The sequence below is a fragment of the Oryctolagus cuniculus genome, chromosome 16, assembly GCF_964237555.1.
Source record: "Oryctolagus cuniculus chromosome 16, mOryCun1.1, whole genome shotgun sequence".
NCBI classification, from domain to species: domain Eukaryota; kingdom Metazoa; phylum Chordata; class Mammalia; order Lagomorpha; family Leporidae; genus Oryctolagus; species Oryctolagus cuniculus.
This window is the reverse complement of record NC_091447.1, coordinates 70660033-70732121: the sequence shown is the minus strand read 5'-3', so window position 1 is coordinate 70732121 and position 72089 is coordinate 70660033.

Here is a 72089-nt window from a genome sequence, read left to right as displayed (position 1 = left end):
TCAGGATGGCTACAAGCTAATTTCTGCTTTCTGTTAGCATAGAATATCTCTTTTTCCATCATTTCACTTTTAGTTTGCATATATCTTTGTTGGTGAGATGTTTGTTACAGGCAGCAAATAGATGGGTCTTGTTTTTTAGTCCATTCAGCTACCCCGTACCTTTTTATTAAGATTAGTTTATTTGAGAGGCAGAGCTATAGCCAGAGAGAAAGAGAGACAGAGTGAAAGATCTTCCATCTGTTGTTTCACTCCACAAATGTTTGTAATGGCCAGTAGCCATTCTGAAGCCAGGAGCCAGGAGCTTCCTCCAGGTCTCCCATGCAGGTTAATGGGCCCAAGCACTTGGGCCTTCTTTCATTTTCTAGGTCATAGCAAAGAGCTTGATCAGAAGTGAAGAAACTGGGCCTCAAGCTGGTGCCCATATAGGATGCCAGTATGGCAGGTGGCAGCTTTACCCGATGCACCACAGTTCCAGCCCCCAGCCTTTTTTTTTTTTACCAATTAAAGAGTTTGGACCATTTGCATTCAAGGTAACAAATTGGCCCTCCCATTTTAATGTAAATATTTCTATTTTTTGCTTCATATTTCCTTTGTACTTTTCTGGAAGATTTTCTGCCTTCACATTTCTTTCATAATAATGATTGTCTTCTCTGTCAAAAAAAAAAAGCTGACTTAAATGAAAGATCTCTGCGAGTGAGATCCCAGTAGAAAGAACAGGTCATCAAAGAAGGAGGTACCTTTCTCTGAAGGGAGGAGAGAACTTCCCCTTTGACTATGACCTTGTCTAAATATGATAAGAGTCAAGACTTGCTTTATGGCCTGGTATGTGGTCAATCCTAGAGAAGGTTCCATGTACTGCTGAGAAGAATGTAAATGCTTTATATGTAGGATGAAAAGTTCTGTAGATATCTGTTAGATCCATTTGGGCTATAGTGTCATTTAAATCTACTGTCTCCTTGTTGATCTTCTGTCCTGTTGATCTGTCACTTTCTGAGAGTGGAGTATTGAAGTCCCCCAGTACTATTGTATTGGGGTCTAAGTCTCCCTTTAAGTGCCTTAACAAATCTTTTAAATAAACTGGTGCTCTGTAATTAGGTGCATATACATTGATAATTGTTATATCTTCCCATTGAATTGATCCCTTAATCGTTATATAGTCCCCCTCTTTGTCTCTCTTAACAGTTTTTGTGTTAAAGTTTATGTTGTCTGATATTAAGATGGCTACACCTGCTCTTTTTTCATTTCTGTTGGCATGGTATATCTTTTCCCCCCCTTTCACTTTCAGTCTGTATGGATCTTTGTTGGAAAGATGTGTTTCTTGTAAGCAGCAAAGAGATGGGTTTTGTTCCTTAAGCCAATCAGTCAAACAGTGTCTTTTAACTGGACAGTTGAGGCCATTAACGTTCAATGTGACTATTGATAAGTGGTAACTTTGCCCTGCCATTTTCCAAAGATATTTTCTAATAGATACTTTGAATTCCCTGTGATCTTTTGCTGTGAGGTTTCCTTCATTTAACTTCGTTCATATTGATGACTGTGTTTCTGTGCTGCTGTGTGCAACACATCTTTAAGCATCTTTTATAGGGCTGGACGAGTGGCAACAAATTCTTTCAATTTCTGTTTGATATGGGATAGGTCTTTATTTCACCTTCATTCACAAGTGAGAGCTTAGCAGGATATAATATTCTGGGCTGGCAGTTTTTCTCTCTTAGTACCTGGGCTATGTCTCACCATTCCCTTCTAGCTTGTAGGGTTTCTGATGAGAAGTCTGCTGTGAGTCTAATTGGAGATCCTCTGAGAGTAATCTGATGTTTCTCTCTTGCACATTTTAGGATCTTTTCTTTATGTTTCACTGTGGAGAGTTTAATTACAATGTGTTGTGGTGAGGATCTCTTTTGGTCCTTTTTACTAGGGGTTCTAGGAGCTTCCTGTACTAGGATGTCTCTGTCCTTCTCCAAACCTGGGAAATTTTCTGCTAATATCTCACTAAAAAGGCCTTCTAATCCTTTCTCCCTCTCCATGCGAGCAGGAACTCCTAGAACCCAAATGTTGGGTTTTTTAATAGTATCCTGTAGATTCCCCACAATATTTTTTAGATTTCTAATTTCCTCTTTTTTCTTTGGTTTGACTATATCCGTTCCTGTTCTCTGTCTTCTAATTCTGATATTCTCTCTTCTGCTTCATCCATTCTGTTTTTAAGGCTCTCTAATGTGTTTGTCATTTGATCTATTGAATTCTTCATTTCATTATGATTTCTCATCACTATCACAGTTTCATGTTCTACTAGTTTTTCATTTCATTTTGATTCCTCCTTAATATTTCATTTTCATGAGAAAGATTTTCTATCTTGTCCATTAAGGATTTCTGTAGTTCAAGAATTTGTTTTTCAGAACTTCTTAATGTTCTTATCAATTTTTGAGATCCACTTCTTGCATTTCTTCTGTCTCATCATCTTCATAATCTTGAATTGGGGTGTCTTTTTCATCTGGGGGCATCATAGTGTCATCCTTGTTCTTGATACCTTCTGAATTTAACTACAGGTACTCATTGAGAGAAGCTCTTCACAATAACCAGAGCTTCCATTTTTATGGTATCTAAATATCCTACTGTTTATTATAAGCAGAAGATTGAGGAATGCATTCCTTTCCTAATGGGTAACCCCATGCCATTCAGTATATTCCCTTATGTTGGAAATTTTGTGCATTTTTTCCATTCATTTCATTTCATTTTCATTCACTGTAACCCAAATATTTGCTTACTATCATAGACTTCTGTAACAGTTTTCAAAAGCTTACTGTGAATTTTATTTTGAAAACTGGGCTTTCATTAAGAGGACATGGTAAAAATCTAATACAATAGTACTGGGGGACTTAAATACTCCTCTCTCAGAAATGGACAGATCAACCAGACAGAAGATCAACAAGGAAACAGCAGGTTTAATCAACACTATAGCCCAAATGTATCTAATACATATCTACAGAACTTTCAATCCTACATTTAAAGATTTTACATTCTTCTCAGCAGTGCATGGAACCTACTCTAGGATTAACCACATACTAGGCCATAAAGCAAGTCTCAGCAAATTCAAAAGAATTAGAATCATACCAGGCAGCTTCTCAGACCATAGAGGAATGAAGTTGGAAATTAGCAACTCAGGAATCCCTAGAGCATACGCAAACACATGGAGATTGAACAACATGCTCTTGAATGAGTAATGGGTCATAGAAGAAATTAAAAGAGAAATCAAAAATTTTCTGGAAGTAAATGAGGATAACAGCACAACATACCAAAACTTATGGGATGCAGCAAAAGCAGTGTTAAGAGGAAAGCTTACATCAATAGGTGCCTACATCAAGAAATTGGAAAGGCACCAAATAGATGAGCTTTCAATTCATCTCAAGGATCTAGAAAATCTGCAGCAAACCAGACCCAAATCCAGTAGAAGAAAAATAATTAAAATCAGAGAAGAAATCAACAGGATTGAATCCAAAAAAACATTACAAAAAATCAGCCAAAGGAGGAGCTGGTTTTTTGAAAAATAAACAACACTGACACCACATTGGCCCAACTAACCAAAAAAAAAAGAGAAAAGACCCATATCAATGAAATCAGAGATGAAAAAGGAAATGTAACAACAGACACAACCGAAATAAAAAGAATCACCAGAAATTACTACAAGGACTTGTATGCCAGCAAACAGGGAAACCTATCAGAAATGGATAGATTCCTGGACAAATGCAACCTACATAAATTGAACCAGGAAGACATCGAAAACCTAAACAGACCCATAACTGAGATAGAAATTGAAACAGTAATAAAGGCCCTCCCAACAAAGACAAGCCCAGGACCAGATGGATTCACTGCTGAATTCTACCAGATATTTAAAGAAGAACTAACTCCAATTCTTCTCAAATTATTTAGAACAATTGAAAAGGAGAGAATCCTCCCAAATTCTTTCTATGAAGCCAGCATCACCTTAATTCCTAAGCCAGAAAAAGATGCAGCATTGAGAGAATTACAGACCAATATCCCTGATGAACATAGATGCAAAAATCCTGAATAAAATTCTGCCCAATAGAACACAACAATACATCAGAAAGATCATCCACCCAGACCAAGTGGGATTTATCCCTGGTATGCAGGGATGGTTTACTGTGCACAAGACAATCAATGTGATAAACCACATTAACAGACTGCTGAAGAAAAACCATATTATTATCTCAATTGATGAAGAGAAAGCATTTGATAAAATACAACACCCGTTCATGATGAAAACTCTAAGCATACTGGGTATGTAAGGAACATTCCTCAATACAATCAAAGCAATTTATGAAAAACCCACAGCCAACATCCTACTGAATGGGGAAAAGTTGGAAGCATTTCCACTGAGATCTGGTACCAGACAGGGATGCCCACTCTCACCACTTCTATTCAATATAGTTCTGTAAGTTCTAGCCAGAGCTATTAGGCAAGAAAAAGAAATTAAAGGGATATGAATTGGGAAGGAAGAAGTCAAACTATCCCTCTTTGCAGATGATATGGTTCTTTATATAGGGGACACAAATAATTCTACTAAGAGACTATTGGAATTCATAGAAGAGTTCAGCAAAATAGCAGGATATAAAATCAATGCACAAAAATCAACAGCCTTTGTATACACAGACAATGCAATGGCTGAGGAGGAACTTCTAAGATCAATCCCATTCACAATAGCTACAAAAACAATCAAATACCTTAGAATAAACTTAACCAAGGACATTAAAAATCTCTACGATGAGAATTACAAAACCTTAAAGGAACAAATAGAAGAGGATACCAAAAAATGGAAAAATCTTCCATGCTCATGGATTGGAAGAATCGATATCATCAAAATGTCCATTCTCCCAAACGCAATTTACAGATTCAATGCAATACCAATCGAAATACTGAAGGCATTCTTCCCAGATCTGGTCTGGAAAAATGATGCTGAAATTCATATGGTGACACAGGAGACCTCAAATAGCTAAAGCAATCTTGTACAACAAAAACAAAGCCGGAGGCATCACAATACCAGATTTCAGGACATACTACAGGGCAGTTGTCATCAAAACAGCATGGTACTGGTACAGAAACAGATGGATAGACCAATGGAACAGAATAGAAACACCAGAAATCAACCCAAACATCTACAGCCAACTTATATTTGATCAAGGATCCAAAACCAATCTCTGGAGTAAGGACAGTCTATTCAATAAATGGTGCTGGGAAAATTGGATTTCTACATGCAGAAGCATAAAGCAAGACCCCTACCTTTCACCTTACACAAAAACTCACTAAGCATGGATTTTTTATCTTTTATTTAATGAATATAGATTTCCAAAGTACAGCTTATGGACTACATTGGCTTCCCCCACCGCCCCATGACTTCCCTCCCACCCGCAACCCTCCCCTTTCCCTCTCTCTCTCCCCTTCCATTCATATCAAGATTCACTTTCAATTTTCTATATATACAGAAGATCAGATTAGTATACATTAAGTAAAGAATTCAACAGTTTGCACCCACATAGAAACACAAAGTGAAATATACTGTTTGAGTACTCGTTATAGCATCAAATCTCAATACACAGCACATTAAGGACAGAGATCCTACATGAGGAGTAAGTGCACAGTGACTCCTGTTGTGGACTTTACAAATTGACACTCCTATATATGGCATCAGTAATCTCCCTATGCTCTAGTCATGAGTTTACAAGGCTATGGAAGCCTTTGAGTTCTCCAACTCTTATCTTATTTGGACAAGGTCATAGTCAAAATGGAGGTTCTCTCCTCCCTGCAGAGAAAGGTACCTCTTTCTTTGAAGACCTGTTCTTTCCACTGGGATCTCACTCACAGAGATCTTTCATTTAGGTTTTTTTTTTTTCTTTGCCAGAGCGTTTTGGCTTTCCATTCCTGAAATACTCTCATGGGCTTTTCAGCCAGATCCGAATGCCTTTAGGGCTGATTCTGAGGTCACAGTGCTGTTTAGGACATCTGCCATTCTATGAGTCTGCTGTGTATTTCACTTCCCATGTTGGATCGCTCTCCCCTTTATTTATTCTATCGGTTAGTATTAGCAGGTACTAGACTTGTTTATGTGATCCTTTGACTCTTAGTCCTTTCATTATGAACAATTGTGAACTGAAATTGATCCCTTGGACTAGTGAGATGGCATTGGTACATGCCACCTTGATGGGATTGAATTGGAATACCCTGATATGTTTCTGACTCTACCATTTGGGGCAAGTCAGCTTGAGCATGCCCCAAATTGTACATCTCTTCCCTCTCTTATTCCCACTCTTATGCTTAACAGGGATCACATTTCAGTTAATTTTCAACACTTAAGAATAAATGTGTATTAATTTCAGATATAAACCAGTCATATTAAGTAGAACAGACAAAAAACTACTAAGAGGGATAATGTGATAAGTTGTTCATTAAGAGTCAGGGCTATGCTGATCAAGTCACCATTTCTCATAGTGTCCATTTCACTTCAGGAGGTTTCCTTTTTGGTGTTCAGTCAGTTGTCACCGATCAGGGAGAACATATGGTATTTGTCCCTTTGGGACTGGTTTATTTCACTCAGCATGATGTATTCCAGATTCCTCCATTGTGAAGCAAATGACTGGATTTCGTTGTTTCTTACTGTGATATAGTATTCTAAGGAGTACATATCCCATAATTTCTTTATCCAGTCTACCGTTGATGGGCATTTAGGTTGGTTCCAGGTCTTGGCTATTGTGAATTGTGCTGCAATAAACATTAGGGTGAAGACCGATTCTTTGTTTGCCAATTTAAATTCCTTTGGGTAAATTCCAAGGAGTGGGATGGCTGGGTCGAACGGTAGGGTTATCTTCCGGTTTCTGAGGAATCTCCAGACTGACTTCCACAGTGGCTTAACCAGTTTGCATTCCCACCAACAGTGGGTTCGTGTCCCTTTTCCCCACATCCTCGGCAGCATCTGTTGTTGGTAGATTTCTGTATGTGAATCATTCTAACCGGGGTGAGGTGAAACCTCATTGTGGTTTTGATTTGCATTTCCCTGACTGCTAGTGATCTTGAACATTTTTTCATGTGTTTGTTGGCCATTTGGATTTCCTCTTTTGAAAAATATCTATTGAGGTCCTTGGCCCATCTCTTAAGTGGGTCGTTTGTTTTGTTTTTGTGGAGTTTCTTGATCTCTTTGTTGATTCTGGTTATTAACCATTTATCTGTTGCATAGTTTGCAAATATTTTTTCCCATTCTGTCAGTTGTCTCTTCACTCTCCTGACTGTTTCTTTTACAGTACAGAAACTTCTCAATTTGATGCAATCCCAATAGTTGATTTTGGCTTTGACTGCCTGTGCCTCCCAGGTCTTTTCCAGAAACTCTTTGCCTGTGCCAATATCTTGAATGGTTTCTCCAAAGTTCTCTAATAACTTGATGGTGTCAGGTCATAGATTTAGGTCTTTAATCCATGTTGAGTGGATTTTTCTGTAAGGTGTAATGTAGGGGTCTTGCTTCATGATTCTGCACGTGGAAATCCAGTTTTCCCAGCACCATTTATTGAATCGACTGTCCTTGCTCCAGAGATTGGTTTTAGATCCTTGATCAAATATAAGTTGGCTGTAGATGTTTGGGTTGATTTCTGGTGTTTCAATTCTGTTCCATTGGTCTATCCATCTGTTTCTGTACCAGTACCATGCTGTTTTGATGACAACTGCCCTGTAGTATGTCCTGAAATCTGGTATTGTGATGCCTCCGGCTTTGTTTTTGTTGTACAAGATTGCTTTAGCTATTCGAGGTCTCTTGTGCCTCCATATGAATTTCAGCATCATGTTTTGTAAATCTGAGAAGAATGTCTTTGGTATCTTGATTGGGATTGCATTGAATCTATAAATTGCTTTTGGGAGAATGGACATTTTGATGATGTTGATTCTTCCAATCCATGAGCATGGAAGATTTTTCCATTTTCTGGTATCCTCTTCTATTTCTTTCTTTAAGATTCGGTAATTCTCGTTGTAGAGATCTTTAACGTCCTTGGTTAAGTTTATTCCAAGGTATTTGATTGTTTTTGTAGCTATTGTGAATGGGATTGATCTTAGCAGTTCTTTCTCAGCCATGGCATTGCTTGTGTATACAAAGGCTGTTGATTTTTGTGCATTGATTTTATATCCTGCCACTTTGCCAAACTGCTCTATGAGTTCCAATAGTCTCTTAGTAGAGTTCTTTGGATCCTCTAAGTAAAGAATCATATCGTCTGCGAAGAGGGATAGTTTGACTTCTTCCTTCTCAATTTGTATTCCTTTAATTTCTTTTTCTTGCCTGATGGCTCTGGCTAAAACTTCCAGAACTATGTTAAATAGCAGTGGTGCGAGTGGGCATCCTTGTCTGGTACCAGAGCTCAGTGGAAATACTTCCAACTTTTCCCCATTCAATAGGATGCTGGCTGTGGGATTTTTATAAATTGCTTTGATTATAGAGGAATGTTCCTTCCATACCCAGTTTGCTTAGAGTTTTCATCATGAAAGGGTGTTGAATTTTATCGAATGCTTTCTCTGCATCTATTGAGATAATCATACGGTTTTTCTTCAGCAGTCTGTTAATGTGGTGTATCACATTGATTGATTTGTGAATGTTGAACCATCCCTGCATACTCAACATGGATTAAAGGCTTAAATCTACACCCGACAGCATCAAAATATTAGAGAGCATTGCAGAAACTCTGCAAGATATAGGTACTGGCAAAGACTTCTTGGTAAATACCCCAGAAGCACAGGCAGTAAATTGTGGAGTTAGAATCATACCAGGGGATCCCAATACAATCCCATCAAGGTGGCATGTACCAATGCCATCTCACTAGTCCAAGTGATCAATTCCAGTTCATAGTTGATCACACTGATAGGTCTAAGAGTCAAAGGGATCACACAAACAAGACTAGTGTCTTCTAATACTAGCTGATAGAATCAAAAAGGGAGAGAACGATCCATCATGGGAAGCGGATACACAGCAGACTCATAGAATGGCAGATGTCCTAAACAGCACTCTGGCCTCAGAATCAGACCTTAATCCATTCGGATATGGCTGAAGAGCCCATGAAATTATTTTAGGCATGGAAAGCCAAGACACCGCGGGAAAAAAAAAAGAAGACCTAAATAGAAGATCTCTACAAGTGAGATCCCAGTTTAAAGAATGGGGCCATCAAAGAATGAGGTACCTTTCTCTGAAGGGAGGAGAGAACTTCCACTTTGACTATGACACTGTTGGAATAAGATCGAAGTCAGCAAACTCAAAAGGCTTCCATAGACTTGGCAACTCATCACTAGAGCCTAGGGAGATTACTGATCCCATAAACAAGAGTGTCAAATTGTTAAGTCAAAAATAGGAGTCACTGTGTACTTACTTCTCATGTGGGATCTGTCCTTAGTGTGTTGTCCAATGTGAAGTAATGCTATAACTAGTACTGAAACAGTATTTTACACTTTGTGTTTCTGTGTGGGTGCAAACTGATGAAATCTTTCTTTGGCCATTGGTTCACCCTCCAATGGCTGCCATGGTTGGCACACTGCAGCCGGTGCACTGCGCTGATCCGAAACCAGGAGCTAGGTACTTATCCTGGTCTCCCATGGGGTGCAGGGTCCATGGACTTGGGCCATCCTCCACTGCACTCCCTGGCCATGGCAGAGAGCTGGCCTGGAAGAGGGGCAACCGGAACAGAATCCGGTGCCACGACTGGGACTAGAACCCAGTGTGCTGGCACCACAAGGTGGAGGATTAGCCTAGTGAGCCGTGGCGCCAGCTAGGATCTCTGTCCTTAATGTGCTGTACATTGTGATTTAATGCTATAACTAGTACTCAAACAGTATTTTTCACTTTGTGTTTATGTGGGTGAAAACTGTTGAAATCTTTACTTAATATATACTAAACTGATCTTCTGTATATAAGAGAAATGAAAATGAATCTTGATATGAATGGAAGGGGAGAGGGAGCGGGAAAGGGGAAGGTTGTCGCGTCCCTAAACCAGCAAGGAAGACACGACCCGAACTCTTCTTCAAGCAGTTTATTCAGGAACCTTGAACAAGCTTCTTCTGCCTCCTTTCCTCTCCCCTCCCTCTTATAGCCATCAGCACACCAATCAAAAGCAGCCAAGTGGCAAGGATTGATTGGTACAGCAATGTGGAAGCCAGAAGGGAGCTCAGCCATCTCCTTATTAGGAGTTGTTTGTTTCTTGCCTGTCCTGGGAGAAAGGAGCCAGGGCCATCTTTAGGGCATGGTGCAATGGCTCCCCACAGTTCCCCCTTTTTGTTTTAGAAGCAGGCATCTAAGGATTACAGGAGAAGGTAGGGGTCTGTCCCCCACTGCCAGGCATCCACCTGGAACAGCATCCTTTTCGTGGGGGTGGGATCTGGGATGCCAACCCACATGCAGACAGACTTGCCTTCCAGAGAACGTAATGGCTCATTCTCTCTGCAGTGCTTTGCCTCGCACCCTGCACCCATGCCTAGCATTCAAGGAAGGCCAGCCATGCTTGCGGCAATTGTCCAGCCTCAAGGGCATAAAAGGCTTGAGCTATCATGGCCAATTCCGGCCGATGAGCTGTCCTCATCCTGCACAAACACCACAGGCAAAATAACACAACAAGTAACAGCAACCCCTTCAAACCTCCAAGTCCCGCCCACTCCTTCAGGCTGGAGACGGCTGTGCGGATCCAGGATGACAATCCAGATGCGAAGGAGACATCCACATGCATGGAGTTGATGGTGACCACGGCAAGGCGCAGTTGCTTCAAGGTGTAATCAAATTCCGCGGACCAATTCTGCAAGAGCATCTGAGACAACTGTTTAGAGTAGTTTGCTGCCTGAGTCATGTTATCATACTGAACAGAGGTCACACACAACCCTGAAAATTTCCACTCACATTTATCCGGGGAGAAAATGTAAAGTATCCTTTCTTTGCCCAAATGTTATTGTGCCCTTGACATCCCACCCACGGCAAGATACCATCCCCACGATTGGCATAGCAACGAGGGGCCCATCGTGGCTGAGAAGGAATGGTAGACCCCTGGTCCTTCTTCTCCATGGCAGGCCACCATCCTGATATCCAGGAAGCATTGGCCAATCCAGGGGTTGTTGGAAAATCTACCCAGGCTACAGATTGATTATACAACTTTATGCAAGAGCTATTTTCATAAGTAATATTATTACTAATCAAAAAACATAAACTGCCTTCTAAGGTGTAATTTCCTGCAGGTGCATATTGAGAATCTGTATCCATGGGCAAGTAAGGGACTCCCAAGGTAAGATTGGTGGCAAAAAAGCGAGGGAACACTTGAGCGTTATACATCACTGGCATCGGCTTTGGGAATACTGATAGAATTCCCCATTTCTGCTCCGCCAGTGTCCGCTGCATTTGAGGCAGAAGTATCAAAAGCAACGGCAGGATTCTCCTCGTGGCAGACCCGCCTGACCGCTCGCTCCGGAACCCACACTGGGTCATGTTGATCCTGTGGAAAAACACAAACAGCACCTTGTGCCCATGCCAGCACGGGATCAGGGCCATGCCACTGGCCCATCAAGAGATCTTTCCATTTTACCAACCCTCTACTTGGGTTTCCTTGTTGCTAATGCCTGTCCGCGGCTGAGTGCCCATGCACATCCAAATTTAAAAAATTAATTGTAAATAAGACTAAGGCAATTCTCTCTCTCAGGGTGTGGCTATAGCCAACTCCCCCTTTTTGTTTTAAAAGATATTCTTTCAGTGTGCGGTGTGCTCGCTCAATTATGCCCTGGCCCTGAGGATTGTATGGCAATCCATGGACAAGTTGAACCTCCATTTTTTGGCAAAAGGTGGTAAAGGTTTGAGATGTATAGGCCGGGCCATTATCAGTTTTTAGCACCTGGGGTTTCCCCCAGGTGGCCCATGCATCCAGACAATGAGCAATCACCTGACGTGTAGATTCACCACTGAGGGGAGAGGCATACATAATGCCTGAGCACGTGTCCACTGAGACATGAACATATTTCAATTTCCCAAATTCTGATACATGGGTCACATCCATCTGCCATACTCTCCCAGGCAGTAACCCTCTAGGGTTTACGCCAACACTAGGTTGCACACGAGTAACAGCACAGTCAGTGCAATCAAGTACAATCTGTCTGGCATCTGCGCAGGAAAGATGAAATTTCTGCTGCAAAGCGCGTGCGTTGACGTGAAAAGATTGATGGAAAGCTTTAGCAGCCTCTACAGAAGTAGTAAAAAAGATGAATTCCTGTCTAGTACACAGGTCTACTCGCGCATTGCCTTCACATAAGGGACCAGGCATGCCTGTGTGGGCTCTAATATGCTGAGCAAAAAAGGGATTTTTCCATGACCAAAGCAACTGCTGGGCTATATGCAATAGGGATGCAATTGGGCTAGAAGGTTTAATCGGCCCTGCTGTTTCCAATATCTTTAATGCGTTCACCACATATAAGGAATCTGACAACAAATTAAAGGCAAAAGAGCACTGCTTAAGGACCTCAATAACTATTTTTAACTCCACAACTTGAGGTGAGCCTGGCTGAAACTGATGAAATACCGGGTCATTACCCTCTACCATATAAACCCCACAGCCTGTTTTTGACCCATCCGTAAATATATTTGGAGCACCTAGTAATGGCTCAGCGGCTGTAATTTTTGGAAATACTACCGGATGTTCTTTAAAAAATTGTAACAATGGACTTTTTGGTAAATGATTGTCTATAAAGCCTGGGAACCCATAGCGAAACACTGCCCAATCATCTAAAAGAGCACATAGGACGTTGACTTGTTTGGCATCATAAGGAACAATCACTTCACACTACAATTTTCCAAAATATTGTAAACATTGTTGCAAACCTTCCAGTGCTAGCTTTGCCACCGCTGCCGGATAATACTCAATAGACTTGGCTGGAGAGCTCCTTGGATGTATCCACAAAAGCAGACCTTCCTGCCATACTAGGCCTGTAGGTTGGTTAAGCGTTGGGAGAAGGCATAATGACAATGGCAGATTTTCATTCATTCTGCATAAGAATGCCTCCTGTAATTTCTTTTCTACCTTCTCTAGGGCCTCCCTGGCCTCCAGAGTTAAGCACCGTGGTGAGTCCAATGCCGAATCACCGCGCAAAATGGCATAAAGTGGCTTAAGTTCATAATTGGGAAGATTCAAATAACCCCTAACCCAATTTATATCTCCTAATAATCTCTGAAAATCATTTAAAGTCTTTAAACTATCTTTGCGCAATTCCACCTTTTGAGGAACAATTTGAGTACTAGTTATGCGGGATCCCAGATAAGTTGCACTGCTTCCTTTTTGAACCTTTTCAGGGGCAATAAATAACTTCTTACTTTCTAACAACTGAATCAAATATGCAAAGCCATCATCTAATACGAATTCATCTTTTGCTGCTAAGAGGATGTCATCCATGTAATGGATGCATTTTAAGGAAGAAAATATCTTATGTAAAGGCCCAATCGCTTGACCCACGAATAGCTGACACATTGTGGGGCTGTTAGCCATGCCCTGCGGAAGCACAGGCTGCTCATGATTGCACGCTGGCAAGGTAAAGGCAAACCTTTCACAATCCTTTGTATGTAGGGGTATGGAGAAGAAACAGTCTTTAATATCTATTATTATTATGGGCCATCCCTGTGGAAGTGTAGATAGAAGAGGCAGCCCACGTTGCACAGGCCCCATGACCTGCATCTGCATATTAATAGCTCTCAAGTCATGTAGCAACCGCCACTTCCCGGATTTCTTTTTTATTACAAAAAATAGGAGTATTCCAAGGTGATACAGAGGGTCTAATGTGTCCTAAATTCAATTGTTCTTGAACCAATTGCTGCGCTGCGACCAATTTGTCTGAGGACAGAGGCCACTGAGGAACCCACACTGGGTCCTCGTGCCTCCAAGTAATGGAAATACCTTCCTCAGCGGCCCCTATGAAAAACCCAGCCCTTGGCGAGGAGGCCTCTGCACTACTTCAGTGGGCTCATTTCTTCCTTGTAAGAATTTTCCTATTCCATAATTCAGATGGTGTCCCATATCCTTCATCAATTTTTGAGAAACACGGGAATATTCATTACTTAATTTATAGTTCATGTCTTTCAAAAGGTCTCGGCCCCATAAAGAGATAGGTAAATCCAAAACATAAGGTTGCACCATGTCCCTCTGCATCCTCCCAGCGCAGCATTACTGTGCTCATCTCAGGAGTTTCTGAATATCCCAGTCCCAGAAGGGATTGTGAGGATGCCTGCTTAGGCCACTTTGGAGGCCAATCCTTGGAGGCGATGATACTACGGTCTGCACCTGTGTCTAGTAGGCCAAGAATGTCCTTTCCATTTATTTTTATCTTTAAGGTTGGTCTCTGGTCTAGTTCTAAAGACAAGAAGGTACAATCTACGCCTGTGGACCCAAAGCCTTCACTTCCTCATTGTTTCTTTGATGCACTGAACTGCAAATGCTTGCTAGGAAGGATTACAAGTTGTGCAATCCTATTTCCTGGATTAATAGCTGTTATACCTCTAGGGGACTCAACCATGATTTTCACCATGCCAGTATAATCTGAATCTATGACTCCTGGATGAATTATGAGACCTTTCAAGGTAGAGGATGAACATCCCAACAACAATCCCACTGTCCCTTCCTCTAGGGGTCCCTGAAAGTCTGACTCAATGGCTTGCACTCCCATTTTTGGTGTCAGTATGAGTCTGGCGGTGGCACAGAGGTCCAGGCCTGCGGAGCCTGCAGTGGCTCTCCATGGTCTCTGGGATGTCTGAAGCTGGGCCACTGACTTTGCCTCCCCTGCTGCTGGTCCTGATGGGGGCCCTGCTGCTGACTCTCGAATGCCCCATATATTTGCGGGCCCTGGGTACGAGGGCCCCACTGCCCATTTTTTGGACACGCCCCACCATTGCCAGAAGCAAGGACGTTGCCGTCAATGTCCTTTACTGAGCGGCATTCGTTGGCCCAGTGCTTTCCCTTCCTGCATTTTGGACAAATTCCTGGTCCTTCCTGTCTTTGTTCTTTGCCTCTTCCCCTTTGTGGACATTGCCGCTTCATATGTCCCATTTTTCCACAGCTGAAACATGCTCCAGCATTCCCTGATCCCCTATTGCCCTTCGTGATTTGAAGGACTGCTGCAGTGAGGCCAGCGTTGGATAGCGGCCCTCCTATTTCCCTGCATTGTTTTATCCATACCTGAAGCCCTTTGCTCTTCCATGGTGTTATAGTGGCTCTGCATTCCTTAGTGCACTGCTCAAAAACCAACTGTTCTATCAGCGGCATGGGGCAATCTGGATCTCCAAAAATCCTACCCGCAGCTTCCGCCATGCGTGCTACAAAGTCTGAAAATGGCTCGGTGGGTCCCTGTGTAATCTTTGTCAAATTCCGACCTACCTCTCCTCTGTTGGGTATAGACTTCCAAGCCTTGATGGCTATCTTGTTAACTTGTTCATATACTGCATGTGGGTAACCTGTCTGCTGGTTAGCGAATCTCCCTATGCCTAGCAGCATATCTCTGTCCCAATGCGGATTCCCTGCCGCTGCATTTTCTGCCGCTTGTTCATTGGCAAAGTCAATCAGGAAAGCTCTGAAGTCTAAGTATTGTCCTGGTGACAATGCAGCACGAGCCAACCCGCTCCAGTCATTTGGAGTCATGCAGTATCTTTGAAGATTTTCTACTTGAGCCAGCGTGAAAGAGCCGCTGATGCCATAGGCTCTTACTGACTCCGCTACTGATTTGATTATCTTTATGTCGAGGGGTTCCTCGTACCTCTGCCCTTGCGGATCTTGGAAGACAGGATAGGCATTTAACAACTCCGCACCAACCTGTTTCCAGGCTCCCGGACAGAAAGTCCGCCCTCTTCCTTGCGCGGATAGAGGCTCACACTGAGGAGGAGAGGCTTCAGGCTCCTCCCCTAAGTTCCCCTGGAAAGTACCATGCTTAAGTTCCTTTTTTCCTTTTAGTTGCAACTTCCTCATTTGCCGATTTATTTTCTGTACTTGCTTTATATCAGACTCTTTGTTATCGCCACACTCTTCAGACTCACTGCTGCTTTCTGAGCTACTTTCTGCACTAGTACTACTTACTAAGGAGGGGCTGCACAACTCAGAAAGATCGGGGTACAGTTTTTTCCTAGTTCTTTTCTGACTCTCCTTCAAAGTTTTCCCTTTTTCACTGGCAGCTCTCTCGGAGCGCTCTTGCTGAAGCTCCTCCAAGGCAGCTTGACCGCTCAGAATAGCTTCACTACACTGCTCATCCTCGAGGCATGCTCGCACTAACTTCCATATTGGTCTCACTCCCCCTTCAAGATTACCCTGTTCAAATGTAAAATCCAAATCCCTGCCTAGTTTGTCCCATGAAGGGATAGTAAGGCTTCCCGAAACCCCATACCAGGGTGCAATGGTATCGCAGTTACGTAAAAACCTATGCAACGTACTAGGCTTAAGTTTTAAACCATTTTCTCGAAGCAGCGCATTCAGCGCCAGAAAAATTTGATGGGACTGTGAATTACCCATCGTCAAAAATTGCGCTCTTTCCCTGGACATGGGTCAGAGCTCCTTCTGCTTTTGTCGCAGAACTTCCTCTGCTTTAATCGCAGAACTACCCTCCCGCTATTATTGCAGGACTGCCCGCTCTTATCGCGGATCCCCACCTTATTTTCCTGGGGGAATTACCAGCGCTGCCCTGACTGCAGGAAGTTCTGAGTTTGCATTTGAGATGGTTCCCCGTACGGGCCACCAGTTGTCGCGTCCCTCGACCAGCAAGGAAGACACGAACCGAACTCTTCTTCAAGCAGTTTATTCAGGAACCTTGAACAAGCTTCTTCTTCCGCCTCCTTTCCTCTCCCCTCCCTCTTATAGCCATCAGCACACCAATCAAAAGCAGCCAAGTGGCAAGGATTGATTGGTACAGCAATGTGGAAGCCAGAAGGGAGCTCAGCCATCTCCTTATTAGGAGTTGTTTGTTTCTTGCCAGTCCTTCCGGGAGAAAGGAGCCGGCACCATCTTTAGGTTCCGGCTGGGAGGGAAGTTATGGGGGGGCAAGCCATTGTAATCCATAAGCTATACTTCGGAAATTTATATTCATTAAAAAAAGTTTAAAAAAAGTCACATCACAAAGTGCAGGCCACCAATGTGACTCTATTTGGAGCTAGGACCTTCAAACAAGGAATTAACATCAAGTGACATAGTAAGTGTTAAGTCCTGATTCAGACTGATGCTCCTATAAGAAGGGATGCACTAGGACAGAAGAAATACCATGTGAGGATCTAGTGAGACGGCGGCTATGTATAGTCAGGGAGAGAGACCTCAGAAGAACCCAAGTCTCCTATCACCTTGCTCTTCACTGTTCAATCTCTAGCCTATGAGAAATAAATTGCTGTGATTCAAGACACATATCCTGTTATTTTGTTATGGCAACCCTAGCAAAGTAATACATTCATGTCTGCCTACAATTCCTGCAGCCACCTAGAAGGTCCTCACCATTATCAGAGAAATATAGAAATGAATAGCTAATGCTTGAGGTGGACAGACATCTAAAAAAAGTATCAAATAAACAAGCTAAGTACCCTTCTCAGAAATAAAAATAATATTAAATAAATAAAATAATGAAACAAATAAAAATAATAAAAATAAAATAATATTAAAATATTAAAGATAAATGAAATGAAGAGTTGGATTTATTTTTTTAAGATTTATTTATTTATGTGAAAGGCAGAGCAACAGAGAGGCAGAGGCAGAGGCAGAGGGAGAGCTTCTTGGAGCTTCTTCCAAGTCTCCCATGCAGGTAAGGGGGCACTTGGGTCATTTTTTACTGCTTTCCCAGGCTATAGCAGAGTGCTGCATTGGGAGAGGAGCAACTGGGAATCAAACTTGCACTCATATGGGATGCTGGCACTGCAGGTGGCAGCTTTACCCACTATGGCACAGCGCTGACCTCAAGAGTTGGTTTTTTAAAAGGCAGACAAGGGGTTGGCATTGTGGCATAATGGGTAAAGCTATCACCTATGATGCTGGCAGTCCCAGATGCTCCACTTCCAGCTCCCTGCTAATGTACCTAGGAAAGCAATGGAGGAGGGGCTCAAATACTTGGGCCCTTGCACCCATATGGGAGAACAAGAAGAAGCTCCTGGTTCCTGGCTACAGTCCAGTCCAGCCTTGGCTGTTGCGGCCATTTGAAGAGTGAACCAGTGGATGGAAGGTATCTTTCTCTCTCTCTCTCTCACTCCATCTTTCCCTCCCTCCCTCTCTCTATATATATAATCGCCTTTCAAATAAATTTAAAAAAAAACTTAAAAAAATTAATAATCTTTGAGCTAGATTTAGATTAAGAAAAAAGTAGGATCAAGCAAATAACACCAAAGAGAACAAAGGAGATATTACAACTGACATCACTGAATACAATGGATGACTAGGAACTATTAACAGCAACAAAAACCAACAAATTGGAAGACAAGGTTAATTTCTGGATACATACAATCTACCAAAACTAAACCAGGAAGATGTAGAAAACCTGAATACACCAATAAGGAGTAACAACATTGAATCAGGAATAAAGAGTCTCCAAATCAAAACAGCACCAGACAGCTTCACTGCTAAATTCTATTTAATTATAAAAAAAAAAACTAAAACCAATCTGTGAGAGTCTCCTAAAAATTTGAAAGTGAGGGAAACCTTCCAAATTCATCCTATGAGGCTAACATTGCCTAGATTCCAAAATCAGAGTGAAGCAGAAGATGGAAGCTCTCAATCTCATTCTCTGCCTTACAAATAAAAAAGATTATGACCAGTATATATGATGAATATAGGAAAAAAATTCTTAACATAATACAAGCAAATTGAACCCAGAAAAAACATCAAAAACCTCAGATATCATAATTGAATCAGAAGCAACCCGGGTATGTAGGGAAATGAATATAATATGCAAATTGATAAGCCAAATAATTCATTCCAATAGAATGAGAGATAAACATCATTATAACAATCTCAACAGATGTAGGAAAAGCATTCAATAAAACCCCACATTCATTTATGAGCAAAACTTTCAACCGCATACTTAGAGAAGGAACAAACACCAATAAAATAAAGCCTCTTTAGGACAAACATGTTGCCAACACCCTACCGAACGGTAAAAAGTTGAAAGCATTTCCAAAAAGATCTAGAACCACACAAGGATGCTTACTCTCTCCCATGTTATTCAAAATTACATTGTAATGTTTTGGTCAAAACCAACCAAAGAAAAGAAGGAAAGAAAAGGTGCGAAAATAGGAAAGAAGAAATTCAATTATTTTCATTTCCAGATGAGTGGTTATATTTAGAGAGTAACCACCTACCCACTCCACCAAGAGACTGCTAGAGCTGATGAAGGAACTTAGTAAAGTTGCAGGATACCAACTGAACACAAACAAATCAGAAGTACTTTCATACACCAATAGTGAACTCACTGAGAAAGAAATGATAAGCCTATAAGATTCACAATAGCTACAAAAAATCAAAATACCCTGGAACAAATTTATCCCAGGATGTGCAGGACCTCTGTAATAAAAATTTTTTTTTAAATCATGATGAGGGTCTGGTGCTGTGGTGTAGTGGATAAAGCTGCTGTCTGCAGTGCCAGCACTGCACTTATGATCCAGCTCTCTGCTATGGCCTCATAAAGCAGTGGAGATGGCCACATCCTTGGGCCTCTGTACCCACGTGGGAGACCTAGAAGAAGCTCCTGGACCCTGGCTTCAGATCCCAACTCCAGCCATTGCAGCCATCATGGGAGTAAACCAGTGGATGGAAGAGCTCTATCTCTACCTCTGCCACTCTGTATCTCTGCCTTTCAATAAATAAATAAATATTTTTTTAAAAAATCATTAATAAAAAAAACTGAAGGAAAAACAATGGAAAGATCTCTCAAGTTCATGGATTGGAAGAATTCATAACATTTCCATGCTATCCAAAGTAATTTATAGATTCAACACAATTTCCAACAAATGCTAATGAAGTTCCTCACATAACTAGAAAAGAACAAACTTAACATTCACATGAATTAAACAAAAAGAGATCTTGAGATACAGAAGAAGTCTGGAGGTATCAAAATATCTGAATTCAAGACATACTACAGAGGGATGCTAACCACTATCATAAAAACAGATGCACAGACCAGTGACAGAGAATGGAGGTCCCAGAAATTAATCTAATCTCTAAGATCTAAGGGAATGGAACTTTAACAAAGACAACATTAATATGCAAGAGAAGGAATAGTCTCTTTAGTAAATGGTCCAGGGGAAACCGATTATTCATATGGACAGAACAGAACCTAGAATCCCTCCTCTCTTATCCTACATGAAAATCAACTCAAAGTGAGTCAAAGATCTAAATGTAAGAACTGAACCTAACAAAACTTAGAAAAAACTCTATAAGAAATTGGCATAGGCATGGGCTTTTGGAAGATTCCAAAATCACACAAGTAGATGAATTTGAGATCAAAGTAAGATGGTTCTTCTCAACAAAGGAAACAATATCCAGAGTGAAGACAGAACCAATAGAATGGGGTAACAATTTGCAAACTATGCATTCTGGAAATGGCTGATATCCAGAAAATATGCAGAACTGGGAAAATTATAAAACACCAATAAATATAGCTAAGGATTGAGAATGGGCCTGAGTAGACATCACTCATAAGAAGAAATACTAATGGTCAACCAATAGGTGGGAAAATATGAAATATAACTAGTCTTTATGGAAATGCAAATAAATACAAACTGAGGCTATCACCTCACTCCAAAAAACTCAAAAATACCAAATGCTAGTGAGAAAATCAAGAAAACCTTTATACAATGTTGATGAGATGCAAGTTAGTGCAAGCATTATAGAACACAGCATGGTCATTCCTCAAAACAAAACAAAAAACTGAAACATAATACAACTATTTAACTCCTGTGTATATATCAGAAAGAAATAAAATCAGCATATCATAAAGGTATTTGCTTCCCCCTGTTGACTACAACGGTAGTGACTGTGGCCAAGATATGGAACCAATCTAGGTGTCCATCAATGGATGGATGGACAACAGAACAATGAACAGTTAAAAGGAATGAAGTATTATTTGCTACAAAATGAATCAAACAAGGTGATAGTTAATTTAAATGAAAGTAGTCAACAAAAAGAAATAAATCTTGCATATATGGAAGCTTTAAAAAAAACAGTGGATATGAACTTAGAATTGTGACTACTTGAGATTGCAAAGGATGAGGACTGGGGATAGAGGGAGGAAGGATTAGAGAGTGAGACAGAAAAACTAAGTTCCTATGTAGACAACACACTGTGGTAGCTACAGTTTTCAATATGATACACTACATAAAAAACTGGGAATGTAGCTGGCGCTGTGGCTCATTTGGCTAATCCTCTGCCTGTAGAGCAGCATCCTGGATTCCAGCCCTGGTTGGGGCACCGGATCCTGTCCCGGTTGCTCCTCTTCCAGTCCAGTTCTCTGCTGTGGCCTGGGAGGGCAGTGGAGGATGGCCCAAGTGCTTGGGCCCTGCACCTGCATGGGAGACCAGGAGGAAGCACCTGGCTCCTGGCTTTGGATAGGTGCAGCGCACCGGCTGCAGCGCAACAGCCATAGCGGCCATTTGGGAAGAGAAGCAACAGAAGGAAGACCTTTCTCTCTCTCTCTCTCTCTCTCTCTCTCTCTCGTTCTCACTCTTGCTCTCTCTGTCTAACTCGGCCTGTCAAAAAAAAAAAAAAAAGAAACTAGAATGGAGGACCTGGTAGGCTCTAATCACACGCATACATAATGACAACAGAAAGACTAGTTGCCTGGCTCGATCAGCTTATGCTATGTATTTATGTAAATATTGCATGGTACCCTATAATATACACGTAGTATATGTTAATCAAACATTGTTTAAATTCAAAAAATCAGATGCATCTCTGTATACTAACAATAAACTATATGAAAAAAACAAATTAAGAAAACAGTCCCACTTACAATGTATAAAAAAGCAGTTAGCCAATATCTGTTAATGCAGTTAGGTGTTATTTAAGTTAAAAATAACCTTAAAATCATCAACAAATCAAGGTTGCCTTTCCCAGTAAGACATCTGTATGATTTACAACTGGGTTGTCTGGTATTCTACAAAAGCCACTATTGGAAAGCTAGCTTGGAACTTACACAGGATGACTATAACTGTTTTTGTTAACATTTGTTTATTCATTTGAAAGAGTGACAGCAGACACATAGAGGTGATCCACCTACTGGATCATTTCCCAGTGCCTGAAATAGCTGGGGCTGGGCCAGGCTGAATCCAGCCAGGAGCCAGAAATTCCTTTTGCATCCTTGGTTGCAAGCTGTTGCCTCCCAGGTGCATTAGCAGGAAGCTGGATTAAAAGTGTGGAGTGGCCAGGACATGAATTACACATGTCAATATGGGATGCAGGCATCTCAAGTGTTGGCTACCACAGTGTGCCACATCTCCCTGTCATGCTTATACTGCTTTATTCATTACTAATGCTGTGAAATTATAGGCAAGGTGTTCATCCTTGGGCCTAAGTGTCTCAGCTCAAAAAGCAGACTGGGGACGGGTGTTTAACCTAGTAGTTTAAAACTTATGGCCTACAATGGAGTACCTGGGTTCAGTTCCTGGTTCTGATCTCGAGTCCAGATTCCTATTAGCGTTGGTCCTGGAAAGCAGTGGTGATAGCAAAAGTCACTGGGTTCCTACCACCTACATGGAAAACCTGGATTGAGTCCTCAGCTCCCAGCTTTAGCCCTGATCCCTTCCTGGCAGTTGTGGACATTTAGAAAGTGAATCAGTGAAAAGGAACCCTCTGTCTGTCTCTGTCTCTCAAATAAATAAACAACAAGAAATGAATTCATTAGAGAGGTTTTGAATGTCAGAATATGTAAATAAAAGGATGTGCTTGAAAACAAATGAAAGTACAGCAACGTATTTACTTGATTCCCATGATTGAATAGATAAATGTTTATTCAAAAGGATAGTATCAATAAAGATCAGGATTGATCCAACTTCTTTCTAATTGCTAAAAGGAATGAGAGGGCCAGCGCAGCAGCTCATAGGGTAATCCTCCACCTGAGGCGCCAGCACCCAAGGTTCTAGTCCTGGTTGGGACACCAGATTCTGTCCAGGTTGCTCCTCTTACAGTCCAGCTCTCTGATGTGGCCTGGGAAGGAAGTGGAAGATGACCCAGGTCCTTGGGCCCTCCACCTGCATGGGAGACCAGGAGAAGCACCTGGCTCCTGGCTTTGGATTGGCTCAGTGTGCCAGCCGCAAGGCACTGGCTGTGGCAGCCACTTGGGGAGTGAACCAACAGAAAAAGGAAGACCTTTCTTTCTGTATCGCTCTCTCTCACTGTCTAACTCTGCCTGTCAAAAATACTAAAAAAATAAAATTAAATTAAAAAAAGGATGAGAGAAAGCATATATAAGACAGAAGGTAAGGGTTAGCAATATTCTGTTAAAAGATACATGAACTGCCAAAGAAATAGTATAGTGTTATTTGAAAGTAGGTTTACTTTATTTGAAAATGTTTACTTTAGGGAAATTAGAAAAACAAAAATTTAGCCAACATATATCCTTGATATCTTTTTTTAAAAAAAGATTTATTTATTTACTTGAGAGGCATAGTTACAGAGAGAGGGAGAGATGTTAAGAGAGGTCTTCCATCCACTAGTTTGCTCCTAAGATGGCCGCAATGGCCAGAGCTGCACTAATCCGAAGCCAGAAGCCAGAGGCTTCTTCGGGGTCTCCCATGTGGGTGCAGGGACCAAGCACTTGAGCCATATTCTGTTTCTTACCCAGGTGCACCAGGAGGGAGCTGGCTCAAAAGTGGAGCAGCCAGGACCAGAACCAGCACCCATATGGGATGCCAGTACTGGCCCCCCTTGATATCGTAATAGGGAAAAGCAAATGTAACCCTACAGGACATTCAACTAAAATGAGAACAGAGGTGTGTGCATTTGGCACAGTGGTTAAGGGTCTGCCTGTGAGGCCCTCATCCTACACTGGGGTACCTGAGCTTGTGTTCTGGCTCCACTCCCAATTCCGGCTTCCTGCCAACACACAGGGAAGGAAGCAGATTACTCAAGTACATGGGTCCCTGTCAATTCAATCTTGGACACAGATTTACTGTGTTTCTGCCTTTAATAAATAAAATAATAACATTTAAAAAATAATAGGAGAGAAAAAGTTTAAGATGCAAGAACTGGCATGGGTGTTTGGTGTAGCAGCTGCCAATTCAATATTGGACACAGCTTTACTGTGTCTCTGCCTTTAATAAATAAAGTAATGAGTAACATTTTTTTAAAAAATTAATAGGAGAGGAAAAGTTTAAGACACAAGGACTGGCATGGGTGTTTGGTGTAGCAGTTAACACACTAATTGTGATGACCATATCCCATAGAGTGCCAGCTTTGAGCCCAAGAAAGGCACTTTTTATATAACTTCCTGCTAAGGTACACACTGAGAAGCAGCAGGTGAGGGCTCCACTGCTTGCAACCCTGACACACATGGGAGATCTGAAGGGACTTCCTGGATTGTGTATTTAGCCTGGCCTAGCCAGAGCTGTTGTAGACTTTTAGGAAGGAAAGCAGCAGATGGAATGGCTCTCCCCCTCATTCTCTCTGCCTTTCAAATAGACAAAAGTTAATAAAGAAGACATATATAAATAAGAATGATAGCAGTGAAAAAACAATCACAAATATGACACACACTGATCAACTATACCAATAATCAGTTTAAATGGGCATTAGATAAATACACCAATGAAAAGATAGAGACTGACATGGGAAAACTGACACCAAGACCCAAATTTGTGCTATGTACAAGAAAACCATTTAAATAAAGACACAAGGAGATTTGAGGCCATTTTGGTAAAAGAACACATTTCTTTTCTTTTTTTTTTTTTTTGACAGGCAGAGTTAGACAGAGAGAGAGAGACAGAGAGAAAGGTATTCCTTCCGTTGTTTCATCCCCCAAATGGCTGCTACGGCTGGTGTGCTGCACTGATCTGAAGCCAGGAGCCAGGTGCTTCCTCCTGGTCTCCCATGCAGGTGCAGGGCCCAAGCACTTGGGCCATCCTCCACTGCCTTCCCGGGCCACAGCAGAGAGCTGGACTGGAAGAGGAGCAACCGGGACAGAACTGGCACCCTAACAGGGAGTAGAACCCGGAGTACCAGCACCACAGGCAGAGGATTTGCCTAGTGAGCTGCGGTGCCAGCCAAGAACATATTTCATTTACATAGTAGGAATTCAGTTCAAGAGGTGTGTTGGTGACAATAGACAATAACTCTGTGTTCTATGGAAAATAACTAACAGATAAGATTTTAGGCATTCTCATGATGAAAATTAGGTATATGATATAATACACTTGATTTATCCATTAAAATATATAAATTTTCCAAACAACAGTTTTTTCTGCTAAATGCATTCCAATTTTGTCAACTTAAGATACACATATTTTTTTTTAAAAAAGTAAACTAAACATAAGACTAAAACTCGGACTGTTGCCTACAGCTTAAATAACTGACAACTGAAAATCCAGAAATCCCCAAGGTCTATTCCTGCCCTGAACCTAGGGAGACTGTTCCAAATATTTAGGACACAAAACTACCTATTGTGTTCTTAAACACCCCAAATAAACTTGTTTTATTAGATTTTATTGAGTTATTTTATTAATTTGAAAGGCAGAGACAGAGGCAGAAAGAAATCTCGCATCTGCTAATTCACTCCACAAATGCTAACAGCTGGGGCTGGGCCGAGCTGAAGTCAGGAGACCAAAACTCAATCCAGGTCTCCCTCATGGGTAGACTTGAGCCATCACCTGTTTCCTCCCAGGGTGCACTTTAGCAGGAAGCTAGAATTTGGAGTGCAGCTGGGGCTCAACCCCAGGAACTCTAATATGGGTGAGGACATCCACATCATCTTGTAATTCAATATAAACCCTGCAAGTAGAATAAAAGTCGTTCTCCATAAGTCTTTTTTCTCTCCCCACTTGTAAAGCTATCCCTACAAGGTACTTTCTACTGTACTCACAGACTGGCCCCTTCTCCCTCCACTCCCATAGCCAAACCCTAAGATGGATCTGTCCTGAAATCTGTGCCTTCCAATAGACTTATCCTGTTACACCTGCTTTTAAAATACACAGTTAGCCCAGGTCCATGAACTGCTTCTTTCCAAAGCCTTAGGGTCCTCCTCCTGCCTGAAATTTTTCCCCCTACTTCCACCAGGTTTCCTTGCCACACACACACGCAGACTCACACACTTGAGTTTCTTTTTTAAATATTTTGCTTATTGACTTAAACTGTAGAGAGAGAGAGAGAGAGAGAACTAAAGAGTGAGCAAGAGAAAAAAAAGATAGATCCTATCTACTGGTTCACTTACCAACTGCCCACAATAGCCATGGGGAGGCCAGGAGGAAGCCAGGAGCCTGGAACTCCAACTGGGTCTCCCCAGGAGTGCCGAGAGTCCAGGTATTTGGGCCCTCTTCTGTTGCCTTCCCAGGTGCACTTGCAGGGAGCTGGATCAGAAACAGAGCAGCTAGGACTTGTATGAGCATTATGACGTGGAGTGCAGGTACTCAAAGTAGTGGTGGCTTCACTCACTGCACCACAATACCTAGCTCTGCGTCATGGTTTTCTGCCACACCTGCCTGCTAAAACCCACCCTGGGTGAATCTCATCAGTTATTCTGCTCTGCACATGCTGGAGAGCCATGAATTCTGGGGACAATGAACATTCAGGTTTTTTTTTCTTTCTTAAAGTTAGAGGTCAATACTGTGGTACAGGTTAAGCCACTGCCTGCAGTGCCAGCATCTCTTATGGGCACCAGTTTGAATCCTGGCTGCTCCACTTGCAATCCAGCTCCCTGCTAATGTACCTGGGAAAGCAGCAGAGGATGGCCCAAGTGCTTGGGCTCCTTCATCCATGCTGGAGACATGGATGGATGCTCCCAGCTCCTGGCTCCAGTCTGGCCAGCCCTGGTTGTTGCAGCCATTTGAGGAGTGAAACAGCAGTTACTGCCTTTCAAATCTTTTTTAAAGATATATTTATTCACTTGAGAGTCAGAATCACAGAGGAAGAGACAAACCTTCCATCCACTGGATCAATCCCCAGATGGCTGCTATGGCTGTGGGTGGGCCAGTCTGAAGCCAGAAGCCAGGAACTTCATCACGGTCTCTTACATGAGTGGCAGAGGCCCAAGTACTTGGGCCATTGTCTGCTGCTTTACCCAGGCCATTATCAAAGAGCTGGATAAGAAGTGAAACAGCCAGGACTTGAACTGACACCTATATGGCATGCTGGTAACTCAGACAGGCAGTAGCTTTATGCTATGCCACAACACTGGCCCTGCAAAGTCAGTTTGTAATCCCATATTGCTTTTACTCTTTCCCCATCATCTCATCTTTGTTTCCTTCAGGAACTAAGAATCTTCCAAATGATCTCCATTCTTTCCACACACACACTCCATCTGCTGTACTGAACACAGTAGTGATCTGCAGTCAGCTATTTCCAGTACAAACCTCACAAAATCTCCGCTTCCAGCTTCTGACCCAATTTGGATATTTTCCAGACACACCTTCTTTCACAGATCCCTCCTCCTCTGCCTGGTGTGCCCTAGGACTCCACCCTCTGTCCAGTCTCCTTTCTTCCCAGGGGACCTTGAACATTTAATTTCTCCCATGGTTCTAGCCATCACCCTAGGCAGATGACTCTCAGATTCTTATATCCAGACACTCATTCTTCCCGAGGGTCAGACTTGAATTCAGTTGCCCAACAGAGACTTTAATATAAGGATATCCTCTGGGACATGCTGTTCTCTTCCATATTGTTCATATCCTCATAGTCAAAAGACCATATCAACTCCACATCTTGGGAACTTCTCAAACCTATCTTCTCTGCACCATTTTTTGCTGCTTTTGGGCTTGTATGCATCCATTCCCAGATGCCCTGTCACCATAACTCCTGAAAGACCAACCTCAAATTCATGATCCACTGGGCTGTTCTGGCAATCCATCCAAAAGGCAAGTCTGACCATTTACACCCCTGAATAAAATGCTGCAATGTCTACTGAGACAGTGGATTAATGTGTACCCTGTATCCTTACAGAGGGTATCTCAAGAAGACAATTCTCTTTTCCCCCAAAGATCTTCCAAGATAAATTTTGAAAATAGCACTACTGCTGCAGCTAAATCCCTTCATTCTCAGTCTTTAAGCCTAACGGAGCCATAAATCACCCAATACCTGAAAAGTCACCTGACACCTTGCCAGTGGCCAAGACTGAAACAGCCTATAAAAAGCCTGATGTCTGCTGGCTTTCAGATTCCACAGAAACTTGGCATAAAACCCCAGTTCTTAAAATCAATTAGGGTCACAACCAAGAGAACCCATTGCAAAGTGTGAGGGGGATAGATGAGACTACAGTCTGGTTTTGAAGCAACACAAGCATTAAATGGCTCAAGTTCATAAAAGAGCACCAGGAAATCATCTGAACAACCATGATGGATGTACATAATTCCATTTCCTCCCCAGTCTCCAAACAACTGCAGATCAAGTAGCCAGAAATCAATGGAAATGTGAAGTCATCCTCCTATTCCAATACCCCCTCCCCAATTAATTCATCTATCACCCTGGATGACCTTCCCATGGAAGAATGCCAAGTGCTTGTTCTGAAGAGTGGTTTTCCCCCTTAAGATTCCCTGGATGCTTTAAAAGCATGCCAGTGCTGTACCAGAAAGTCTACCTTCCCTGGCAAGCTGTTTTCCAGGCTTCTGCCCTGGTGAGCACTCACCAGTTTCTATCTTGGGTAAAAAGATCTATTATTAAAAGAGACATTATCTGAGTCTCCAGAGCCTGAGTTTGCCTCTCTTGCAAATGACACTTCTAGGTGCCAGTGCTATGGTGTAATGGTTTGAACTACTGCCTGCAATGCTGGCATCCCATAAGGGTGATGGTCCAAGTCCCAGCTGCTCCACTTCTGATCCAGCTCCCTGCTAATGTGCCTGGGAAAGCAGCAGCAGAATGCCCAAGTTCTTGGGCCGCTACACCCATGTTGGACACCTGGATGAAGCTCCTGGCTCCTGGTTTCATTCTGGCTCAGTCCCAAGTGATGTGGCCCTTTGGGGAGTGAACCAGTGGATAGAAGATCTCTGTATTTCCCTCTCTCTCTGTAACTCTGCATTTCAAATATATAAATAAATCTTTAAAACAACAAAAGGAAAACAACTGACATTTCTGAATTCAGACTGCACTAAACATATACTTTGGTGTAGATCATTCAGAACCAGGTTGGCTAGAATGTGGGAGTAACAAAAAACAAAATCATAATGTAGCAATACTAACAACCTTGACCCTGAGTAGTAACATTCCAAGAAATTCCAGGGGCCGGCACTGTGGCACAGTGGGTTAAGCCTCTGCCTGCAGCACCGGCATCCCATATGGGTTCTAGTTCGAGTCCCAGCTGCTCCACTTCTGATCCAACTCCCTGCTAATGGTCTGAGAAAGCAGTAGAAGGTGGCCCAAGTTCTTGGGGCCCTGCACCCATGTAGGAGACATAGAAGAAGCTCCTGGCTCCTGGCTTCAGATCCCAGCTCTGGCCATGGTGGCCATTTGGGGAGTGAACTAGTGGATGGAAGACATCTCTCTTTGTCTTTCCCTCACTCTGTCTATAACTTTGCCTTTCAAGTAATTTTTTTTAACTTTTATTTAATGAATATACGTTTCCAAAGTACGAATAATGGATTACTATGGCTTCCCCCCCATACCGTCCCTCCCACCCACAACCCTCCCCTTTCCCATTCCCTCTCCCCTTCCATTCACATCAAGATTCATTTTCGATTATCTTAATATACAGAAGATCAGCTTAGTATACATTAAGTAAGGATTTCAACAGTTTGCTCCCACACAGAAACATAAAGTGAAAAATAATAGATGATTTTTTTTAATGATGATGAAATCAGATCAGACCTATTGTCATGTTTAATCCCAGTGAGAGTCAAGTTGGGAGTTGATAGTTTCTTTTCTTTTCTTTTTCTTTTTTTTTTTTTTACAGAGGATCAGTTTAGTATGCATTAATTAAAGATTTCAACAGTTTGCACCCCCATAGAAACACAAAGTGAAATATATTATTTGAGTACTCGTTATAGCATTAAATCTCAATGCACAGCACATTAAGGACAGAGATCCTACATGAGGAGTAAGTGCACAGTGACTCCTGTTGTTGACTTTACCAATTGACACTCCTGTCTATGGCATCAGTAATCTCCCTATGCTCCAGTCATGAGTTTCCAAGGCTATGGAAGCCCCTTGAGTTCTCCGACTCTTATCTTGTTTAGACAAGGTCATAGTCAAAGTGGAGGTTCTCTCCTCCCTTCAGAGAAAGGTACCTCCTTCTTTGAAGACCTGTTCTTTCCACTGAGATCTCACTCACAGAGATCTTTTGCCAGAGTGTCTTGGCTTTCCATGCCTGAAATACTCTCATGGGCTTTTCAGCCAGATCTGAATGCCTTTAGGGCTGATTCTGAGGCCAGAGTGCTATTTAGGGCATCTGCCATTCTATGAGTCTGCTGAGTATCTCACTTCCCATGTTGGATCACTCTCCCCTTTATTTATTCTATCGGTTAGTGTTAGCAGGTACTAGACTTGCTTATGTGCTCCCTTTGACTCTTAGTCCTTTCATTATGATCAATTGCGAACTGAAATTGATCACTTGGACTAGTGAGATGGCATTGGTACATGCCACCTTGATGGGATTAAATTGGAGTCCCCTGGTATGTTTCTAACTCTACCATTTGGGGCACGTCAGCTTGAGCATGTCCCAAATTATATATCTCTTCCCTCTCTTATTCCTACTCTTATGTTTAACAGGGATCACATTTCAGTTAAATTTCAACACTTAAGAATAACTGTGTATTAATTACAGAATTAAATCAGTCATATTAAGTAGAACAGACAAAAAAACTACTAAGAGGGATAATGTATTAAGTTGTTCATTAACAGTCAGGGCTATGCTGATCAAGTCACCGTTTCCCATATTGTCCCTTTCACTTCAACAAGTTTCCTTTTTGGTGTTCAGTCAGTTGTCACCGATCAGGGAGAACATATGGTGTTTGTCCCTTTGGGACTGGCTTATTTCACTCAGCATGATGTGTTCCAGATTCCTCCATTTTGTTGCAAATGACTGGATTTCGTTGTTTCTTACTGCAGTATAGTATTCTAAAGAGTACATATCCCATAATTTCTTTATCAAGTCTACCGTTGATGGGCATTTAGGTTGGTTCCAGGTCTTAGCTATTGTGAATTGTGCTGCAATATACATTAGGGTGCAGACCACTTTTTTGTTTGCCAATTTAAATTCCTTTGGGTAAATTCCAAGGAGTGGGATGGCTGGTTCGAACGGTAGGGTTATCTTCAGGTTTCTGAGGAATCTCCAGACTGATTTCCATAGTGGCTTGACCAGTTTGCATTCCCACCAACAGTGGGTTAGTGTCCCTTTTTCCCCACATCCTCGCCAGCATCTGTTGTTGGTAGATTTCTGAATGTGAGCCATTCTAATCGGGGTGAGGTGGAACCTCATTGTGGTTTTGATTTGCATTTCTCTGATTGCTAATGACCTTGAACATTTTTTCATGTGCCTGTTGGCCATTTGGATTTCCTCTTTTGAAAATTGTCTATTGAGGTCCTTGGCCCATCTCTTAATTGGGTTGTTGGTTTTGTTTTTGTGGAGTTTCTTGATCTCTTTGTAGATTCTGGTTATTAACCCTTTATCTGTTGCATAATTTGCAAATATTTTTTCCCATTCTGACGGTTGTCTCTTCACTCTCTGACTGTTTCTTTTGCAGTACAGAAACTTCTCAATTTGATGCAATCCCAATAGTTAATTTTGGCTTTGACTGCCTGTGCCTCCCGGGTCTTTTCCAGAAACTCTTTGCCTGTGCCAATATCTTGAAGGGTTTCTCCAATGTTCTCTAGTAACTTGATGGTGTCAGGTCGTAGATTTAGGTCTTTAATCCATGTTGAGTGGATTTTTGTGTAAGGTGTAAGGTAGGGGTCTTGCTTCATGATTCTGCACGTGGAAATCCAATTTTCCCAGCACCATTTATTGAATAGACTGTCCTTGCTCCAGGAATTGGGTTTAGATCCTTGATCAACTATAAGTTGGCTGTAGATGTTTGGGTTGATTTCTGGTATTTCAATTCTGTTCCATTGGTCTATCCTTCTGTTTCTGTACCAGTACCATGCTGTTTTGATTACAACTGCCCTGTAGTATGTCCTGAAATCTGGTATTGTGATGCCTCCGGCTTTGTTTTTGTTGTACAAGATTGCTTTAGCTATTCGAGGTCTCTTGTGCCTCCATATAAATTTCAGCACCAATTTTTCCAGATCTGAGAAGAAGGTCTTCGGTATCTTGATTGGTATTGCATTGAATCTATAAATTGCTTTTGGGAGAATGGACATTTTGATGATATTGATTCTTCCAATCCATGAGCATGGAAGATTTTTCCATTTCTTGGTATCCTCTTCTATTTCTTTCTTTAAGGTTTTGTAATTTTCATCGTAGAGATCTTTAACGTCCTTGGTTAAGTTTATTCCAAGGTATTTGATTGTTTTTGTAGCTATTGTGAATGGGATTGATCTTAGAATTTCTTCCTCAGCCATGGCATTGTCTGTGTATACAAAGGCTGTTGATTTTTGTGCATTGATTTTATACCCTGCTACTTTGCCAAACTCTTCAATGAGTTCCAATAGTCTCTTGGTAGAGTTCTTTGGGTCCCCTAAATAAAGAATCATGTCATCTGCAAAGAGGGATAGTTTGAGTTCTTCCTTCCCAATTTGTATCCCTTTAATTTCTTTTTCTTGCCTAATAGCTCTGGCTAGAACCTCCAGAACTATATTGAATAGCAGTGGTGAGAGTGGACATCCCTGTCTGGTACCAGATCTCAGTGGAAATGCTTCCAACTTTTCCCCATTCAATAGGATGTTGGCTGTGGGTTTTTCATAGATTGCTTTGATTGTATGGAGGAATGTTCCTTCCAAACCCAGTTTGCTTAGAGTTTTCATCATGAACGGGTGTTGTATTTTATCAAATGCTTTCTCGGCATCTATTGAGATAATCATATGGTTTTTCTTCTGCAGTCTGTTAATGTGGTGTATCACATTGATTGTCTTGCGCACATTAAACCATCCCTGCATACCAGGGATAAATCCCACTTGGTCTGGGTGGATGATCTTTCTGATGTGTTGTTGCATTCTATTGGCGAGAATTTTATTGAGGATTTTTGCATCTATGTTCATCAGGGATATTGGTCTGTAATTCTCTTTCAGTGCTGCATCTTTTCCCGGCTTAGGAATTAAGGTGATGCTGGCTTCATAGAAAGAATTTGGGAGGATTCCCTCTTCTTCAATTGTTCTGAATAGTTTGAGAAGAATTGGAGTTAGTTCTTCTTTAAATGTCTGGTAGAATTCAGCAGTGAATCCATCTGGTCCTGGGCTTTTCTTTGTTGGGAGGGCCTTTATTACTGTTTCAATTTCTGTCTCAGTTATGGGTCTGTTTAGGTTTTCGATGTCTTCCTGGTTCAATTTAGGTAGGTTGCATGTGTCCAGGAATCTATCCATTTCTGATAGGTTTCCCTGTTTGCTGGCATACAAGTCCTTGTAGTAATTTCTGATGATTCTTTTTATTTCTGTGGTGTCTGTTGTTACATTTCCTTTTTCATCTCTGATTTTATTGATTTGGGTCTTTTCTCTTCTTTTTTTAGTTAGTTGGGCCAATGGGGTGTCAATTTTGTTTATTTTTTCAAAAAACCAGCTCCTCGTTTGGCTGATTTTTTGTAATGTTTTTCTTGATTCAATCCTGTTGATTTCTTCTCTGATTTTAATTATTTCTCTTCTCCTACTAGATTTGGGTCTGGTTTGCTGTAGGTTTTCTAGATCCTTGAGGTGAATAGAAAGCTCATCTATTTGATGCCTTTCCAATTTCTTGATGTAGGCACCTATTGATATAAACTTTCCTCTTAACACTGCTTTTGCTGCGTCCCATAAGTTTTGGTATGTTGTGCTGTTATCCTCATTTACTTCCAGAAAGTTTTTGATTTCTCTTTTGATTTCTTCTATGACCCATTGTTCATTCAGGAGCATGTTGTTCAATCTCCATGTGTTTGCGTATGCTCTAGGGATTCCTGAGTTGCTAATTTCCAACTTCATTCCTTTATGGTCTGAGAAGCTGCATGGTATGATTCTAATTCTTTTGAATTTGCTGAGACTTGCTTTATGGCCTAGTATGTGGTCAATCCTAGAGAAGGTTCCATGTACTGCTGAGAAGAATGTATAATCTTTAGCTGTAGGATTGAAAGTTCTGTAGATATCTGTTAGATCCATTTGGGCTATAGTGTCGTTTAAATCTACTGTATCCTTGTTGATCTTCTGTCCTATTGATCTGTCTATTTCTGAGAGTGGAGTATTGAAGTCCCCCAGTATTATTGTATTGGGGTCTAAGTCTCCCTTTAAGTCCGTTAACAAATCTTTTAGATAAACCGGTGCCCTGTAGTTAGGTGCATATACATTGATAATTGTTATATCTTCCTGTTGAATTGATCCCTTAATCATTATGTAGTGTCCCTCTTTGTCTCTCTTAATGGTTTTTGTGGTAAAGTTTATGGTGTCTGATATTAAGATGGCTACGCCTGCTCTTTTTTCATTTCTGTTGGCATGGTATATCTTTTTCCAGCCTTTCACTTTCAGTCTGTATGGATCTTTGTTGGAAAGATGTGTTTCTTGTAAGCAGCAAATAGATGGGTTTTGTTTTTTAACCCAATCAGCCAAACGGTGTCTTTTAACTGGACAGTTCAGGCCATTCACGTTCAATGTGACTAATGATAAGTGGTAACTTTGCCCTGCCATTTGCCAAAGATAAGTTCTAATATATGCTTTGAATTCCCTGTGATCTTTTGCTGTGAGCTTTCCTTCCTTGGTTTCCTTCCTTTACCTTCTTTCATATTGATGACCGTGTTTCTTTGTTTCTGTGTGTAACACATCTTTAAGCATCTTTTGCAGGGCTGGACGAGTGGCAACAAATTCTTTCAATTTCTGTTTGTTATGAAAAGTCTTTATTTCACCTTCATTCACAAATGATAGCTTTGCAGGATATAATATTCTGGGCTGGCAGTTGTTCTCTCTTAGTACCTGGGCTATATCTTGCCATTCCCTCCTAGCTCGTAGAGTTTCTGATGAGAAGTCAGCTGTGAGTCTGATTGGAGATCCTCTGAGAGTAATCTGACGTTTCTCTCTTGCACATTTTAGGATCTTTTCTTTATGTTTCACTGTGGTGAGTTTAATTACAACGTGTCGTGGTGAGGGTCTCTTTTGGTCGTGTTTATTAGGGGTTCTGTGAGCTTCCTGTACTAGGATTTCTCTGTCCTTCTCCAAACCTGGGAAATTTTCTGCTAATATCTCACTAAAAAGGCCTTCTAATCCTTTCTCCCTCTCCATGCCTTCAGGAACTCCTAGAACCCGAATGTTGGGTTTTTTAATAGTATCCTGAAGATTCCCGACAATATGTTTTAGATTCCTAATTTCCTCTTCTTTTCTTTGGTCTGACTGTATCCTTTCCTGTTCTCTGTCTTCTAAGTCCGATATTCTCTCGTCTGCTTCTCCCATTCTGTTTGTAAGGCTCTCTATTGTGTTTTTCATTTGATCTATTGAATTCTTCACTTCAGTCACTATCCCAGTTTCCTGTTGTACTAGTTGTTTTGTTTCATTTTGATTCCTCCTTAATATTTCATTTTCACGAGAGAGATTTTCTATCTTGTCCATTAAGGATTTCTGTAGTTCAAGAATTTGTTTTTGAGAACTTCTTAATGTTCTTATCAATTTTTTGAGATCCGCTTCTTGCATTTCTTCTATGTCATCATCCTCATAATCTTGAATTGGGGTGTCTTTTTCATTTGAGGGCTTCATGGTGACTTCCTTGTTTTTATTACCTTGGTTTTTGTGTTTGTTATTTGTCATATTGGAGATATTTGGTTTCTTCACTGTGGTGCTTTTTCTTGTTATACTATGACTCTAGATTAAGTGGACTATCTGTTTTTGATGGAGCCTTAGGGCTTGAGATGGGTGTGGCCTGAGAGCTCTGTTTGGTGTGCCAAAGGTGACACTCCCAGGTTAGGCGTGGTAAACCTCTCTCTCTCTCTCTCTCTTTTTTTTTTTTGATTCAACAGGGAAGTTATTCTGCACAGCTGAACAAAGTTGGAGGTAGTTAGCAGGCAAATGATATACCCACAGGAGCCAGAGATCAGAAGCTCTTTCCCAAGGACCACACAGGGAATCTGTTCGGCCCTCAGAGTGGGCTCAAATTCTCCTTCAGTCTCCCACTGGGTTGCCAAAGTTACGGAATTGTAGCGTCTCTGGAGAGTGCTCACGTGAATTCCGTGAGTTCTCTCCCCCACCGTCTCTTTTTTCACAGTCTCAGTTCAGTAGCACCATAAATTTACTAAGTCCTAATCTCCTGTTTATTCGCCCCACCCAGAGTCAGGTTTTACTGCTAGGCTCAGGGCCGGTGCAGACCTGAGGTCGCTCTGCTTATGACGTATGTCCAAGATGGCGCCTGCTCTTTGTCTTGCTCGCCCTTGAGAGGTGAGCGGAGAGAGAGAAATCCGTGTCCATACTAGTCACCTTTTTTTTTTCCCTCTCTCTCTCTTCCAGTTAGCTTGGTGAAGTCCCCCCCGCCCCGGGGGTCGTTCCCTCTAGTCTCCTCTCTCCGCTTGCCTGCCGGTGTCTCGGGTTATTGAGGTTCGGCTCACCTCGCGTTCCAGCGCTGGTGTGTTGAGTCTGCCGCTGATGTCCCGAACTGTGGGCTCCCACGCTCTCCACGCAGGTCCGCTCCCCTTCCAGCGCCAATGTGTGGACTCGGAGCCCTGGACTTCCCAAGTCTCCCCGCTGTTGCACTCCCCTTCGAGCACTTGCGCGCAGACCCTGCAGCTTGCGCAGCTCAGTCCCGCGGCTCGGTCCTGCGGTTCGGCTTTCGCGCGCGGTGGGCGACCTTGTTCTCCCAGTAGGTCCTCCGATTCACGCCCACTGGATCCAGAAGAGTTTTGTCTGCAATATTTTCCTGGTTCTTTTTTCTGAGGCTACCGTAACTCCCCTTTTATTAAACTAAATTTTCCCGGACTATCGGTGCGCGCCTCACTATTCCGCCTTCTTGGCTCCGCCGAGCTCAAGTAAATTTTTTTTAAAAAAAGTGAATTCCAAAACTACTCAGAATGCAACTGATAATACATTTGTATTCAAGAGATCTCGATTTTCACCAGGAGACTCCAGTATCTTCCGAAAATTATTTAGTGTATGCTTTTAGTTGAAATATAGGAAGTCAAATTTTGATCAAATCACTTAAATATTTTATCTGATGATCATTCTTCTTTTAAAAAAAATCTTCCATTTGATCCAATGGATATATTAAATTATACACAGGAAAATGGATAAACTTTCCTACAGGGGCCTGTGTTGTGGCAGTGGGTAAGGTTGCTGCCAGCATCCCATGTGGACACTGGTTCAAGTCCCAGCTGCTCCAGTTTAGATCCAGCTCCCTGTTAATGGCCAGGGAAAGGCAGTAGAGAGTGGACCAAGTGTTTGGGCCCCTGCCATCCACCTGGGAGACCTTGAAGAAGCTCCTGGAGTGAACCAGCAGATGGAAGAGCTCTCCCTCTCAGCTCTGACTTTAGTCTCCTACAGAAGCTTCATTACCAAGCCTTTTCTGCATGAACCTATGGTAGACTCTGAGAAAGCAACATCACTTCCCTCAAGGAGCCAACAGTTCAGATCATCATAGAGGTCAGGATAGGAGAGAATATGAAATGAGACCAACAAAAAGATGTGCTGAAGAAGTGGAATTCTTTTAAAATAATGAGACACAAGAAAACCAACATGTCATAATAAGTAAAAATGGTGAATATTAGTCATTCTCAGTGCAACTACAGGTAAAGTATGATTTTCTCAGAAAAAACATACATGTTTACAACTGATTAAATGATAATCAAGAAAAACCTAAAATACTTTGGGAAGCATACAGAGGCCTCATGAGTGAAGTGGAATTTAAGTGGAGAATTACCCTGGAGAAACAGAAGGAGAAAGAGATCTCCAGGAAATGGACAGAGCTTGTGCCAAGGTGTTTCAAAGCTCAGAGCTATGCACATGGTAGGGGCTTAATAATTTTGCATTCACAAAATGTTTCAAAATAAAGTATTAAATATTAAAAACAGAAATGGGGGCGGAGCCAAGATGGCAGAATTGTGAGGGCGCGCACCAATAGTCCGGGAAAATTTAGTTTAATAAAAGGGGAGTTACGGTAGCCTCAGAAAAAAGAACCAGGAAAATATTGCAGAGGAAACTCTTCTGGATCAAGTAGCCGTGAATCGGAGGACCTACTGGGAGAACAAGGTTGCCTACCGCGCAGAAGCCGAGCCGCGGGACCGAGCCGTGGGACTGAGCTGCCCAAGCCGCAGGGTCTGCGCGCCAGTGCTCGAAGGGGAGTGTGTGCCACACAGACAACAGCGGGGAGACTTGGGATGTCCAGGGCTCCGAGTACACACATCGGCGCTGGAAGGGGAGCGGACCTGCGTGGAGAGCGTGGGAGCCCACAGTTCGGGACACCAGCGGCAGACTCAACACACCAGCGCTGGAACATGAGGTGAGCCGAACCTCAATAGCCCGAGACACCAGCAGGCAAGCGGAGAGAGGAGACTAGAGGGAACGACCCCCGGGGGGGGAACTTCACCAGGCTAACTGGAAGAGAGAGAGAGGAAAAAAAAGGTGACTGGTATGGACACGTGTTTCTCTCTCTCCGCTCACCTCTCAAGGGCGAGCAAGACAAAGAGCAGGCGCCATCTTGGACATACGTCATAAGCAGAGCAACCTCAGGTCTGCACCGGCCCTGAGCCTAGCAGAAAAACCTGACTCTGGGAGGGGCGAATTAACAGGAGATTAGGACCTAGTAAATTTGTGGTGCTACTGAACTGAGACTGTGAAAAAAGAGACAGTGGGGGAGAGAACTCACAGAATTCACATGAGCACTCTCCAGAGACGCTACAATTCCGTAACTTTGGCAACCCAGTGGGAGACTGAAGGAGAATTTGAGCCCACTCTGAGGGCCGAACAGATTCCCTGTGTGGTCCTTGGGAAAGAGCTTCTGATCTCTGGCTCCTGTGGGTATATCATTTACCTGCTAACTACCTCCAACTTTGTTCAGCTGTGCAGAATAACTTCCCTTTTGAATCAAAAAAAAAAGAGAGAGAGAGAGGTTTACCACGCCTAACCTGGGAGTGTCACCTTTGGCACACCAAACAGAGCTCTCAGGCCACACCCATCTCAAGCCCTAAGGCTCCATCAAAAACAGATAGTCCACTTAATCTAGAGTCATAGTATAACAAGAAAAAGCACCACAGTGAAGAAACCAAATATCTCCAATATGACAAATAACAAACACAAAAACCAAGGTAATAAAAACAAGGAAGTCACCATGAAGCCCTCAAATGAAAAAGACACCCCAATTCAAGATTATGAGGATGATGACATAGAAGAAATGCAAGAAGCAGATCTCAAAAAATTGATAAGAACATTAAGAAGTTCTCAAAAACAAATTCTTGAACTACAGAAATCCTTAATGGACAAGATAGAAAATCTCTCTCGTGAAAATGAAATATTAAGGAGGAATCAAAATGAAACGAAACAACTAGTACAACAGGAAACTGGGATAGTGACTGAAGTGAAGAATTCAATAGATCAAATGAAAAACACAATAGAGAGCCTTACAAACAGAATGGGTGAAGCAGAAGAGAGAATATCGGACTTAGAAGACAGAGAACAGGAAAGGATACAGTCAGACCAAAGAAAAGAAGAGGAAATTAGGAATCTAAAACATATTGTCGGGAATCTTCAGGATACTATTAAAAAACCCAACATTCGGGTTCTAGGAGTTCCTGAAGGCATGGAGAGGGAGAAAGGATTAGAAGGCCTTTTTAGTGAGATATTAGCAGAAAATTTCCCAGGTTTGGAGAAGGACAGAGAAATCCCAGTACAGGAAGCCCACAGAACCCCTAATAAAAATGACCAAAAGAGATCCTCACCACGACACGTTGTAATTAAACTCACCACAGTGAAACATAAAGAAAAGATCCTAAAATGTGCAAGAGAGAAACGTCAGATTACTCTCAGAGGATCTCCAATCAGACTCACAGCTGACTTCTCATCAGCAACTCTACAAGCTAGGAGGGAATGGCGAGATATAGCCCAGGTACTAAGAGAGAAAAACTGCCAGCCCAGAATATTATATCCTGCAAAGCTATCATTTGTGAATGAAGGTGAAATAAAGACTTTTCATAGCAAACAGAAATTGAAAGACTTTGTTGCCACTCGTCCAGCCCTGCAAAAGATGCTTAAAGATGTGTTACACACAGAAACAAAGAAACACGGTCATCAATATGAAAGAAGGTAAAGGAAGGAAACCAAGGAAGGAAAGCTCACAGCAAAAGATCACAGGAAATTCAAAGCATCTATTAGAACTTATCTTTGGCAAATGGCAGGGCAAAGTTACCACTTATCATTAGTCACATTGAACGTGAATGGCCTGAACTGTCCAGTTAAAAGACACTGATTGGCTGATTGGCTTAAGGAACAAAACCCATCTATTTGCTGCTTACAAGAAACACATCTTTCCAACAAAGATCCATACAGACTGAAAGTGAAAAGCTGGAAAAAGATATACCATGCCAACAGAAATGAAAAAAGAGCAGGCGTAGCCATCTTAATTTCAGACAACATAAACTTTACCACAAAAACCGTTAAGAGAGACAAAGAGGGACACTACATAATGATTAAGGGATCAATTCAACAGGAAGATATAACAATTATCAAAGTATATGCACCTAACTACAGGGCACCGGTTTATCTAAAAGATTTGTTAAGGCACTTAAAGGGAGACTTAGACCCCAATACAATAGTACTGGGGGACTTCAATACTCCACTCTCAGAAATAGACAGATCAACAGGACAGAAGATCAACAAGGATACAGTGGTTTTAAACGACACCATAGTCCAAATGGATCTAACAGATATCTACAGAACTTTCAATCCTACAGCTAAAGATTTTACATTCTTCTCAGCAGTACATGGAACCTTCTCTAGGATTGACCACATACTAGGCCATAAAGCAAGTCTCAGCAAATTCAAAAGAATTAGAATCATACCAGGCAGCTTCTCAGACCATAAAGGAATGAAGTTGGAAATTAGCAACTCAGGAATCGCTAGAGCATACGCAAACACATGGAGATTGAACAACATGCTCCTGAATTAATAATGGGTCATAGAAGAAATTAAAAGAGAAATCAAAAACTTTCTGGAAGTAAATGAGGATAACAGCACAACATACCAAAACTTATGGGACGCAGCAAAAGCAGTGTTAAGAGGAAAGTTTATATCAATAGGTGCCTACATCAAGAAATTGGAAAGGCACCAAATAGATGAGCTTTCAATTCACCTCAAGGATCTAGAAAACCTACAGCAAACCAGACCCAAATCTAGTAGGAGAAGAGAAATCATTAAAAAAAGAGAAGAAATCAACAGGATTGAATCAAGAAAAACATTACAAAAAATCAGCCAAACGAGGAGCTGGTTTTTTGAAAAAATAAACAAAATTGACACCCCATTGGCCCAACTAACTAAAAAAAGAAGAGAAAAGACCCAAATCAATAAAATCAGAGATGAAAAAGGAAACGTAACAACAGACACCACAGAAATAAAAAGAATCATCAGAAATTACTACAAGGACTTGTATGCCAGCAAACAGGGAAACCTATCAGAAATGGATAGATTCCTGGACACATGCAACCTACCTAAATTGAACCAGGAAGACATCGAAAACCTAAACAGACCCATAACTGAGATAGAAATTGAAACAATAATAAAGGCCCTCCCAACAAAGAAAAGCCCAGGACCAGATGGATTCACTGCTGAATTCTACCAGACATTTAAAGAAGAACTAACTCCAATTCTTCTCAAACTATTCAGAACAATCGAAGAAGAGGGAATCCTCCCAAATTCTTTCTATGAAGCCAGCATCACCTTAATTCCTAAGCCGGAAAAAGATGCAGCAGTGAAAGACAATTACAGACCAATATCCCTGATGAACATAGATGCAAAAATCCTCAATAAAATTCTCGCCAATAGAATGCAACAACACATCAGAAAGATCATCCACCCAGACCAAGTGGGATTTATCCCTGGTATGCAGGGATGGTTTAATGTGCGCAAGACAATCAATGTGATACACCACATTAACAGACTGCAGAAGAAAAACCATATGATTATCTCAATAGATGCCGAGAAAGCATTTGATAAAATACAACACCCGTTCATGATGAAAACTCTAAGCAAATTGGGTATAGAAGGAACATTCCTCAATGCAATCAAAGCAATCTATGAAAAACCCACAGCCAACATCCTATTGAATGGGGAAAAGTTGGAAGCATTTCCACTGAGATCTGGTACCAGACAGGGATGTCCACTCTCACCACTGCTATTTAACATAGTTCTGGAGGTTCTAGCCAGAGCTATTAGGCAAGAAAAAGAAATTAAGGGGATACAAATTGGGAAGGAAGAACTCAAACTATCCCTCATTGCAGATGACATGATTCTTTATTTAGGGGACCCAAAGAACTCTACTAAGAGACTATTGGAACTCATAGAAGAGTTTGGCAAAGTAGCAGGGTATAAAATCAATGCACAAAAATCAACAGCCTTTGTATACACAGACAATGCCATGGCTGAGGAAGAACTTCTAAGATCAATGCCAATCACAATAGCTACAAAGCAATCAAATACCTTGGAATAAACTTAACCAAGGACGTTAAAGATCTCTACAATGAGAATTACAAAATCTTAAAGAAAGAAATAGAAGAGGATACCAAGAAATGGAAAAATCTTCCATGCTCATGGATTGGAAGAATCAACATCATCAAAATGTCCATTCTCCCAAAAGCAATTTATAAATTCAATGCAATACCAATCAGGATACCAAAGACCTTCTTCTCAGATCTGGAAAAATTGGTGCTGAAATTTATATGGAGGCACAAGAGACCTCGAATAGCTAAAGCAAGCTTGTAAAACAAAAACAAAGCCAGAGGCATCACAATACCAGATTTCAGGACATACTACAGGGCAGTTGTCATCAAAACAGCATGGTACTGGTACAGAAACAGATGGATAGACCAATGGAACAGAATTGAAACACCAGAAATCAACCCGAACATTTACTGCCAACTTATATTTGATCAAGGATCTAAACCCAATTCCTGGAGCAAGGACAGTCGATTCAATAAATGGTGCTGGGAAAACTGGATTTCCATGTGCAGAAGCATGAAGCAAGACCCCTACATTACACCTTACACAAGAATCCACTCAACATGGATTAAAGACCTAAATCTATGACCTGACACCATCAAGATACTAGAGAACATTGGAGAAACCCTTCAAGATATTGGCACAGGCAAAGAATTTCTGGAAAAGACCCAGGAGGCACAGGCAGTCAAAGACAAAATGAACTATTGGGATTGCATCAAATTGAGAAGTTTCTGTACTGCAAAAGAAACAGTCAGGAGAGTGAAGAGACAACCGACAGAATGGGAAAAAATATTTGCAAACTATGCCTCAGATAAAGGGTTAATAACCAGAATCTACAAAGAGATCAGGAAACTCCACAAAAACAAAACAAACAACCCACTTAAGAGATGGGCCAAGGACCTCAATAGACATTTTTCAAAAGAGGACATCCAAATGGCCAACAGGCACATGAAAAATGTTCAAGGTCATTAGCAATCAGGGAAATGCAAATCAAAACCACAATGAGGTTTCACCTCACCCCGGTTAGAATGGCTCACATGCAGAAATCCACCAACAACAGATGCTGCCGAGGATGTGGGGAAAAAGGGACACTAACCCACTGTTGGTGGGAATGCTAACTGGTCAAGCCACTATGGAAGTCAGTCTGGAGATTCCTCAGAAACCTGAAGATAACCCTACCGTTCGAACCAGCCATCCCACTCCTTGGAATTTACCCAAAGGAATTTAAATTGGCAAACAAAAAAGCGGTCTGCACCCTATTGTTTATTGCAGCACAATTCACAATAGCCAAGACCTGGAACCAACCTAAATGCCCATCAACGGTAGACTGGATAAAGAAATTATGGGATATGTACTCTTTAGAATACTATACCGCAGTAAGAAACAACGAAATCCAGTCATTTGCAACAAAATGGAGGAATCTGGAACACATCATGCTGAGTGAAATAAGCCAGTCCCAAAGGGACAAATACCATATGTTCTCCCTGATCGGTGACAACTGACTGGACACCAAAAAGGAAACCTCCTGAAGTGAAATGGACACTATGGGAAACGGTGACTTGATCAGCATATCCCTGACTGTTAATGAACAACTTAATTCATTATCCCTCTTAGTAGTTTTTTTTTCTGTTCTACTTAATATGACTGGTTTAATTCTGTAATTAATACACAGTTATTCTTAAGTGTTGAAATTTAACTGAAATGTAATCCCTGTTAAACATAAGAGTAGGAATAAGAGAGGGAAGAGATGTACAATTTGGGACATGCTCAAGCTGACTTGCCTCAAATGGTAGAGTTAGAAACATACCAGGGGACTCCAATTTAATCCCATCAAGGTGGCATGTACCAATGCCATCTCACCAGCCCAAGTGATCAATTTCAGTTCACGAGTCACAAATTCTATGCAAAATTCATAATCGAGGACACATGGATGAATATTTTGACTACATGTACCTTCAGTTGATGTTGTGGGTTAAGAAAACATGTGATACATATAATGTTTTGAGGTGGAAACATAAAGTATAAGATAAAATAAAATCTCATGCTGAGAAAGATAAAAAAAATACAAAACAGAAATGAAGAATTACAGATACCATAATAAGAAAAAAAATTATACCAAAAATTAGAAACGTTTAAAAAATTATGTCAACGGCCGGCGCCGCAGCTCACTAGGCTAATCCTCCGCCTAGCGGTGCCGGCACACCGGGTTCTAGTCCCGGTCAGAGTGCCGGTTTCTGTCCCGGTTGCCCCTCTTCCAGGCCAGCTCTCTGCTGTGGCCAGGGAGTGCAGTGGAGGATGGCCCAGGTGTTTGGGCCCTGCACCCCATGGGAGACCAGGAAAAGCACCTGGCTCCTGGCTCCTGCCATCGGATCAGCGCGGTGCGCCGGCCGCAGTGCGCCGGCCGCGGCGGCCATTGGAGGGTGAACCAACGGCAAAGGAAGACCTTTCTCTCTGTCTCTCTCTCTCACTGTCCACTCTGCCTGTCAAAAAAAAAATTATGTCAACAAGTGACTGAAATATTACACAGATATGCAGCAATATACAGAGCTGTAATTATACAATTAAATGGGGAAAGATAAAAATGACTAAAAATATGAAAATGAAAATTAAAAAAAAAATAGATGTCCTATATATGAATCACTAAAATTAACCATCAGCTATTAACCATGAAATTTACACTCCATACACAAGATCTAATGTGCCTTCTGTTATAAAGGAATTATTCCAGCCAATTTTCTTTTTTTTTTTTTTTTTTTTTTTTTGACAGGCAGAGTGGACAGTGAGAGAGAGAGACAGAGAGAAAGGTCTTCCTTTGCCGTTGGTTCACCCTCCAATGGCCGCCGCGGCCGGCGCGCTGCGGCCGGCGCACCGCGCTGATCCGATGGCAGGAGCCAGGAGCCAGGTGCTTTTCCTGGTCTCCCATGGGGTGCAGGGCCCAAGCACCAGGGCCATCCTCCACTGCACTCCCTGGCCACAGCAGAGGGCTGGCCTGGAAGAGGGGCAACCGGGACAGAATCCGGTGCCCCGACCGGGACTAGAACCCGGTGTGCCGGCGCCGCTAGGCGGAGGATTAGCCTAGTGAGCCGCGGCGCCGGCCCCAGCCAATTTTCTTAAAAAGTCTATTCATTCCAACCCCCCTAAGAGTCATCAGGTTACTTTTAAAACTGCTGCATGGAGGAAGGGGAGTGCATGTCACACAGACACCAGCGGGGAGAGTTGGGACACCCAGGGCTCCGAGTCCACACATCAGCACTGGAAGGGGAGGTGACCTCAATAACCCAAGACATTGGCGGGGAAACTGGGGTCAGAATCTAGAGGGGAGCCAGAAAGTGCACCAGACTCACTACCAGAGAGAAGGAAAAAAAAGGTGGGGGGTTTCTCTCTCCGCCAACCTTGCAAATGTTGCAAGGCTGCAAGGCTTGCAAGAGTTTACAAGAGTTTGCAAGAGACAAAGAGCAGGCCCCCTCTCTGGATTTACATAACAACAGGGGAGAGCTAAGGAACTGAGTCACTACAATTCAGTAGCCTAGGCAACCCAGTGGGAGTCCAGAGGAGAAACAGAGCACAGACTCTTTGGGTAGAAGCCAGAGATCGGAAGCTAAATACCATCAATTCTGCACAGCCATGCCGTGTGGTATTACTTACCCCCTGAATAAAATAAATAAATAAATAAACAAACAAATAAATAAAAAGAGATTTACCATGCATAACCTGAGGGTGTCACCTTTGCACTCCCATAACTCGGAAGAACCAAGCAGAGCTCTCAGGCCACACCCATCTCAAGACTCCAAGGCTCCTCCAACAGCAGACAGTCCACTTAACACAGAAATAGTATAAAATAAAAAAAATTGAAAAAAAACACACAGTGATGAAAGAAGAATTAACTATGCCAAGCAACAAACACAGAAATCGAGAGAACAAGATCAACGATGACACTATGATGCCTCCAAATAAACAAAACACCCCAAGCCAAGATTATGAAGATGAGGAGAAAGAAGAAATGCAAGATATGGATGTCAAAAACTTTATGATAAGATCATTTAGAAGTTTTCAAAAGCAAATCCTTGAACTACAGAAATCCTTATTGGACAGGATTGAAAATCTTTCTTGTGAAAATGAAATTTGAAGGAAGAATCAAAATGAAACGCAGAAACTAGTAGAACAGGAAAGTGTGATAGTGAAGAGAAATCAAAATGAAATGAAGAGCTCAATAGATCAAATGACAAACACATTAGAGAACCTTAAAAACAGAATGGGTGAAGCAGAAGAGAGAATATCAGACTTAGAAGATAGAGCACAGGAAAACATACAGTCAAACAAAGAAAAGAAGAGGAAATTAGAAATCTAACAAATATTGTTGGGAATCTACAGGATACTATTTAAAAAACCAACATTCGAGTTCTAGGAGTTCCTGAAGGCATGGAGAGAGAGAAAGGATTAGAAGGCCTTTTTAGTGAGATACTAGCAGAGAACTTTCCAGGTTTGGAGAAGGACAGAGACATCCTAGAACAGGAAGCTCATAGAACCCCAATAAACATGACCAAAAGAGATCCTCACCACGACACGTTGTAATTAAACTCACCACAGTGATACATAAAGAAAAGATCCTAAAATGTGCAAGAGAGAAACGTCAGATTACTCTCAGAGGATCTCCAATCAGACTCACAGCAGACTTCTCATCAGAAACACTACAGGCTAGGAGGGAATGGTGAGACATAGCACAGCTGCTAAGAGAGAAAAATTGCCAGCCCAGAATATTATATCCTGCTAAGCTCTCATTTGTGAATGAAGGTGAAATAAAGACCTTTCATAGCAAACAGAAATTGAAAGACTTTGCCACCGCTCGTCCGGCCCAGCAAAAGATACTTAAAGATGTGCTACACTCAGAAACACAGAAACACGGCCATCAATATGAAAGAAGGGAAAGGAAGAACACCTACCAGTAAAAGAGCATGGGAAGCTCAAAGCATATACTAGAAAATATCTCCGGGAAAATGGCAGGGCAAAGTCACTACGCATCAATAGTCACATTCAACATTAATGGTCTGAATTCTTCAGTTAAAAGACACTGATTGGCTGACTGGCTCAAGGAACACAACCCAACTATTTGCTGCCTACAAGAAACACATCTCTCTAACAAAGATGCATGCAAACTGAAAGTGAAAGGTTGGAAAAAGATATTCCATGCCAACAGAAACCAAAAAAAAGCAGGTGTAGCCATATTAATATCAGACAAAATAAACTTTAATACAAAAACTGTTAAGGGAGACAAAGAGGGGCACTATATAATGATTAAGGGTTCAATTCAACAGGAAGATGTAACTATTATAAATTCATATGCACCTAATTACAGGGCACCGGTCTATTTAAAAGATATGTTAAGGGACTTAAAGGGAGACTTAGATTCCAATGCAATAGTACTGGGGGACTTCAATACTCCACTCTCAGAAATAGATAGATCATCCGGACAGAAGATCAACAAGGAAACATCAGATTTAATCGACACTATTGCCCAAATGGATCTAACAGATATCTACAGAACTTTCAACCCTACATCTACAGACTTCACATTCTTCTCAGCAGCGCATGGAACCTTCTCTAGGACTGACCACATACTAGGCCATAAAGCAAGTCTCAGCAAATTTAAAAAAATTAGAATCATACCATGCAGCTTCTCAGACCATAGCGGAATGAAGCTTGAAATTAGCAAGTCAGGAAACCCCAGAAAGTATGCAAACACATGGAGACTGAACAACATGCTCCTGAATGAACACTGGGTCATTCAAGAAATCAAGAGAGAAATCAGAAACTTTTTGGAAGTAAATGAGGATAACAACACAACATATCAAAACTTATGGGATACAGCAAAAGCAGTGTTGAGAGGCAAGTTTATAGCAATAGGTGCCTATACCAAGAAATTGGGAAGACACCAAATAAATGAGCTTTCAGCGCATATCAAGGACCTAGAAAAACTGCAGCAAACCAGACCCAAATCTAGTAGGAGAAGAGAAATAATTAAAATCAGAGAAGAAATTAACAGGATTGAATCCAAAAAAACATTACAAAAAATCAGCCAAGCGAGAAGCTGGTTTTTTGAAAAAATCAACCAAATTGACACCCCATTGGTCCAACTACCAAAAAAAAAGAAAAGACCGAAATCAATAAAATCAGAGATGAAAAAGGAAACGTAACAACAGACACCACAGAAATAAAAAGAATCATCAGAACTTACTACACGGACATGTATGTCAGCAAACAAGAAAATCTATCAAAAATGGATAGATTCCTGGACACATGCAATCTACCAAAATTGAACCATGAAGACATCGAAAACCTAAATAGGCCCATAACGGAAACAGAAATTGAAACAGTAATAAAGGCCCCCCAACAAAGAAAAGGCCAGGACCAGATGGATTCACTGCTGAATTCTACCAGACATTTAAAGAAGAAATAACGCCATTTCTTCCCAAATTATTCAGACCAATCGAAAAAGATGGAATCCTCCCAAATTCTTTCTATGAAGCCAGCATCACGTTAATCCCTAAGCCAGAGAAAGATGCAGCACTGAAAGAAAATTATAGACCAATATCCCTGATGAACATAGATGCAAAAATCCTCAATAAAATTCTCGCCAATAGAATACAACACATCAGGAAAATCATCCACCCAGACCAAGTGGGATTTATCCCTGGTATGCAGGGATGCTTCAACATCTGCAAATCAATCAATGTGATTCACCACATTAACAGACTGCAGAAGAAAAACCATATGATTATCTCAATAGATGCAGAGAAAGCATTCGATAAAATTCAACACCCTTTCATGATGAAAACTCTAAGCAAACTAGGTATGGAAGGAACATTCCTCAATATAATCAAAGCAATTTATGAAAAACCCACGGCCAGCATCCTATTAATGGGGAAAAGTTGGAAGCATTTCCACTGAGCTCTGGTAACAGACAGGGATGTCCACTCTCACCACTGCTATTTAACATAGTTCTTGAAGTTTTAGCCAGAGCCATCAGGCAAGAAAAAGAAATTAAGGAATACAAATTGAGAAGGAAGAAGTCAAACTATCCCTCTTTGCAGACGATATGATTCTTTACTTAGAGGATCCAAAGAACTCTACTAAGACTATTGGAACTCATAGAGGAGTTTGGCAAAGTGGCAGGATATAAAATCAATGCACAAAAATCAACAGCCTTTGTATACACAGACAATTCCATGGCTGGGAAAGAACTGCTAAGATCAATCCCATTCACAATAGCTACAAAAACAATCAAATACCTTGGAATAAACTTAACCAATGATGTTAAGGATCTCTACGATGAGAATTACAAAATCTTAAAGAAAGAAATAGAAGAGGATACCAAAAAATGGAAAAATCTTCCATGCTCATGGATTGGAAGAATCAACATCATCAAAATGTCCATTCTCCCAAAAGCAATTTATGCATTCAATGCAATTCCAATCAGGATACCTAAGACCTTCTTCTCAGATCTAGAAAAAATGATGCTGAAATTCATATGGAGGCACAAGAGACCTCGAATAGCTAAAGCAAGCTTGTACAACAAAAACAAAGCCAGAGGCATCACAATACCATATTTCAGGACATACTACAGGGCAGTTGTCATCAAAACAGCATGGTACTGGTACAGAAACAGATGGATAGACCAATGGAACAGAATTGAAACACCAGAAATCAACCCAAACATCTACAGCCAACTTATATTTGATCAAGGATCTAAACCCAATTCCTGGAGCAAGGACATTCTATTCAATAAACGGTGCTGGGAAAACTGGATTTCCATGTGCAGAAGCATGAAGCAAGATCCCTACATTACACCTTACAGAAAAATCCACTCAACATGGATTAAAGACCTAAATCTATGACCTGACACCATCAAGTTATTAGAGAACATTGGAGAAACCCTTCAAGATATTGGCACAGGCAAAGAATTTCTGAAAAGATCCGGGAGGCACAGGCAGTCAAAGACAAAATGAACTATTGGGATTGCATCAAATTGAGAAGTTTCTGTACTGCAAAAGAAACAGTCAGGAGAGTGAAGAGACAACCGACAGAATGGGAAAAAATATTTGCAAACTATACAACAGATAAAGGGTTAATAACCAGAATCAACAAAGAGATCAGGAAACTCCACAAAAACAAAACAAACAACCCACTTAAGAGATGGGCCAAGGACCTCAACAGACATTTTTCAAAAGAGGACATCCAAATGGCCAACAGGCACATGAAAAATGTTCAAGGTCACTAGGAATCAGGGAAATGCAAATCAAAACCACAATGAGGTTTCACCTCACCCCGGTTAGAATGATTCACATACAGAAATCTACCAACAACAGATGCTGGCAAGGATGTGGGGAAAAAGGGACACTAACCCACTGTTGGTGGGAATGCTAACTGGTCAAGCCACTGTGGAAGTCAGTCTGGAGATTCCTCAGAAACCTGAAGATAACCCTACCGTTCGAACCAGCCATCCCACTCCTTGGAATTTACCCAAAGGAATTTAAATTGGCAAACAAAAAAGCGGTCTGCACCCTATTGTTTATTGCAGCACAATTCACAATAGCCAAGACCTGGAACCAACCTAAATGCCCATCAACGGTAGACTTGATAAAGAAATTATGGGATATGTACTCCTTAGAATACTATACCACAGTAAGAAACAATGAAATTCCGTCATTTGCAACAAAATGGAGGAATCTGGAACACATCATGCTGAGTGAAATAAGCCAGTCCCAAAGGGACAAATACCATATGTTCTCCCTGATCGGTGACAACTGACTGAACACCAAAAAGGAAACCTACTGAAGTGAAATGGACACTATGGGAAACGGTGACTTGATCAGCATAGCCCTGACTGTTAATGAACAACTTAATTCATTATCCATCTTAGTAGTTTTTTTTTTCTGTTCTACTTAATATGACTGGTTTAATTCTGTAATTATCACACAGTTATTCTTAAGTGTTGAAATTTAACTGAAATGTGATCCCTGTTAAACATAAGAGTGGGAATAAGAGAGAGAAGAGATGTACAATTTGGGACATGCTCAAGCTGACTTGCCCCAAATGGTAGAGTTAGAAACATACCAGGGGACTCCAATTTAATCCCATCAAGGTGGCATGTACCAATGCCATCTCACTATTCCAAGTGATCAATTTCAGTTCACAATTGATCATAATGAAAGGACTAAGCGTCAAAGGATCACATAAACAAGTCTAGTACCTGCTAATACTAACAGATAGAATAAATAATGGGGAGAGTGATCCAACATGGGAAGCGAGATACGCAGCAGACTCATAGAATGGTGGATGTCCTAAATAACACTCTGGCCTCAGAAACAGCCCTACAGGCATTTCAGTCTTGCTGAAAAGCCCATGAGAGTATTTCAGGCATGGAAAGCCAAGACGCTCAGGCAAAAAAAAAAAAAAAAAAAAAAAAAAAAAAAAAAAAAAACAAACCACAAAACCTAAATAAAAGATCTCTGTGAGTGAGATCCCAGTGGAAAGAACAGGTCTTCAAAGAAGGAGGTACCTTTCTCTGAAGGGAGGAGAGAACCTGCACTTTGACTATGACCTTGTCTAAACAAGATAGGAGTCAGAGAACTCAAGGGGCTTCCATAGCCTTGGAAATTCATGACTGGAGCATAGGGAGATTACTGATGCCATAAACAGGAGTGTCAATTTGTAAAGTCAACAACAGGAATCCCTGTGCACTTACTCCTCATGTAGGATCCCTGTCCTTAATGTGCTGTGCATTGAGATTTAATGCTATAACGAGTACTCAAACAGTATATTTCACTTTGTGTTTCTATGGGGGTGCAAACTGTTGAAAGCTTTACTTAATGTATACTAAACTGATCTTCTGTAAAAAAAAAAAAAGAAGAAGAAATTATCAATTCCCAACTTGACTCTCACTGGGATTAAACATGACAATAGGTCTGATCTGATTTCATCATCATTTAAAAAATCATCTATTATTTTTCACTTTATGTTTCTATGTGGTAGCAAACTGTTGAAATCTTTACTTAATGTATGCTAAGCTGATATTCTGTATAGAAAGTGAATCGAAAATGAATCTTGATGTGAATGGAAGGGTAGAGGGAGTGGGAAAGGGGAGGTTACGGGTGGGAGGGACGTTATGGGGGGGAAGCCATTGTAATCCATAAGCCGTACTTTGGAAATTTATATTCATTAAATAAAAGTTAAAAAAAAATACAGCTCCCTGCTAAATGCACCTGGGAAAGCAGTGAATGATGGCTCAAGTACTTGAGCCCCTGCCACTCATGTGGGAAACCCAGATGAAACTCCTGGCTTCAGCCTGGCCCTTTCCTGGCAGAAGTGACCAACTGGGGAGTGAACCAGTAGGTGAAATTTGCACTTGCCACCTGTGGGTGAACCTGTGCCTGGCTGGGAGACAGCCTGCCTAGCCCATGCAAGTGGTTAAGAGAGCATGGCACACCATGCTTCCCAGGAAAAACCCTGGTCAGGGGCTCAGGAACACTGAGAACCACACATGACCTGACTGCTGGCAGGTGGCAGGAGCCCCAGGCATATTTCCTCTGCCCCTACTTCCTGTTAAAGGGCCCTGTAATTGTCAACTCCCAGGTGTGGCCCAGACCCATAAAGACCACCTGGCTCCTGGTTTCGGATCAGCAGGGTGCGCTGGCTGCAGTGGCCATTGGGGGATGAACCAATGGAAAAGGAAGACCTTTCTCTCTGTCTCTCTCTCTCACTATCCACTCTGCTTGTAAAAAAAAAAAAAAAGACCACCTGGGAGGCTACTTAGGCTACGTGACATTCAAGCTAATTGGAGAAGTGTAGAGGAGCCAGTATCGGTTTTATGCTATAGAATTAGTGTTGCTACTCTGAACTAGCTACTTATCTTTGCCTGCCCTTTAAAAGCTTGTGCCTGATTGTTAATAAATGGACATTTTCACCGAAACTTGTCTCTGGCTCTTCTTGTTGAAGAAAGCTGTTGCCCCACCATCCCAACAGTGTGGGCCTTGCAGGATGAGCCTACATGTACCTCTGATTTTCTGACTTTCAAATAAATAAATATATCTTTAAAAAAAAAACTGGGGTCAGTGAGGATCTACACAGCAATTGCTGCCTGGGTGCCTCCCGGGTGCCGAGTGCTGTGCTGGGAGCTGAGGTTCCTGACTTACCATAGCCCTTGCCTCTGGGAAGTGCACAGTCTAGGAGGATTTATAAATTTATAAATACAAGGGCACTTCCAATAGATCATGGAAATGAAATTAAAAGTTCAGTTTATGCTGGTGCAGGCTTTTTTCATAATACACATTTCCAGGAACTTCTCTGAGGCCTGTAATAGCTACATGCATGTGCTATAAGGCAAAAGAGCCAGTTTCTGGGAATGAAAATGGAGGGGGAGTTAAAGACACTCACTTGGCCTGGAGGACTCAGAGAGGTGACACTAAGGGATGACTACCGAAAGTGACTTTAGTAGACTGTGACAAGAGAAAGAACAGGAAAAGCTAGTGCAGTAGTCATATGCCCAGCTCTGCAAGGCTAAATAAAATTAACAACACAGTAAGAGGGAGCAGGTGAAGACACTGGTTCAATCACAGTGACAATTAATTTATTTATGAGTTGTTGGTTGGAACAATTTTTAAAACATTTTAGGGGCCAGTGTAATGGGTAAAGCCGTCATCTGCAGTTCTGGCATCCCATATGGGTATGAGTTTGAATCCTGGTTGCTCTACTTCTGACCCAGCTCCCTGCTATGGCCTGGGAAAGCAGTAGAAGATGGCCCAAGTGTTTGGGCCCCTGAACCTATGTGGGGGACCTGGAAGAAACTCCTGGCTCCTGGCTTCACATCAGCACAGCTCTGGCTGTTGTGGCCATTTGGAGAGTGAACCAGCAGATGGAATACCTTGACCTCTCTCTCTCCCTCCCTCTCTCTGTTTCTCTCTCTGCAACTCTGCCTTTTAAATAAAAAAATATATATCTTTAAAAACATGTTAACTGCTAATGCTAATACTTTATAAAAGTGACCTCCATCAGAGGTGCTTCCCCCTTAAAGTTAATCATTAATATTTTAGCTGCCTGGTTTATGCAGTGGGCCAAGCCATGTTGAGTCTACACAGGCACCATTTGCTCTTACCAGCCGGCTTGGTAACAGAAATTCCACTGCACTGGACAGTTGGCTGGTCCAATCCCACAGTGTACTATGCCATTTTCCAAACAACAGCTGTCACCTGAGTCCTTATTTTTCTAAAGCGTCAGGTCGGTTCAATAAACCAAACTGCTCTAAGCCATTCAAATAATTGATAATTCTCCAAAGGAATGACCTAGCTTTTCTAAGTTAATTTTTATTTTTTAGTCAGGGACATAGGCAGTGCCCTAGACAAGAGGGAGAATATAGGAAGAATTGTTTACAGTTTTTTTAAAGATTTATTTATTTGAAAGAGTTACACATAGAGAGAATGAGAGAGAGAGAGAGAGAGAGAGGTCTTCCATCTGCTGGTTCATTCCCCAATTAGCCACAACAGCCAGAACTGTGCCAATCTGAAGCCAGGAGCAAGGAGTTTCTCCCAGGTCTCCCTCGAGGGTGCAGGGGCCCAAAGACCTGTGCCATGCTCCACTGCTTTCCCAGGCACAGCAGAGTGCTGGATCAGAAGAGGAGCAGCCAGGTGCCCATATGGGATCTGGCACTGCAGGCAGCAGCTTTAACCACTACACCACAGCTCCAACCCCTGGTACTTCTATGTGAATCTGGTAGCATATAAGGTCAGCCCCAGGCCCCAGGAGGCACTGATGATAAACAGGAGGCCGAGGGTGTGTGTGCTGTGGCAGAGTCCAACCCCACATGTCTTTTTTTTTTTTTAAGTTTGTGGAAGAGCTTGCATTGGGCATTGTGGCTTAAATCACTGCCTGTGATGCCATCATCTCATATGGGTTCCAGTTCATGTCTAGCAGCTCTACTTTCTATCCAGCTCCCTGCTAACAGCCTGGAAAAGCAGTGAAAGATACACCAAGTGGTTGTAGACACAGATGAAGCTCCTGGCTTTGACCTGGCCCAGTCCTGGCTGTTGGAACCATTTGGGAAGTGGACCAGCAGATGGAAGGTATTTCTCTCTCTCTCTCTCTCTCTCTCTCTCTCTCTCTCTCTCTCTTTCTCTCTCTGTCATTCTGCCTTTCAAATAAATAATTATTTTTATAAGACTTATGCATTTGAGAGAGAGAGAAAGACAGATAAGTAGATGGATCTTCCATTTGTTGGTTCATTTCCCAGATAGTCATAACAGCCAGGGATGGGCCAAGCCAAAGCCAGGATCCAGGACTTTCTTCCAGATTTCCCACATAATTAAAAACAATAAAATAATGTGTATAAATACTGCATTATTAATTGTGGTACATGTACCATGTTATTATACAATGTAGTACATAGTGAAAACTGGGGGGTAGGTGTGTATGAAGTCTGTTTCATCTGTGGAGTTTTTCCATAAATCTAAAAATGAAATCTACTCTACATGGCCAGTGCCATGGCTCACCAGGCTAATCCTGCGCCTTGCGGCACTGGCACACCAGGTTCTAGTCCCGGTTGGGGCACCAGATTCTGTCCTGGTTGCTCCTCTTCCAGGCCAGCTCTCTGCTGTGGCCAGGGAGTGCAGTGGAGGATGGCCCAAGTGCTTGGGCCCTGCACCCCATGGGAGACCAGGATAAGCACCTGGCTCCTGCCTTTGGATCAGTGTGATGTGCTGGCCGCAGCGTACCAGCCGCGGTGGCCATTGGAGGGTGAACCAATGGCAAAAGGAAGACCTTTCTCTCTGTCTCTCTCTCTCTCTCTGTCCAGTCTGCCTGTCAAAAAAAAATAGAAAAAAAAGAAATCTACTCTACAATGTAAATTTGTTTGAAAAGATGGGAAAGGCCCATAACCTAGAATTTAAACATAGATAATTAGAGATTTGAATTCATAAAGAAAAGGATTCCTTTTGATCTAGAGCCAATTACTCATTGACTGTTTCTTCTGAGTAGTAAAATGGAGGGGAGTATAGTCACAATTGCTGGTAAAGTATCTGATTTTGCTTACAAAATTGATTTGATTCAGATTTTTTAAAGATTTATTTATTTACAGGAATGTCAGAGTTACAGATAGAGAAGAAGAGGCAGAGAGCGAGAGGTCTTCCATTCACTGGTTCACTCCCCAATTGGCCACAATGGCCAGAGCTAAGCCAATCTGAAGCCAGGAGCTCCCTCCAGGTCTCCCATGTGGGTGCAGGGGCCAAGGGCCTGGGCCATCCTCCATTGCTTTTCCAGGCCAGAGCAGAGAGCTGGATCAGTAGTAGAGCAGCTAGGATTTGAACTGGTGCCCATATGGGATGCCAGCACTGCAGGCTGTGGCTTTACCTGCTACACCACAAAGCCAGCCCCTCTGATTCAGTTTGTAAAGAAGGTTTCTATAGTCAAATCCCACCAAAGGAAATTTTCATTTCAAATTTCTTGTGGAGAGATCTGCCAGGTTATCCTCCAGAGAGACTCTACCGTATTATATGCATCCCAGGTGTGAGTGCGAGGCCCTCACTTCTGCCTACCTTCATCAACAAGTGTTATGTTATCACACAGCCTGTTTGCAATTCCTCTATCACACAGACTGTGTGCAATTCCTTGGTGTGCATCAAAGCTGCCATCTTCTTCAAGTTTTCTTTCCTTCTCTCCAGCTCTTTAATCCAACAGAGAATGTTAGTGGGGAAACCTGGAAATATACAATCTGGGTCAAATTATCAGGAGGAATAAATTCCTACTGCTGCAGCTCCAAGGAGAATCATCTACAAGGATTCTGCATCACATCCTTTGTTAAAATGGAATCTCCTTTTTTGCTGCATTCCACACTTGATTGAATTCTTCCTTTTCAAATGGGCAGGAAGAATACAGGTGAGGGGGTAAAGATTAGCTTTGGGGGAAAAAAGCCAACTTAAATCCTCTAAGCAATTTCCTTCCTTCATCCCATCACTACTGCCCTCACTCCAGAGCTCTAAGGACAGAATCCAAGGGCAGGCATGGGTTGCAGGGTGGGGCAGAGTGGAAGGGGCACTGACAGCCCTATTTGCCTAATAGCAACCTCCCCACCCCAACTTCTGATCCCACTGCCAAGAATAGCTTCATAGAAGAAATCACTTAGGGCCAAGGCTTGGAGAAAACCACAGGCCCCATGTCCTCATGCCCTTTAAGCCTCTTTGAAATCAGGATGCTGCTAGAGAAAGTGAGATGATAGCCAAGCTGCTTTGAAGGAACACAAAGATGGGGCCGCTGTTGTGGCAAAACAGGTTAAAGCACTGACTGCAACAATACCAGCATATGAGCCCAGATTCAAGCCCCAGCCTGTTAGAATCAGATCCAGCTCCCTGCTGATGTGCCTGGGAAGGCAGCAGCAGATTGAGTACTTGGGAACCTGCCACCCATGTGGGAGAGCCAGATGGAGCTCTGGGAGCCTGGCGTTAGCTTGGCCAAGATCTGGCAATTGTGGCCATTTGGAAAAGCAGCCAAAGATGGCCCAAGCCTTTGGGCCCCTACATGCATGTGGGAGCCCTGGAAGAAGCTCCTGCTCCTGTCCTCAGCTTGTCCCAGCCCTGGCTATTGTGGCCATTTGGGGAGTGAATCAGTGGGTGGAAACTCACTCTCTCTCTCTCTCTCTCTCTCTCTCTCTCTCTTCTCTAACTCTGCTTTTCAAATAAATTAATAAAATCTTTCGGAAAAAAACTTCATGAATCTGATTATATTAAATAAGCACACATTGAAGTTTGCCACAGATATAAAGCCTTTCCCAAATGCTTGTTCTTTCCAATCCTCCTGGCCCAGCTCTCACTTCTAAAGATCTCACCTAAGGGACAAGCCCTTCCAGATCCTTCCAAATCTGACATGGCCTCTTCATCTCCCCAGTAGTGGCCTGGCACAGAGCCCAGCTCTGCTCACAACCACAAAAGCTCTCTAGGGCAGAAAGCCCCTTTCATCTGAACTTTGCCTGTCATTCCCCAGGCCAAGTTGCTATGCCTCTGAGCCAGAACAGTTCCCTCCACAGAACAGGGAAGAGTCACTGACCCTGGACACAGAAAAATAAAACTGCTTGGACTTCTGCAAAGCAAAAGGGTGAATTCTTCCCAGTGGGGATACAGCAGAGTATAATATCAGCTAAGATGTCACAGGTCTGTATAAAACAGAACTGTCTTCCAACCTGTACTCACAAAAGTCTACAGAAATTGGGAAACTTTTGTCCCGAACCACTTATGCAAAGAATGCTGCCATTGGTGTCAGGAAATAGACTCTCTGCTGTAGCCCAAAATCACTTTCAGAACTGCGCCTGGGGCCAGTGCTGTGGCATAGCAGGTTAAACCTCTGCCTGTGGTGCCTGCATCCCATAGGGTTCTGGATCGAATCCCAGTTGCTCCTTCTCCAGTCCAACTCTGCTAATGGCCTGGGAAAGCAGTGGAAGATGGTGCAAAGGCTTGGGCCCATGCACCAACATGAGATACATAGAAGAAGCTCCTGGCTCCTGGCTTCAGATCAGCCAAACTTTGGCCATTGCAGCTATTTGGGAAGTGAAAGGGCAGATGGAAGACCTCTCTGTCTCTCCATCTCTCTGTCTATAACTCTGTCTCTCTGAATAATTAACTGAAAAATAAGAAAAACAAGAACTGCATCTAAGAGTTCTACCTCCAAGTTGTAAACGTGGGTATTTTATAAGCCAATTCAGTCCCCTAATATTGTGCTGTTCTTTAAACAAGCATTTCTGTGTGTATCCATATCCCTGCATACAGTGCATATGTGCCATATTTATTTAGTTACTTTTAGACTACAAAGCACACCTGTGTGATATTTCCCATCTCAGCCACCCTGAAAGGCAGGGCAAGGATTATCTGCTTCCTCTCATTTTTAAAATTCCTTTTATCATTTATTTATTTATTTATTGCCAGGCAGAGTTAGACAATGAGAGAGACAGAGAGAAAGGTCTTCCATTTTCCATTGGTTCACTCCCCACGTGGCCACTACAGCTCGTGCGCTGTGCCTATCTGAAGCCAGGATCCAGGTGCTTCCTCCTGGTCACCCACTCAGGTGCAGGACCGAAGCACTTGGGCCATCCTCCACTGCCTTCCCAGGCCATAGCAGAGAGCTGGACTGCAAGGGAAGCAACCAGGACAGAATCTAGCACCCCAACTGGGAATAGAGCCCAGGGTGCCGGCACCACAGCGGGAGGATTAGCCTAGTGAGCCTTGGCACTGGCCGCTTGCTCTCATTTTAAGTAGGAGTAGCTGGGGCTCAGAAGAACAAAGTGATTTACTTGGAGTCACACAACTCATCCCTGACAAGCCCAGCATTTCTGATCCTGCATTGTGACCCTGTCCTTAAGCTGTTCTTCACTTTCTAGGCACCACTTCCCACTTGCCAGTGTGCCAGGAGCTACCCAGTCCTGTGCTCAACACTGAGGTGTCAGTCACACTCTATCAAATGGGCTGAAGCCAGACAGTACCTCTCAGCAAAGAGGTTCATTTACTCTCACAACCACTATCTCTTGAGCCAAGCACAACATGAAGTGATACACTGGATACTGTGACACAAGGAGACAGACATACACTTACAGGAGAGAAAAAATGAAGCAAATAATTACAATGAAATGAGATGAGCCTTTTAAAGGGAGGTAGGAAATTACATTAGGAGTAAATCCCACACAGAAGTCTAGAAACAAGCTTGAGGAAGGCAGCTGCTAGTGATCAGGTATCTAAAGCCACCAGACCTCACCCTGAGCCCTTTCTGTAGGTTACTTAACCTCTCAGCCACCAGCACTGCCCCCCGGAAGGGGCAGAACTTGAAGAAGAATGCCAATCTGCATGCACCCCTGACTAATCTGCCACTTCCCACCCTCCAGCACTTATTTATTTACAAATTAGGATTTCAAAACTTGGAAGCTGGCAAAGAGAAAGGGAGCACTGATTTAAATACAAACAAACAAACAAAACAACCCTCCAGCCCCTCCTGGCAGTATAGCAGCAAGATGAGCTGGTGGGAGCCCAAGCCATACCAAAGCATGCCCAGCCTCCCCCACATCAGGCTAAGCACCCCAAGCCCCTCCCCTGGGCCACCTCCTAATTACAAAATTGCAGAGAAGGGGCAGCTGGAGCATGCATTGTCAGCTGGTCAGCAACGTGGGAAGGAATGGGAACTCCCCATGAAGGAGCCAAGGCCACCAGGGGGACACAAGGCAGCTGGGCAGATTCTCCGCAGGACTGGGTGAGAAAGGCACTGCTGGGAGCAGACCTGTGTCTCCACTCTCACCTGCTGCTCTGCAGAATGGCATCCTCTGTCTCTCCTCCCTCCTAACCCTAACTCCCAATCCCTCAGGGTCAAACTCCTCTGTAAAACCTTCATTCCCTCTGATGCTGTCCCCCTAGAAGAGGGACCCAGAATCCACAAGGGAAAAAAGCATCACCTTGGGAGGCTGCGTGCTAAAGACAAAGAACTCTGGGCAGCATTCCCTGTGGCTCTGCTCAGCAGGAGGAGTGCAGGCCCTGGGAATCTGCATTACACAGGATGATCCCCACACTCCCCACCCCTCCTCCACCACCACCGCCACCACACATGACCTGAAGCCGGCAGTACTGCCATCACAGGGTGATGCCTGCCCAGGATATGTTCAAGCCCTTCCTGTCTGTGGTTTTCCATGACCATTTCTGCTTCATATAAACATCTTAGCTACCCACCATGACCACCAGGCTCCCGGGAAGAAGAAGTAGGACCCCCTCTTTTGACCTAGCCTCCCTCAGGAAAGCCAAGGCCAAGCAATGCACCTCTAATGGGAAACCAAAGAACTCTGCCAAGAACCCAAAGGACAATTTGGCTTCAGCTAATGGCCAAGTGACCAACCATGCAGAGGACAAAATATAGAGCTGAGCATTAACTCCAGTTTAATCAGGACTCCTAATCTGCCTCCCAATAAACAGCAGTAAGGCAATGTCCTCCTTTTCTCACCAAATATTTCCTGAGTGTCTCCTCTGCGCTGGGCACGGTTCTGAATACTCTTGGGGTCTTCTGGTGGTGAAGCGAGCACACATCATCAGGAAGTATTTGATAGTGATTTCTCTTTGCAAAGTTACTTGAAAAGCAAGATCGTCTGTGATGTCAGGCCTCAGAACCACAGGAGCTCCAAGTGGACATTCTCAACCAGGCCTGGCTGTTGGATGAAGAAGTACTGCAGGGAGATGAGGTCAGCTTGCAGTCCTGGCAGGGAGAATCTGATTCTTGCTTTCTCATAAGCAAACCCTGGCAGCACTGGAGTTCTTTCTTCCACTGAGATGCTGTACACTGTCCCAAAAAAACAACCTGCCAGGCACAGCTCCTTAGAATAAATTACTTCTTCTTGATGTTCAGGCATCAGCACAAATGTCACTTCTTCCAGAAAGTTATCCTTGACTCTTAGACAAGACTGGATGTTCAGACCTTGGAATCCAGGGCATTTTATACATTCAGATTAGAACACTTTCCAGAAGTCCCTACAATTGCTAACTAGAGTTTAAGGTATAACAAGCAGGAAGCATAAGCTGCCTTGCTCAGCATCCTGTCCTCAGTGCCTGGTCTGGCACCTGGAACGTGGTGGACACGCAGTACATCTGGCTGGATGCTTAAATTGATGAGAGAGTGTGTCACACTCTGTCTATGACAACAACTGCCACAGTTTCTCAACTGTCAGCAATCAACACCTAAACTGAGGCAGGGCTACAGCTCTGTAGTAGCAGCAGCTCACAGGGGCACAACTGCAGCTCACAGGATCACTGCGATACAGACTCCATGGGACACTCCCCATCATGAGAGAAGGACAAAATACTCTAGGGGCAGTACAATGTCATCACAAGAGTGAGGTCCACACTGGCCATGAGCCACATCAACAGCTGTGTCCAAGACTTGATGGTAAGGTCTCCTAGAAGCCACACACTCGCCTTCCCATAGCTGTGTCATGGAGAAGGCACTGAGCACTTCCACAGCAGGTGCTGTCTTCAAATAGAGAAAAAAGGACAATAAAAACTGCCAAGAGCAGGCTGAGAAGTCAAGAGGCAGCTGTGAAGTATCTCTGCTGGTGGGAAAGAGTTAAATGCACTTCTCTGGGTTCTTTTAACCAAAAACCACCTTTGACTTCTGCCCAGTCAGAATGAAGCCCCATGGGGTGGCCACTCACACAGGAAGCCCATGCATTGTGACTTTCTCATTCAATGGCTCCTTTTTTGCTTTGTTTTTGGTGGTTTGTTGTTGTTGTTTTTGTTCTTGTTGTTATTTAATTTATGGCTCAAGAAAGAAGCTGAAGTCTGGGCCCTAACTTCTGTCCTACTGAGCCTGGGCTGCTGTCCATACTTCTTAGACACCTCTCACCCCACCTTGGCTTTTTCTAGAATTCCTTCTGCACTGTGATTGTGGCCTTTAGTCCTGAATCCCATGTTCAGTGTTGCTCTTCTGCCTCCCAAACAGCTTTGTGAGCCTGTATGGGAAGGCCTGGGGACAGGGAGAGACAGAACTGGGTGCTCCATGACTGACAGCGAGGTCCTGCCCCAGCGGTGAGCTGAACTCCTTCGCTTAAATCAAAAGGCAGCCATGAAAGAGCTGACAGGACTTGAGGTAGCATCTGCTTGCATCTGCTACACACATATGAACGTGAGACTATGAACACAAGCCCTACTTAAACAAGTGGACTTAGGTAACAGACTCCAGTCCAAGGTCAGCAGGCAGAGGATCAGCATTTCCCACTTCCACACTCCTACTCCACACTCCCTGGCAATCAGAACCCTTCTCTGGCATTCCCAAGCCCCAGGGGCCTCCCTTCCTATGACAAGGAAAACATTGAGCTTATTTATGCACTCAGGGTATTGGACAGTCCTCCTTCAGCCCTAGGAGGATACCCACAGACTACATGCAAAGGCCTCTCCCCAGCTATGCTTCTTCTGCCTCCCCTGTCAATCCCTGTCCAGAACTCCCCCAACTCAGACCTGCTGTTTATTTCTCACCTGACCTAGGAGGCCCCTGCAAGTCACATACTCCACCTCCACTGAGAACAGATAACCCATCCAGCCATGGCCTGGGACATGCACATGGGGTGGTGGCTGCTGATGCATCTCCCCTAGGCCAGAGGGTGATGGTATCTGTGTAATTCACAGTCTAAACACACACCAGAGACTCTAAGACCTTGTACCTGAATACTGCTCAAATATCACACAGCAAACCTGATTCCCAATCTCCCTGACACATGAATTCTAGCAGACTGTTCATTTCAAACAACATGTGACAAAACAAATTTAGAGGACAAGAAAGTATCTTGAGATTGGGGGTTCTCTGTCTCTAGTCCATCTAATTCAGGGGCTCAGTTTCTCTAATAGGAGCTCACATCTGAATCAAATAAAAGGAAAAAGAAGTCAGAGGAAACCCAGGCCTAGTCCTGGTGTGTGGATAATACTAAAGGGAGAGCAGCTGGAACAGCACAGAAAATGGATTTTGAGCCTCTCTCCCTCCTTTCCCACATTACTATAAACGGCAAGGGAGGAGATGGTGCAGCTTCTGCTGTTTAGATAAAATGTGTGCATTTTGATTCAGAGAAATACCTCCAAATCATCAACCTAGGGTTGACCTACAAGCATCCCTGGAAAAACTGCCTGTGGGAAGAGTTCCAGAAAGCACCGGGGCCCTAATGAGCACTGTAGCACCTGCTGTGCGCCTGCCTTTAGGGGTGAATGTTGAATGGCCCATGGATGGACACGTTGCCAGCTGCGAGCCTGGGCTTTGGAAACACTCCCCAAGTGCTTCATGGCCTTGAAAAGGAAAAGGGAAATGCCTCTGGACTGAATGGATGGCCATACAACTGCCCAGGTGCCCAGGGGGAAGCTAAGTCCCAGTGCACCAGGGAAAGCCTGGTGACCTGGGCACTGCCCCCATTCCCCCAGCAACAGCAGATCTCCTAAAAGCCAGGCCCTGGTGCATGAGTCTGCACATCCATGCCCACAACCACACACCCCTCACCCTTCCTATGCTCTCAGGCCCCCACATGCCTTCCCTCTGGCCCCCACCCCCACAGCCACCTGCACCTTCCACTGGTTCCTATCACAACATGGCCCTGTAGTCTGTTCTCCACTGCAGGTCTGGTCACATTCGTGCTACTGACCCAGTCTCCCAGCCTCCATCCAGAAGACAGCAAATGGACCCAGGGGCACAGAGAAGCCTGAAAGAGGTGGAAGGGACCCTCCCACTCTGGTTACTAAGTATAGAACTCACTCATGAGTGCCACATCCTGCAAAGAGATGATGAGCTCACCAGCAACTCTGAAAGCACCTGCAAGCCTCATCGGGGTGGAGACTGGGGGATGTCCTTGGCAAGTGAGCACAAGGAGCCCCTCTGTGGCTTTGCCTCTGCCAGGCTGGTCCTGCGATCCCTGAGGCTTCTTCCCACAGATGATCCATGTCCAGCTTCACAGCTCAGCTAAGTCAGCAGGCAGCTTTGAGCGGGCAGCAGCAGGGATCACTTCTGCATGGCAGTGGCTGAAAGGGGCAGGAGCAGAGCCAGGTGACCCAGTAGCTTACCCAGGCAGAGCAGCCAGCTGTCTGCCAGCAGCAAGCAGAGCAGGCCACACTGGGCCAGACGGCTCTGCAGCCATCAGGGACTGCTCCCGCCAGCCAGGCCCCACCTCAGCTGTGCAAACATTGCCTCATTCCGACAGGACAGACCCAGCAACAGGAATAGGAGTCCCCATGATTGTGTTGAGAGTGAGCAACCAGAAAACACCATGCTCCTCACAGGAACCTGGGCCCCCTTGGAGAGGCAGAGGAGGAAAGAGGCTCAGAGAACCCAGGAGCGGCTGAGCAGGAAGAGGGCTAGGTCTGTGCAGTCTGGACAGAGGGATGGCCCATGTTGTCTGGGGATTCGCTTTACCCTTCACCGGGGGCTTCTGCTCCAGCTCCGCTCCAGAGGTGGAGCCTGGTGACCTGGGCACTGCCCCCATCTCCCCAGCAACCACAGATCTGCTAAAAGCTCAGACTAGTGTCCCCACCCCTGCTTCATGACCACAGCCCTTGGAAAGTACCCCCGACCCCCAACACCATCTGGCTGATGTCAGCCAGGCCCTGCTCAGTCCAGGCTGCCCATGGCCTGCATGGGCTCAATTGATTCTTAAGACACAGGGTCCTCCATGACACCTGATTTATAAAGACACATCTCAGAGTACCAAATGCCACCCCCTACTCAGAGGTTTTCAAATACATCACAGAGGAGAGCAAAGCAGAAATCCTGAGGGTTCTGCTGTGATCCACCAGTTTCCTGCCTGAACACAGGAAGTAGCTGCTCCTAATTCAGGGAGACAGCCTGAGGAAGCCATGCTAATAAAGGAGAGAGTTGCAGTGTCTCTACTACTCTTCTCATCATGATAAAAAGAAGAGAGAAAAGGGTGGTTATAGAGAGGATGGAAGCACAGAAATTCCAAAAGAGAGGAAAGAAAACTTTAGAAGTTTGCTTAAGAAAATAAAGTGATGGGGCTGGCATTGTAGCATAGTGGAAAAAGCCACAGCCTGCAGTGCTGGCATCCCACAGGGCTGCTTCAGTTCTGATATGGCTCCATGCAATGGCCCTGGAAAAGAAGTGAAAGATGGCCCATGTTGTTGGGCCCCAGCCACCAATGCAGAGACCTGGAAGAAGCTCCTGGATTTGGTCTGGCAAAGCCCCGGCCATTACATCTATCTGGGAAGTGAACCAATAGATGGAAGTTCTCTCTTTATCACTCCCTCTTCGTCTTTCACTCTGATTTTGAAATACATAATTTTTTTTTTTAAAAAGAAAAGTAAATGAAGCAAATCTTTAATATGGGGTGTAAAAACAACATCAGCTCATAAATTCTCACCAGGCTTGAAGCAAACTGCCCTGTCTACCCACAGCCCAAATGTTTCTTTTCTTTGTTTAAGACTTATTTATTTATTTGATTTTTTTTTCATTTTTGACAGGCAGAGTGGACAGTGTGAGAGAGACAGAGAGAAAGGTCTTCCTTTTGCCGTTGGTTCACCCTCCAATGGCCGCCACAGCTGGCGCACTGCGGCCAGTGCAGCACACTGATCCAAGCCAGGAACCAGGTTCTTCTCCTGGTCTCCCATGCGGGTGCAGGGCCCAAGCACTTGGGCCATCCTCCACTGCACTCCCTGGCCATAGCAGAGAGCTGGCCTGGAAGGGGGACAACTGGGACAAAATCCGGTTCTCCGACCAGGACTAGAACCTGGTGTGCCAGCACCGCAAGGCGGAGGATTAACGTATTTAGCCACAGCGCTGGCCCTATTTATTTGAAAGAGTTAAACACAGAGAGAAGGGGAGACTGAGAGAGAGGTTTTCCATCCGCTGGTTCACTTCCCAATTGGCCGAAATGACTGGAGCAACACCAATCTGAAGGCAGGAGCCAGCATTTTTTTCCGGGTCTTCCACAAGGGTGCAGTGGTCCAAGGGCTTGGGCCATCTTCCACTGCTTTCCCAGGCCATAGCAGAGCTGGAATGGAAGTGGAGCAGCTGGGTCTCAAACCAGTACCCATATGAGATTCCGGCAGTGCAGGTAGCAGCCTTACCCATTATGCCACAGTGCCGGACCCCCAAATGTTTCAAAACACAATTATTTTCTGGTCAAATTTGAGTAGAAGATTATAGGGCTTAGCACTCCAAGTCTCCAAGTGCCAAATAAATATTTAGTTGTCACTCTGGGTGAATGTAGCCAGAGTCCAACCAGGCACTTGGAAATCTTGAGAACAGCTGTTCCATAAGTTGTAGACATGAAATAAGGGGCAGTCACACAGGACAACTGTGTCCAGTGTTCAAGTGAGACCCAGGACAGTAAGCCTGTTATATCCCAAGAGAAGTCAGCTTTCCAGTCTATTACAAGATAAGCACCAGGAAAACACAGCTGCTTGAAATGAAAGATGGATGCTTTATGGAAGACAGATGACAGCTCTGTCCTTCACTGAAAAATATCCTGAGGTGGACAAGGGCTGAGAGTTGTGAAAACAGAAGCCCATGCAGTCTGTTAAGTGTGAAACAACAGAAAGCCTGGAAAATAATTCCGAGGTCAGAGAGGCATAAGGAGGAAGGCAAAGAAATAGGGATGGATGGATGGATTTCTGGATGCCATCTCTTCCACCACATTCCACAGGAACTTACACTTGCTAAAGCAGGCATTCATTCCACTGCCAAAGGACTGCAAAGGTAGCACAAGTTGGCTGCCTCAAAGGTGCCCACATCATGTCCAGCAGCATCTCTGCCAATGGCCAATGTCCCACAAGAAGCAGTCTTCCCAGAGGGACAAAGGCTGACTGGCAATTTGGATCAAGGAGTGAATATTCCTGGAAAATCCTCCTCTTTCCAGACCAGCAGTAACAGCAAACAGAAAAAGAGAGAGGGGGGAGAAAGTCAGGGGCAGAAAAACAGGGAAGCCACAATGGCTGAGCTGCCATCTTTCTGGCTTCCAGACGCTAAGATGAGAGCCACCACAGGCCTTAGAACCCAGTGTGTAGCAGCAGCAGAGCACTATCACTCAGGAAAACACACAGATGTCGTCCTGGGATCTACACACAGCTGACTTTGGTCTGCACACACGCTGGGTAAAATGCAGTTGAGACAAGCAAAAAAAAAAAAAAAACTGCAAAACTTCAGCTACAATATTTCCTGGGAAGATGAGCTTTGCAAGGCCAAGTTGCCCAGAACAGGTGAGGGTCTCTGGGGAAGAAGCACCGTGCATGGTGGGCCTGATTCAGAGCCCAGTTTCCAGCTGTGTGGTTCCCCCACCAATATATCTTCTCTTCATCTCCCCAGACAAGGCCCAGACATGGAGGAATCCCTGCATCTTGCTCATATGCACACGGAACATCTGTACATGTGAGTCAGTGTGCAAACACACGGATACCTCCAATACTGTGGCACAGACACACACATCTTCCTGTGTCTCTTTTCAGAAACAGTTTCTATGTGAGCCAACAGCCCCTGGAACTGACCAGAGTTAGAACAGACTTCTTTCCCTTTCCCTTGTAAAATTAAGACTTTACAGTTTCAATGCTACCAACAGCATTTCCAAATACCTTTGGAGGAGCTGGCTCTATGGCACAGAGGGTTATGCCACTGCCTCCAATACTGGCATCCCCTATGAACACTACTCAAGACCTACTTGCTCTGCTTCTGATCCAGCTCCCTGCTCACACACCGGGGAAAGCAGTAGAAGATGGCTCCAGTATTTGGGTCCTTGCCACCCACATGGGAGACCCAGATAGAGTTCTGGACCCCTCTGTCTCTCTGTCTCTCTCTCCTTCTCTGTGTCACTCTGCCTTTCAAATAAATAAAATAAATCTCTATAATGTACATTGAGTGAGAGATGAGAGAAAGGTTATTGCATTAACAGCCAGGATAATATAAGCTGATTTCTACGATTCATTAACTTGAAAAACATAAATTAAACAGAAACTAAATGAAACTCAAAATGTAACCAAAAAATCATTATTTGCTACAAATTACAATCTTTACATGCAGAGCTATAACTGAAAAAATGTTACTACCTCTTTAAAAAACACACACACACACACAAAATGAAGTACTCTGGTTACTCCCTCCAAATGAAGCCTCCGTTAAACTGTAGCTGAATCCTCCCAGTCACTGGAGTTCAAGGACAAGGCTTCCTTCTCCAGCCCACAGCAGATGTCAGTAGCTGCTAGTAACGGGGAGATGAATGGACATCATCAGACACCATCAGCTTCCCCACAGGGCACCTTTCCTAGAGACATCACTGCTAAATCACCAGAGCATGTATCTCATATTGAAAACTTCTCTTCCAGATGCTAAGTACCTTGCCTGTCACCCTCCAGCGGCACTGGGTATGATTTGTGGAGCACAGCCTGCCAACAGGACAGCTCTAGGAATCCTGTTCCTGGCTGTTTCCCTGGGAGATGAATGGTCACAGAATGTGGGTGCTCAGAACGCCGGCTTGAAACAGCACCTCCCAACAGCAATACACAGCTGCTGGTCCATCAGAGGCTCCATAGCAGGATGCAGCCTGGGGACAAGCAAACCCCACACTGGGGCTGAGAGGAGGCACCCAGCAACCTTCACACCCACTGCCTAGAGTCCCTTCTGCTCCTCCCTCCTAGGCGGCCTCATTATGGGCAATCAGGTTCATCAACTGGGAATCGGGTGACAGCACTAATCTAACAGAACAGGGACTCACTCAAGACTGGTTACTCTGCTGACAATTCCACTATGTGGAAGATAAGTGCCGTATTTTCCTAGGCCACATCTCTTTGCCCACTGCGTGGGCATCTCTGCGGGGGAAAGGGGGCGCTTATTTCTGGTCCCTTTCTGTCTTACCCCTCCTCACACATGTACAGAGGCCTCCACAGACAAGACCTTGTGCAAATTAGTAGTTAGTGCGCTCCCAATGCTCAAAATGTCTTGGGCTTTGGCACCAAACAGAAAATAGGAAAACTCGGCGTCCCCGTTACTCCCAGCTGCAGGGACTGTAGGACAGTTGGTGGGGAGAAGCACTGCAGGGACTGTGAAGAACAGGGGGAAAAAGCGGAGCCCCCATAGCTCCAGCTGCCCCGAGTTCCCGCGGGACCCCACCTTTTGGGCTGTGTGCATGTGGAGTGGGGGCAGCAGGGCTGAGTCATCCACTGCAGCCCTGGGCTCCCCGCTGGGCGCCACCCAGCCCTGCTCCATGGGAACTGCTGCAAAATGGCCTGGTAGGTCTGAGGTCGCATGGGCACAGAAAGAGGAAGCTAGCTCTTAACAACTCCAGTTCCAGGCAGTCACTTGCCTGCGTGCACCCAGACCACTGACCCAGCTCTGCACTGCAGCGTTTCTCAGAAAGTCTAGCTCCAAAGCCTCTACCTGGTTGTATGTGTTGTTGTTGTTAATATTTTTGATTTTGTATTTTTTTTCCCTTTAGCCAGTTTTTTCTTCCCAACAGGAGGCGTCCCTGTCGGTACTTAGAACAATATAAAAATGAACTCTCCCACCCCACACCTCCGATTGTGATCCAATTAAAAAAAAAAGCGAGACTTTTAAAAACGTGGTACACCTCCTGAAAACCAGCATCCGGCTCGGATAAGGCTCTACTTTCGCTTGGCACAAAAAAGCTTCTGCCTTTTTTGCTACCTTTTCCCGGCCGTTTATTGCTACACTGAGCCTAAGAAATGAACCCACCGATCCATTCCAGTAACACTGAACACCCCACACACACCCTTCGTGACTACCACCTCGGACCCTGTAAAAAAAGGCATTAAGGAAACTTGAGAAAAGGGGAGACGCGGGACCCTCAGAGCGTGGGGAAACGTGGGACAGCCTGGGTCCCTCTCAACCTTGCCGTCGCCCGATGGCACCCAGAAAGCCAGGACCCCCCAGCCGCCAGCAGCCCTGGCACCCAACCCCTCTGCATGGTCTCCTTATCTGCCGTGAGAATTCCGGGGACCCCGGCGGCTCCCTTCAGGACACGCAGGGAAGCAAGGGGACGCGCGGGAACGGTAGTGGCGATGGCTACAGCCCAACAGCAGCGGGAGGAGAAGCAGCGGGCGCTGGCTGGGTGTTGTTCTCCCAAACTGCCTGGGATTGCAGGTGCAGAGTAACAGACTAGCTGAGTGCGAGTGAAGTCACTGTCCCGCCTCCCAGCGCTGGCTCCTGTCAGTGAATGAACTTCCGCAGTCCTGGTCTTTGGATCCACCTGTGCGCACGCGCGCTCTGACCTGCACACACCCACGCAGGCGCTCGGATGCGCACGACGTCAGGGCAGGAGGAACTCTGGAAAATGGAGTCCAGGACCAAGGCTTGCCTGCAGACCAGACTCGCTAGCCATCCTCAAGGGCTTGACAGTCTCCAGCAGGTGGAGACAGAATGGGAACTAAGAACCTTTGCTTTTGTTTACATCTCTCCACTCTTCCCCTCCAAAAATCTCGAAGATGGGTTGCTGGCCTTATTCCTTTCTTCAACCAACATCCTTTTTAAAATTTTCTTATAAAACTTTTATTTCGAAAGTACAACTTTCAGGTTATAGCTGTTCCCCCCCCCCATAACCACCCTCCCACCTGCAAACCATCACATCTCCTACTCCTTTCCCTTCCCATTCTTCATTAAGATTCATTTTTAATTATCTTTATATGCAGAAGATCAACTTAG